Source organism: Python bivittatus, unplaced genomic scaffold, assembly GCF_059951505.1.
Source record: "Python bivittatus isolate LINGU-HERP-01145 unplaced genomic scaffold, Pbiv_v1 ctg000440_np1212, whole genome shotgun sequence".
NCBI lineage: Eukaryota > Metazoa > Chordata > Lepidosauria > Squamata > Pythonidae > Python > Python bivittatus.
In genome coordinates this window covers 8,856,915-8,929,003 of record NW_028277063.1, presented here as the reverse complement: position 1 = coordinate 8,929,003, position 72,089 = coordinate 8,856,915, and the positions used below count along the sequence as shown (strand labels likewise).

General features: G+C 37.0%; 3 protein-coding genes across 3 annotated transcripts in view; all 3 read left to right on the top strand.

The window, feature by feature from the left end:
- Positions 1 to 36,333: 36,333 nt before the first annotated feature.
- On the top strand, positions 36,334 to 37,233 carry LOC112542962 (vomeronasal type-2 receptor 26-like). The gene has a single exon (XM_088142496.1). It carries the CDS (start codon positions 36,334 to 36,336, stop codon positions 37,231 to 37,233), a length of 900 nt encoding a protein of 299 aa, XP_087998622.1.
- Positions 37,234 to 39,352: 2,119 nt separating this feature from the next.
- On the top strand, positions 39,353 to 53,154 carry LOC148215782 (vomeronasal type-2 receptor 26-like). The gene is made up of 6 exons (XM_088142495.1): positions 39,353 to 39,528; positions 40,879 to 41,167; positions 43,388 to 43,491; positions 46,217 to 46,406; positions 50,851 to 50,977; positions 52,253 to 53,154. Exons 1-6 carry the CDS (start codon positions 39,353 to 39,355, stop codon positions 53,152 to 53,154), a joined length of 1,788 nt encoding a protein of 595 aa, XP_087998621.1.
- An 8,478-nt stretch (positions 53,155 to 61,632) lies between these two features.
- LOC103054791 (vomeronasal type-2 receptor 26-like) overlaps positions 61,633 to 72,089 on the top strand; it is an 11,764-nt gene continuing 1,307 nt past the window's right edge. The window contains exons 1-4 of the mRNA XM_088142493.1: positions 61,633 to 62,001; positions 63,119 to 63,967; positions 64,975 to 65,202; positions 71,550 to 71,676. Of these exons, the coding sequence (XP_087998619.1) occupies positions 61,633 to 62,001; positions 63,119 to 63,967; positions 64,975 to 65,202; positions 71,550 to 71,676 (1,573 nt within the window). The remainder of the gene's footprint in view (positions 62,002 to 63,118; positions 63,968 to 64,974; positions 65,203 to 71,549; positions 71,677 to 72,089) is intronic.

The window sequence follows — 72,089 nt, the reverse complement described above, 5'->3', positions numbered from 1 at the left end:
TATGAAATTTCTATCACTGCCAAAAAAAGCAGGTGTTGGATGTCCTTGGTCCTGTGTGGGGTTTGTAACATCAGGAGGGCTTTCACCTTGTTAGAGTCCAGGGTAATCCCAGAAGGGGAGATGTGGTGGCCCAAAAGATCTATGGCTGCATTTTTCATGTCTGGCAAAGAGATGATGCTCACAGAGGCATTGTAATAAAGTATGGACATGTTTTTCATGTTCAGAGTAGGACAGGGAGTAGATGAGTAAGTCTTCCAGATAAATGAAGATCTGCTGGTCCCAAACCTGTGGTGGGTGTTTGTTATTTGTTTAAGGTCTTTTTTAGTTTTGTGCACTGCCCAGGGTCCACTGGAAATGGGTGGCCAATAATTTAAACTAACTAATTAAATAAATATTAAGGGGTTCCTTGGTTTTCAGGAAAATTTTACAGTGGCTCCTAAGTTCACCATGGCCTGGGTTTGCAAGGTTGACTCCTAAGTATCTTCAACAGGATGAAGACCACAAAGTGCTTGGAGTTTGGACTTGAGTTGTAAAGATTCAACCCTGGACCAGTAGCCCATCTAGATAGGGTAATGTCTATTTTTGGCAGGCCGTGTGGTAGCAAAACACACGCTATTGTCTAATCTTCTCAGCAAGAGTGAGTTGTGGCTGGACACTTTCCACTTGCATGGGTTCCTCAGCAGGAGGCTCCCCAGCAGTGGGATATGCAGCCAGCAGCCAGACTAAAGAAGCATGAGTCCTGGCCCTCATTGCTGGAGACTCCCATCAATGTGCAGACATAAGCGGATGAGTGCCTGAATAAATAAATTCTGAGTATTCAGTTCAGACCAGTTCATCAAGGATTTCTGCAAACAGCCCCACTAGTAATTGATCAGTGAGAACTGCATCATTCCAAGGCAGGTTTAGCATTTAGGCAAAATTCACTAATAATATCAGCCCTGTTGGTAGACCCTAACCAACAAATCAACTCCATGGCTAAAGCTACTTTTATTGAGATTCTGTAGGCCTGATTATGCTGTAGTCCTACTTATAGTGTAGGGAATTAGGGAGGTGTCTGCCTGAGCCACTTCCAAACATTTTTTTTTTTTTTTTTTGATATTGTGGACTTAGAAAATGCTTTATCTGTTGTCGCCTTAGCAATTGCAGGGCTTCTATATGTCCATCAATATTGTCTTCCTTACTCTCTACAAATATGCTGGGCCACTGGTCAGAGCCCTTGCTTCAGTTTTCTAAGCTGGTTCATGGGTTGAGTTTTTCCAGAGCAGTGAATCCAGTACTTACTGGGACTGGAGCTTATTCAGCTGGGAGGTAAGGAGGACAATGTGCTAAGAGAGCTGTGGGTTTTCCACAATGACATACTCCATCTTCATGGTTGTAGCAGAGGCAACAATGGTTTTCTTCCCTTAACTGGTATGGGGTTCGAAACAAGTTATTCTATCCCAGGCCAGACACACAAATACACACACACACACACACACACACATTCATCAAGGGCTTTACTTTTGGACTGAATAAGTACAAGCAGTGGCAGGAGGATCATGTGGTCAAATGCACACAGCATTTGGAGTATGGAGTAGTCACAAATCCCTTGGAAACTTAGGATGAACATCTGTTGAACATGAGGTGTTTCTGAATATACATCCAAAGTATGCCGCCAGTGTTAAGCCTCCACATGCACAAACTTTGCTCTGAAATTTCACCCACTGCATTTTGGGAAATCCTAGCTGAATACAAAATATGTTATGAGTTTGACAGTGCCCATAACAGATAGAAGTTGACTAGATTGGGCTATTTGTTTATGCATATATTAGGGAATTATAGAGAAATATTAGTAGAAATAAATGAAATTTAATGTAAATATTTAAAATGTTAAAATTAAATAAAAGTGGGGGGAGACAAGCAAAATTCATGATATGTGTAAGGACTGGAGAGCAATTTTAAGAAAAGGAAAGGTTCTATCAGTCTGCATTATGATATGTAAATGGGTATATAACAGTGAAAAAAAAAAAACCGTCTCACCCCTATAGATGGTATATGCCTTCCTCAGTCTTGGGTACTCTACCAGAGGCCTTGGAGTTTCAGGGTTCTGTGCAGTATCTTAGCTGCTGCTAGCACTACATGTTTCTGGAAAGAGAGCTCTGAAATTGTTCCTGGGATCTGTTGGAGCCATTCTCCCAGCTTAGGAATCACAGCCTGGAGTGCACCTACAACCACTGGGACCACTTTGGCCTTTACTTTGCACATCCTCTCTAGTTCCTCCTTCAGGCCCTCATACTCCTTCCTCCTGATGTTGCATTCACTTGGCACAACTACATCTATTACCACCACTGTCTTCTGGTCCTTTGTCAATACCAGAATGTCTGGTTGATTGGCCAGTACCTGCCTGTCTGTCTGGATCTGGAAGTCCCATAGGATCTTAGCTCTGTTATTCTCCACGAGCTTCTGTGGAATCTCCCTTCTGAACTTGGGAGGGTCTAGCCCATACACTGTGCAGTTGTTCCTGTACGCAATGCCAGTTACTTGGTTGTGCCATTCAATGTATGCTGTTCCTGCCTGCATCTTACACCCTGCCACTATATGTTGAACTGTCTCTGAAGCCTCTCTGCAAAGTCTGCGCTTTGGGTCCTGTCTAGTGTGGTAGACTCTTTCTTCTGTGGATCTGATGCTTAGTGCCTGTTCTTGTGCTGCTATGATCAGTGCCTCAGTGCTGTCTTTTAGTCCAGCACTTTCCAGTCTCTGTTAGGATTTCCCAATATCAGCCATCTAAGCTATCTGTTGATGGCACATCCCATGCAGGGCCTTGTCTTACCATGGCACTTTCTCTGCTTGAACTTCCTTCCATATCTACTGCTGTCTCAGCCATTTTCTCAGCAGCTCATCTTTGGGTGCCATCTTACTGATGTACTTCTGGATGCTCCAGGTTTCATCCATAACAGTGGTTTTTACATTCACCAGAGCCTGCCCACCTTCTTTCCAGAGGGTGTACAATTTCTGGGTTTTGGACTTCGGGTGGAAATCTCTATATATTGTGAGGGAGTATCTGATGACTGGCGGGGTGTACATGTTGATGGCATGGATCTTGTTCTTCCCATTGAGCTGGCTCTTCAGGACCTGTCTTATCCTTTGGTGGTACCTCGATGTTGCTGTCTTCCTTGCCTCCTCATTGTGGTTCCCATGTGTCCGTGGAATACAAGATACAGTATTTGTAGCTGATTTGTATGTCTGCTGTGTGGCCTGCTGGTAGTTCCTCCCTTCAGTCTAAACTACCTGCCTTCTCTTTACTACCATCTGGCTACACTTTTCCAGTCTGAATGTGATCCCAGTGTCCTCACCTAAATCCATGTCAGATTGATCTGCAAATAAATGTCTCCTTCACTCTGAGCATACAGGTTGATGTCATCCATTTAGAGGAGTTGGTTGATTGTAGTTTCACTCTTGAACTTGTATCTGCATCCAGTCCTTGTGATTATCTGGCTGAGGGGCTTCAAGCATAGGCAGAACAGCAGTGAATGAACCACCTTGGTGTGTGCTGCACTTGATTGCTATTTGTGCAAGCTTTCTTGAGTTCACTTCCAGTGTGGTCTTCCATAGTCCCATTCAGTTCTTGAGGAAGATCCTTAGTGTCCTGTTGACTTTGTATAGCACCAGGGATTCACAGATCCATAAGTGTGGCAGTGAGTCATAGGCTTTCCTGTAGTCAATCCAGTCTATCCTTAGAGTGGTCTATAAACCTTGAGTGTGGAATGACTGCTCTATCTATGAGCAACTGGTGTTTTGAGCCTCTGATGTTGTTCCCAATGCTCTTCTGAGATATGCTCATGTACTGACTCATATGTTCCTGTAGCTTGGTGCTTATGATGCCTGATAGGACTTCTGTGTTGTGAGGTGGCAGGTTATTGGCCAGTAGTTGGATGGTACTGTTACCTTACACAAGTCTTTCATGAGCAGCACCATTGAAGGAGCACATGTGTGAGCCAGTCTGGATGGGAGTCTGCTGCTAGCTGTTCATGCATTGCAGTTAGTTTCTTTAGCTAGTATGTGTGGATCATGTCTGGGCCAGATGCTGTCCAGCTCTTCATGTTCTTGACCTGAACTGTTGGATCTCTGCTACTGTGATAGTTCTGATGACTGATTCCTGTTCTGGGAGATTGCTGTGGACTGCTTTCAGGTCCTGCAGCCACTTCCATTAAGTGCACTGATGTTATTTGTCTTCTGTTTCTCCCATATGTTCTGCCAGTACTGTTCAGTTTCTGTTGTTGGTGGCTCTGCTGTTACTCTCTTGTTGCACTGGAGTTGGGAATACACTTTGGATGGTTCTTTGGAGAACAGGACATTTATCTTCTTGGCCTCTGCTTCTTTAGTGTATCTCCTTAGCCTGGAAGCCAGTGCTGTCAACTTTTGTTTAGCAGTCTCTAGGGCTTCAGATGGACTCAGGCCTTTGTATTTTTTCAGTAGCTGAGTCTTTTCCATAATCTCCATACCCTTCTGTAGTTCCACCTGTTGGTATATATATGCATCTACTTAATTCAAACTTGAAATACATGTGAAAAATATGACAATAATTCAAAAATAATTCAGTGTAATTAACTAAGTGTCTTAATAGTAAGATTCTTGACTTCTAGTGGGAACATGGTGGCTTAGAAACCTCTCCATGACAGGGAGAGATGACACCACAGCTGGATTGGTGGCTGGTAGCCAGCACTGGCTGTCCAACTTGCTCCACATAAAGGAGAAAGCAAGGAAATCGACTCATTTGGTCTCCTGATAGCCATTCCTTGATAGCTTATTGCAGAGACCAAAGTCTCTGAGAACAGCTCTCAAGCTGAGCAGCTGGGAGGTGGGGGATTCATCGAAAGTTAAGGAGGGGGAACCATATCTGTTCATTGCTGTGGTGCAGCCTTAATGGACACTAGACCCAACCAATTCTCATTTCTTGGACACTTTGGCTTCCAACAATTTTTCAGCTTAAGAGAGATTTCCCTTCACAACACATAAATAAATCTCTTGGGGTTTATCCTTATTTTTGGAATTATATTTTTAAATGAAGAAAGAGAGTTTTAAACTAAGGTGATTAATTTGCAAAAAGCTGGAGGGACAATGGAATTTAAAAGAGACTTAAAATTTACTTATAGTGAAAGAGGAAGATTTATTTGTTAAAGGTTTATTTTTTCACGAAACTCCATCTGCAGCAATGAGGTTTGTCTTTTCTAGGGCACAGTTTCTTGTTTTGTTCAATTCTGTCTGTTGATTGGTGGGGTTTAGAAACAGAGCTAACTGTAATTTGATTCCTCTGTGATCTCTTTGAATCAAACACACATGCCTGCAATTTGTTTGAAAGGCACTAGAGGGCATGAACTGCAGTTTACTTTTGCTTATAATTAAGTATATTTGGGTATACTTTTTATTTGTCTAAATTGAAAGAAGAAGGAGAAGGAGAAGGAGAAGGAGAAGGAGAAGGAGAAGGAGAAGGAGAAGGAGGAGGAGGAGGAGGAGAAGAAGAAGAAGAAGAAGAAGAAGAAGAAGAAGAAGAAGAAGAAGAAGAAGAAGAAGAAGAAGAAGAAGAAGAAGAAGAAGAAGAAGAAGAAGAAGATATGGCTAAAATAGGCCCCTTGGAGCAGCTGCTAGAAGATAAAATAACTCCTTTAAGTCTACTCCAGTCAATGTTTGATGAACTAGGAGCTAGATTTAAGTCCCTTGAAAAAAAGAGGAAAAAGTGGATAAGATGATTAACTTTGGAAAAAAGGTGGAGACTGAATTGAATGTGGAATTGGAGCTCAAAAAAATGTTGGATTATGAAGATGATATGAGTAAAGAAGTTGTGGATTTAAATATGGACTTAAGATTGGCAAGGAATGATATGGAAAATGATGTTAGAATGGAATTACAATGGAAGCAATTGATGTTAAAATGTTCAAAGGGGACATACAAGTAACAGACAAGAGTGATCTGGAAAGATTTTTTACTTTGGATTTGCAAAAGGAATGTACTGCATCAGTGAGGCCTTTTCTGGTAAATCATGAAGAGAAAATATTGGAGAGGTTTCTGGGAGAAGACAAGAAGATGGTGGGGAACCAACTGGCAGGCCATTATAAGAAAGGACTAAAGTTTAAGTTTTTAAAAGTAAACAGAAGGTTTACAAAGTGAATTTACTGGACTATGGTTAACATATATGTTGAGGCTCTCAATAGTTATTAAATGGATTTGTTTTTATGACCAGGACTAAATGATAATATTTTAAGGGTTTTGATATAAAGTTCACTAAGGCTAGGTTATATTTGTTATTAAATCTGTGGACTTTTTGTTCTTATATATGACAATAGTAGTAAGGTTTTTATATATATACATGTGGAAGGATATGATATAATGTATAATTTTATTTTCTATATATGATAATAGCAGCAAGCTTTTTAAAGGTCTAGAGGTAGAAAGAAAAGATATTATCTATAGTGAAATAATGGTTTGTGAGGTTGATGGAGTTGGCTGAGATGATGAAATTGATAGTTTTGATTTGAGATAAGACATTGGGTAATTTTAGTGTTAATTGGATTTTTTGTGGGGGGACTTCTTGTGGGAGATGCAAAAATGAAATTATGTTGTATAGGTTTGACGATTAGAAATAATATGGGTTAATAGAAATAATGGAAGTTACATAATAAATTTAGAGCAAGAGTTTGATGTATACTGCTACTTGCATCTGTTGTGGGGTGGGTTGGAAGTCAATTATTTTCTGTTGTTTTTCTTTTCTGCACTTTTTCATTTTACTACATTTTCTTTTTTGAATTTTTTTCTTCTCTTTTTTCTTTTTTCTTATTCTTAATATTAGTTTTGGTTAGTTTTTATTGTTAGTTTTTTTTAAAAAAAACCTAATAAAGTTATTCTTATAATTATAAGAAAAACTAGTAAGATTCTTGACTTCTGGTGAGAGTGCCATGGTGAGCTAGACGTCCCTCTTGCAGCAGGACGGCATTCATGACAGAGATTGGCAGCTGGATGCAGAACTGTGGCTGCTGTAATCTCCCTGGAGAAAGGGGAGATCTTGAGATAGTCCGTGTGACTCAGGACAGCTGCTCCTCCTGAGTAGAACACAGGAATCGATGTTTTGTAGTCAGCTTATGAGTGAAGTGGCTATGAGTTGAAGAAGGAACCATCTTTGCTCATAGTCGTGAATGCAGCCTATTTTTAAGGATATAAAGCTTGATCAAACCTCACTTCTTAATCACTTTGTTGGTTTTTTTCATTACCTTTGGAACATTAAGACTTTGTATCTTGTGTCTATAAGGGGAGATTTCTTTTAGGCCCAGCCCAAGAACAATGGTGAAATGGTCCAGTTGAGTTCAATTCCTTCATTTGTTTACACCTTATAAATAGAATTTTGCCAGACTAAATCTATACTACTGCAACTAGTGGATATACCCTGGGAGATTTTAGGCAGTGGCTATCCTAAACCTGTTATGCTTCCCAGGCTAGCCCTGGGACTGCTGTCTTTTGTCTCCTTTCCCTTCTGGAATCCACCCCCTCCTTTCTGATAGCCTTGCTGTCTTTTGTTATCCACCACATCATCTCCCCTTTGTAGATACATTCCATCACAATTTCAGACAAAACTGGTAAAAGGGAAATACTGAGGAATATGCAGATTTTGTTCATCTATTCCAACACAATTTTTTCCCAGACACAATATTTTACATTTTTCCAGGTAGTGATTGGGAAGATTGTCAGGAGAGGTCCATTTTTGAGTGCTACCAGCTCACCCTGTGGTAATTTTGGGAAAAGGACTTCTCCACCTTTCCCCCCAGTTTATAGAATGGGATGCCAGAGGTCTACCTTCTTTAGAGGCATCAAAAGAGACAAAGAGTACTTCTTTTCACCTTTCTTAATAATAATCAATCATTCTAGATCATTTTAATATTGATTATAATTAATATTAATTTCATATCTTTGCTTTCTTTGAATGTGTTTAAGTGGTGGAAATTTAAGTGTAAGCTGTCCTGAGACATTTAGGAAACATTCTCCTCACAAACAAAAATAAATTTTGAGTTGCTCTTAAATGTCACCAATAGATCTTATTCAGAACTTGTATTAATTAGATGATGGTGTCATGGAGGCAAGGGTTAAGCAAACAAGAACATCATATATCTTCAGTTTAAAAGGACAGAAGCTGGAACTCAAGGACTATGGAAATCTCAATTTACAGTTTCTGCTTTAAGATCCTGTTTGTATGAACACTGACAATATTTTGCAGTTTCACCCTTGTTAATGGGCAAACACCTCATTAAGCCAAAGAAAACTTTTCTTAGGATCTTGCTGCAGCTGTGAAGGCAACTGCAAGGCGAAAAATGCACCTTGTTGCAAAAAGCTGCAAAGAGGTACTATGTTTATGCCCTCACATTCTCTGAAACATTTTTTTTTTGCTTGAAAATTTAGAATTTAGAATGCAGTTTGAATTTCTCCATCTTTGCCTCATCTAACTTCCCCTCATCTCAAAAACATTTCCTTCATTAAATGACACCTTATTGACTCATTCCAACCTTACTATTTCATTAAAAGGTTGGAAACTGAAATTTAAAGGTTGCAATTTCCTCTTCCCCTTATAATTATCAAAAATACTATTATTAACTTTGCTGCTTCTCCAATCCCTGACTAACAAAGTAGTATATTTTGATGTAGATTCTCTTCAAGCTAGTCCAATTTTGGGAACACATAAGCATTATATAAAAATGAAACAACCTTTGTCAAAGTGGGATTAATATTTATTATGATGATATTGATTTTTTTCCTACTGCTATTGCCACATATGGCTTGCAAGACTCAACCAATAAAATGCAGCAGCCGAGATCCTATCCCGATTGTTCACAAATATTTCCATCCAGGTGACCTTATCATTGGTGGCATTACTTCTTTTGTCTTCATAACCAGAGATGCAGAAAGCTTTCAGGAAGATCCCCATCATTCTCTTGTTGGTGAATCCCTGTAAGAAATTATTTTCTTTCTATAGTCTACATCAATCTGGATAAAATTCTTTAGTACATCTATTCTAGGTGTCACAATTAGCTACTGTGATTAAGAAATAACCTTTTACAGTTAGGTTTAAATGAGATGATATTTTTCAGCTCATGAATTTTTTTTTTTTTTTTGCACTTTCTAAAGGAAACAAGCAGTTAGAACCTATGTTGCTTAAATCATTTTTTTAAAAAATCAAACTAATCATTCAATACCTCATGGCTAGTAGATTCTGACAAGACAGGAATCCTACCCCGCCCCTCACTCCCTTCCTTTGGGATGGGTATTACAGCATCAGCCTCTAAAATGGACTCTGCAGAAGATCTGAAATTGCATTGAACCATAGGAATAATACTGTTCAGTCAGCGGTACAACATATTTTAACTCAGGAAATGAGACATGAAGTTTTCTCCTACAAATAATTTTCTAACTGAAAGTGGGTTTTTATTATTTTTTTTTAGAGGGGGTGGCAGGAGCAGACAGAAGAACCTGTAAGTGTTCTTTTATTGGTAAAATCCTCATTTTGTAATTTTGTAAAAAGAAGGCCTTTTGTAGCCCTCTTAATTATTTTTCTCCCAATTTCTCCATTCCAACAGGTTCTTACAACAAAGCTTATCAAGGTCATAAAGATCACATCAGTACCACTAATTTTACAGATGTTTCTAGAGAAGAAAAACTATTTGAATTTTGGTTAAGTTGTTGTACATTTTCTACAACTGAGAGATTTGAATTTTTTATTATTTTTATTATTTCCTTCCTTCCTTCCTTCCTTCCTTCCTTCCTTCCTTCCTTCCTTCCTTCCTTCCTTCCTTCCTTCCTTCCTCTCTCTCCCTCTCTCTCTTCTTTCTCTCTCTCTCTCTCTCTCTCTCTCTTTCTTTCTTAGCATTTTTCCCATAGGTGCAGGGTCTGCTTTTTTCAGATCAACCAAATTTTGATCCATTGGTTGCAATAGGAATTCAGCAACTGGCTTGTGTCACGAGCCTGAAGTTGGGAACGGAGAGAAAATGAATGGCCCAAAGTCACCCAGCTGGCTTTCATGCCTAACGAGGGACTAGAATTCACAGTTTCATGTTTTCTGGCCTGGAGCCCTAATCACTAGACCAAACTGGCTTTCTGTTTTGGATTCTTTATTAATGTAATAGAAAAATCTATAATTTATGCATTACTTAAAAAGCGTTTGTGGTGCTATAAAAGTCATTGTTGCTTGTGCTTCAACAAGATATATGTAGTCTTCTAGTTGTAGCTGTACAATGCTAATGTCCAAGTTACATGCTTGGTAATGAGTCTGGTCAGCTTCCCATAATTAGAATAAGAATTGCTTAAAAATAGCAAAGAGATTGGGGGAAAAAAAACTATGATTATTTCCCACAAAAATAATTCTGCAATATTTATACTGAGTAATAATATATAAATAAATTCACATGACACAGTGACTATTATCTTCTAAATTATTTTGATGGAGCTTAATCTATTAATCAGTAAACATGAATGAGTGATTATTGGTTTCTAAGATTTATTTTTCATGGAGCTTAGTTTTACTGCCCTTTCCAGGTGCAAAATTTCTTTTGACACAGCATGTAATTCCCCTTGCAGAGTCCTGACTAAGTATTATCAGCATATCTTGACTGTGATATTTGCTGTGAAGAAGGTCAATGAAGACCTCCAGCTCTTACCTAATGTCACCTTGGGCTTCAGAATCTATGACAGCTATGCAAGTGCATATCATGCTGCAATGGAACTTTTCTCCAGTCAGAACAGATTTGTTCCCAATTTCAAGTGTGGCATCCTGAACAAACTTATATCAGTTTTCTGGACTATTGACCCTGGAATCACTTTTGGTATGGTAGATATTTTAGACACTTACAAAGTTCCACAGGTAAGATGGATTGATGTTGTCTTTTCAGATGTAGAGGATTGCCAGACCTTATTAAATATTTAACTTTCATGTACACATCTCTATTGTGCACATTTAAGAGAACATATTTAATATATAATTAGGTAAAATGATGGAAGTTAATAAAGAGTATGCCCGTGAATCAAGGAAAAGGTTGTTTTGAGATATAAACAAGGAAAGAATCTATACTGGAAAAGTATTCGGACACTAATTCTTAGTGAAGAATAGATTTCAGTAAAAGGAAAAGATATCCTTGAATGTAATACTGAATCATTACAGCAGATGCAATATGAGCAGAATCAGAAGCCTCATTTTGATTTACAGTGCAACATAAAAAGCCTTCCTGTCCCTAAGATATCCCCTTGGATGTTTTGTCCCTTTCCTCCAATTTCTCATTGTAACTTGAGAACAGATACTTGAAGAGGAACTGATAGGACTATCCTTGGAGATGCAGCGTAAAGATGCCCATTTGAACATTCTTTAAAAAAGCACTTAAGCTATAGCAGTTCATAAAAATCTGATATAGTGTAAAGCAAAATTTTAATTTTAAAAAATGTTTAGGAAGGCTGTTGGAAAACATATTTAAAACTTACAATAAAGTAATTAAGAGAGGGTAGTTTCTTAATATATACTTCAATATATGTATATAAACTTCTCATGAAAGTTTGAAGTTGCTTCTTCTTATTTGAGATTGTATTATTTATTTATTATTTAATTCTTCTTATACCTTATTTCATTTTTCCAGTAGTATGCTGCCCAGAGTTCTTTGAACCTGGGGCAATGTAAAAATGCTTATTTAGAGTCAGTAAATACATGTCAGTAAATATATGTATAAAAAAATAAGCCACAGCAGGAAGACAGATGTCAGGGATTTTGTGGAAGCCAATTCAGGGGATTAGAATTCAGATAATCATAGATTTGTAGATTTGGAAGGGAACAAAAAGATCATCCAGTCCAACCACATTCTCATAGGTATCTTGTGCACAGAAATTACATGAAACCATATGCTGAGAATTCTTAACTTAGAGAGGATACACATTTTCTTTTGTCAGTAATGGTTTTCCTCTCTCTGTTCTTTCTATTCACCTAATTTATATTTCCATAGTTCCCAACTGGCTCTTCTCCAAATGAGAGCCCTTTCTACTACCACATGGTTCCAGGTGAAGAACATTATTACAGGGGAATTATTCGACTACAGGTGCACTTCAGGTGGACTTGGGTTGGGGTTCTTGTGAAAGGACTTGGAGGAAAATTTGAGCACCTAATCTTTTCCAAGTTTTCTCTCCATGGCATCTGCATTGCCTTCTTGGAAGAATTCAGACCAGTTTATACCACCAATTTTTTTGATAGTTTGAAATGGCTTGTCGAAACGTTTCATCTTTTTATTGACAACAAAGCCAATGCTGTCATAGTCAATGATAATTATCTTTTAAATTTAAGATGGTTGTTGCGTTTACCTGAAATGGAAATAGTTTCTATTAAGCCAAAAGGTAAGGTTTGGATTGTCATTTCCCAAATGGGTCTTGCATCATTCTTCTATCAGAAGAGCTGGGATATCCAAGTCCTCCATGGTGCTCTGACCTTTGCAGCTTCCTCCAATGAAGTTGCAGGATTCCAACATTTTCTCCAGACAAGAAACCATTTCTCATCGAAAGAGGATGGTTTCCTCAAAACGGTTTGGGAGCATGCATTTGGCTGTGTATTTCCAAATCCATCTGGGAATGAGGAAATGGAGGATGTGTGCACTGGGGAGGAGAAACTGGAGAGCCTTCCTGGGGCTTTCTTTGAAATGAGCATGACCAGCGATAGTTACAGCATATACAATGCAGTGTATGCTGTGGCACATGCTTTACGTGCCTTGAAGTTGGGCCAACTGCAGCACAAGGGAAAACTGAATGTCAGAAAACTCAATCTTCAGGATCCCCAGCCATGGCAGGTAATTTTATGAATAATCTAATATGTTGGGAATGGGATTTGAATTGCACTGACTCTCACAACCTCCTGATCCCAATGAGCAGTGAGATGTGGATGGAAAGGCAGGAATGTCTTCCAGGTTTTTTCCTTATCTGTTTCTCTCCTTTTGTGGAATTGGTATTCTCAGTGTATTTTCTTTGTGCTTTGAATTTCCCAGCTCACTTACTGACTAGCTCTCTTCCTGATAGGGCGTAGCTAGTTGTGGCATATGCCTTGCCTATGCCCCCCTCCACCAAATATACATGGAAACTATGTCCTGTAACTAGGTTTATTTCTATTAAAGGCCAGAAGGCAGTGCCTCTGTACTAGGTAAAGAAAGCCCCATGCATGGAGAGTGGGATCAAATAACCTTGGACATGGCAAAAGACAGAGCAGCAGGAATGTTCTTCCTGGGGGTGCATCCCTCAATCTTTATTCCACTATGAGATTGAAATCAGTCCAAGTATATTAGGAAATCACGTTCACACTCCATGAGAAAAGGACCATGCTTTCAAAATGATTAGTTTTTAGGAGGCTATGAAATGAGAGACTAAGAGATGATGGACTGAATTAGCAAGTGGATAAAGTGCAAGAAATGAGAGGGCATCTTGAAGGTCAAGATAGAAGTATATAAACAAAAATAGTAATTCTTCTGTTTCTAAACTCACTACCAGAAAGTCCTGAGACTCTAGTGCATGCAGTGGAAATAAGAGATGGAACAGATCTTTCTCATTCTCCTCAGAAGATTTTGGTAGAGAAACTAACCAGCCTGGATCCAAACTCTATTTCTCCTCTGCACACAAGAAAAGACAGTCAGAAAATAGAACGAAAGCCTATAAAATTTAGTGAAAAGCAGTCTTAAAGATAATGGACTGTTTGAAGTGGACTGTGCAGAGAATAAGGCCCGAGAAGCAAAAATTATGGAATCATCAGAAATGTTTAAGCATGTGGTACAGACAGATTGTGCATTAGGTCTAGAGGCTATTCAGAAATAAGGCAATTTAGCAAAAAGACTCAGAAGACAACTATGTGCAGCTCAACCAAATGGTCTTGCTATTTAAAGGCAAAGGGAGGGAGACATTCATTGAGAGAGAGAGAGAGAGAGAGAGAGAGAGAGAAACAGGTTAGCAACTGGCAATCTCTTTATTTTTCAATCTCTCTGTTTGAAGTACACAGGAACCCATTTCTCATACGACATCTGCAGCATTTTCATCTGCTCTCAATCTGATTTCAACTGCTCGGAAATTATTTTTGCCTCCCTCCACTTCCCCTCCTAATCATCCCAACACCCCTGTATGATTTAATAACCTGATTATCAGTATCATTTTCACTGGAGAAGAATTCTATTAGTAACATAATCTTTGTCTTCCCTTTCCCATCATGGTTTTTTATAGAAGCAATAAAAATGGACACATTCATTTTTATGGATATCATTATTTATGGAGTCAAAATGCATCAATGGCAGACTTTTTAGCCTTAGACAAAGGTAATATTGACCTTTTGAAAAGCAAGTCCAACCCTTGCCTATTCCTTTCTGTGGCTGATTAATTTTAAAAGTTACTTTAAATGTTAAAGTGACCTGATCTTCCCTGATTGGTTTGTCTGTAATAAAAACAGGGGAGAAGCTTCTTAAAATTCTTGCAAAAACAAGGCAAGCTTTATTATATTTATTTGTTAAATAACACATTTTCCCAATAAGTTATATTTTTACATATTAAAATAGGTATGATTTTCTTGGGCTGAATTACATTTAAATATTGAAAGTTAGTTGACTGTAAGAGGGTAATTTTTGATTAAGGACCACAGATAACCATCCCTGAGTGGAACACATTAGAGCACATTAGAGAAGGAACAGTCTGTTGTATATGTAAAATAGTTCAAGTTAAAAGATTTATATGGAATCACATCGTTCTATACATTAACCATGCTTTCATTTTGCATATTTTTAAATATCCAGCTTCACTTCTTTTTAAAAAGAGTCTCATTTAACAACAGTGTTGGGGGTGAAATTGCCTTTGATAGGAATGGAGAACTAATTACAGGACTGGATATTGAGAACTGGGTCACCTTTGCAAACCAGTCTTTCCATCGAGTGAAAGTTGGGAAGCTGCTTCCCTGGGCTGGTGAAGACAAAAGGTTCACCATTCATGAGGAAGCCATCACCTGTACCAGCGCCTTCAATGAGGTAGGTTCTGAATGCAGGTGATTTTGTTTAAATGATTGGGGTGATATCAAAAGAGTAGCTGTATTTCATTTAACATAAAAAGAATATCAAATGCTGGGAGGAATTGTAAGTAAGGTAAGAATTCAAAATTTCTGATAAGCAGGGATATCAAATCAATTACATAAATTAATATTGGTTTTCCAAGCATATGTTGCTGTAAAGTTATCAATGGTTTTCTTACTTACTGTTATTAGAAAGATTTAAAGTAGGCAAAAGAATTAATGATTTTGAACATTGTAAGTTTAAAATAAAATTGTGTACATATGATTAACATGTAATTGCTGAAACGTATAAACTTTTCTTGAAATTCGAAACAGAAGAAGAAGAAGTGAAAGAACGAATGATAAAGTGGGCTAAAATTTTGGTTATAATATACAGATGGAACAATGGGACACATGTGGCTATGTTGTAATCTTAAAGACAATTTTTATAAAATGATGTAGCATTGGTATGGGTCACCAGAGAAATTGTCTAAAATTTATAAAGGCATTTCAAATTTATGTTGGAAATATGAACAACAAGGAGGGACATTTTACCATGTGTGGTAGATGTGTAAAAAAGCTAGAAAATTCTGAATTCAAATACATACACTGATTCAGAGGATTTTAAAGATTAAAATACAATTGAAACCTGAGGTTTTTCTTTTGGGATTTATGGGCAAACAGTTGGAAAAATGAACTTTGTAATTTCAGTGTTGATGAATCCCTCTGAAATGATTTCAGCACTGGAGAATGGTGTGAGCCTAACATATATCCCAGTTTAGGAGAAACAAGGTTACCTAAATAATCGGCAGCAGTGAAAAAAGTATTAAATCTTGAGTAATTTTGATGATGAGGTCGATGAAAAAAAACCCCAGATCCTTACAATTAGTGTTATTAGCACAATGTTGGTCAACCATGATTTTCCAAGTTTTTTTCAAAGTACATCATCAAATGTTAACATTTTCCTTGTTTCATTTATTGGGCAGACCCTACCTGTTTCGGTGTGTACGGAGAGCTGTCTCCCTGGTTATTTCAGGAGAAAGCAGGAGGAGAAGCCGTTTTGCTGCTATGATTGCCTTCCATGCCCCAAAGAGAAAATGTCAAGCCAGAAGGGTAGGAGGCATTGTGAACCAAGTTGACTTAATGGTTCTGCAGCTGAATTATATTCTTTGTCTATTAGGAGACTTTGCCCTTCCCATAAAGAAGGATTCCCCAACCCTTTGAAAGGAAGATTTCAGACAGAGTTAAGACACTGCTAAGGATGTAAATGTGGGCATTAGTCACAAACTTCCTTTTTCATCACTGTCATAACTGTTAACAGTCACTGTCCAAAGCAGTTGCTAAATGAGGACGACCTATAAAGCATTCAGTTTCTCTAACATTGGATTATGGTCTCCTTTTTTTTTAACAATATATCACTTTAACTTTCACAAAATCTCTTCCACTTGATACAGAAAGCTTCAGAAAATTTTCATGTAAGGAGAATAGGGAATACCTTTCCTTCTTTTTTTTCAGCAAAGCTTGTATTTATGGATGTAAGCATTTATTTTATTTTGTTATACAGAAATACACAAATTGAAGAATATAGAAAATTAACTCCCATGTTCTCCTGTGTTCCCTTACATCCCAAATACAGGACTGGAAAGTTAGGTGGATAATGCCAGGGCCAGTGTTGCTTCCCCAAAAAAAAAAAAAAACAACCCTGTGTAATGATATTAATATCAGTATAACTATAGAACAAATGTATACAAATTTATGTATTTAAATTCTAGACATGGAGGACTGTACAAAATGCCCAGAAGATCAATATCCAAATAAGGACCAAGATTCATGTCTTCCCAAGAAAATCTCTTTCTTGTCCTATGAAGAACCAGTGGGAATAACGTTAGTTACTCTAGTACTTTTCTTTTCTCTCTGCACAATTGGGGTGCTGGCAACATTTTTGAAGTATCACCATACTCCCATTGTCAAGGCCAATAACCGAAATCTAACCTATGCTCTTCTCATCTCCCTCCTCCTCTGCTTCCTTTGCTCACTGCAGTTCCTCGTTGCACCTGGCACTATAATATGTCTCCTCCGACAAATTAGTTTTGGCATCATCTTTTCTGTGGCTGTGTCTTCTGTGCTGGCAAAAACCATCACTGTGGTTCTGGCTTTCATGGCCACCAAGCCAGGATCCAGGATGAGGAAATGGGTGGGAAGAGGACTGGCCACCTTCATTGTTCTTTTTTGTTCCCTGATTCAAGCAGCCATCTGCATGGTGTGGTTGTTCACATTTCCCCCTTTCCCTGATGTTGACACCCATTCAGAAACTGAGGAAATCATCCTGCAGTGCAACGAAGGCTCGGCTATCATGTTCTACTGTGTCCTGGGCTACATGGGCTTTCTGGCAGCTGCCAGTTTCACAGTAGCTTTTTTCTCCAGGAAGCTCCCCAGCAGTTTCAATGAGGCCAAATGTCTCACCTTCAGCATGCTGATCTTCTGCAGTGTGTGGCTCTCCTTTGTTCCATCCTACCTGAGCACCAAAGGCAAATACATGGTGGCTGTGGAGGTTTTCTCCATTTTGGCCTCTAGTGCTGGGTTGCTGGGCTGCATATATTTCCCCAAATGTTACATAATTATTGTTAGGCCAGAGCTAAACAACAGGGAACAATTAATAAAGAGAAACAATTAGTAATATACAAACCAACCTCCTCTTTTTCTTATTTCTCTCTTTCAGTATCTCTTCTTTTAGGTCTGCACACTTTAAATCACTTTCTTTGGGGATGGGAGGCAGAATTTTGTTGGAGTGTTTCTTGGTATATGAGCAAACCTGGCCAAATTAGCCCCTTTTTAATTAAAATTAAAAATCTGAGAAATGAAGAGGGCACAAGTCTATTTAAGGTTGCAGCTCGGATTTTGAAGAAGCATTGATTTCATTAAAGTTGCCTGAAGAATCAAGATTCAATCTCAGAAAAAAAGAAAAGTTTGTTCCTAGCTTGTAATGGGGAGGCATGAAGATGCCTGGACATGCATCACATTTTGGAATCTATTGTTGAGTCTAGAGCTAAACAGCAAGGAACTGTTAAGAAAGAAAAAAAGTTATTAATAGTATACACACAAGGACTCATAAACCCATTATTTCTCTCATGTAGAACTCATTGTTTTAAATTTCCATTCTCTTCATCCTTGATATTTATGGATTCTTTTGTGATGTATGTGTAATGGATGACATGAGCTGAGAAGATTCTGGAATGGAACTTCAAGGTTGTCAGGAGGGGGAGAGAGACATTCCAGGGCAAGTGCCTCCTCAGCCTACAGCAGGAGTGGGGGATGATGAAGAAGATGAGGCTGGCCCCTCCTAGAGACTCACGGGTTATAGCCATTAGTTGCTTGGATATAGGTTTAGTCTGGCAAAATTTTGGCTATTAGGTGCTGGCTAATAAAAGAACTGAATTGTACTGGATTGCCTCACTGTTGTTCTTGGGCTAGATCTGACAGTATGTGTTGAAAAGAAAAATCTTGGAAGTGTTGTAGCTGAAAATAAGTGGAGTAAGTCTTCGTCAATAAGTCACTAGTCAGGTTGGTTTGAAGATAGCTGTGATTTGATTTAAGAGACTCAATAAATAAATACATAAATACATACATAGGTACGTATATACATATTAAACAAATACATCATAGTTGTAATATGAAAGCATCAAAATGCCTGACATCTTTTATATCTTTGTGCAATGATATTAGGATCATAGCAACAATGACAAATTCTTTAGACAATATTAACTTTGTCAGGTCTTAGATTGAGAGAATTCTGGTGGGAAAAGAATTCTTTTTCATATTCCTTTTGTACCTATTTGAAACACAGATAGCAGAGATGAAGGGTAGCACAACATTGCCCAGATTGTCCAGAAAGGAGTTGAATTGTATTGATCCAATCAGTATAGAACTGTACTACATAATGGTTCTACAGGGAGATGGCATCAACCCTGGAAAGACAGGAATCATTGTTCTCTGGTCCAAGCACTTCGTAGGCTAGTAGGTGGATTTGAAGGGCTTGAGTAGGCATGGGCATAAGGGACTTGACTCAGTTGTTCCTGTATCTGTTATAGGAGATCCTTGGGATCCTGGGTGGCAGCAAACCTCTCTGGGAGTATGTGTTTACTTTGTACTAAATCATTGTGCAGGCAATGATGACTACTTGTTAATTTTAAAGTCTAAGTGGGCTAAGGATAATGACCACAGGACCTACTGCTAGTTTGGTTTTCGAGCCGTGTAGAGGTGTTCTAAATTATGGTGATCCGTATGGACTCTGACAGGGTACAATGTCCCTTCCGGAAGATAGCAGTACATTTCAAAAGGCACACATGGGAACCAGATGGATGTGGTATCCAGCTGGCCTGAGTATCTCTTCCCTAATTGCTACATTGGAACATCCATCTCCACTACAAATGGTTGGATGACATTTGAATGCAAAGGCATTTTTTCAGAGCTTTGAATGCCCTTTGGGCAGCCTCATCTCAAATACGTGCTCTCTTCTTACATAGCAGATAAGTCAATGACTTAATGAGCTGCATAAAGCTTAGTATGAAATTTCTATTTCTGCCAAACAAAGCAGGAGTTGGATGTCCTTGGTCCTGTGTGGGGGTTTCCACATCAGGAGGGCTTTCTCCTTGTCAGGGTCCAGGGTAATACCAACAGAGAAGATGTGGTGACCCAAAAGATTCATGGCTTCATTTCTCATGTCTGGCAAAGAGATGATTTTCACAGAGTCATTGCAATACAGTGTGGACATGTTTTTCATGTTCAGGTAGGTCAGGGAGCAGATGAGTAAGTCTTCCAGATAAATTAAGACCTGCTGGTCATATGAAACATCATTTATAAAATGTTGACATGTAGTTAGGCTCAATGGCATAACTGTGTATTCAGAATGACTGTATCAGATATGAAACCTATTCTTCATTTCATCTACTCTCTGGATATGAACCGAGGTGTATGCAGGTCTAGCTTGGGGAACACTTGGACACTGTGTAAGCATTCCAAAAGCTTTGGAATGAGTGCCAGGGTGTAATTTCTATTGGTGATCTGATTTAGCCTTCTGTAATCATTACATATTTCAATTCAGCCAATTTCTTCTCAACAAATAGGACAGGCTTGGATGTGGGTGATGAAGAGGGTCTTATGAAACTCCTCCTCATTCTTGTCAATCAAGTCTTGGAAAGCAGCTAACTCTGGCTCTGCAAGTGGATAGGTGTTGCCTACCAGAATCTTGGCACTAGGAACTAAGGTTAGTCAGATGTCCAGTACAGAGGAAGTTGGTCCACATCCTTTTAACTGAACACATCACCAAATTCTACATACTTGTGGGGATGGCCTTTGAAAGTTCCTCTATGCTTTCAGTGATGAGGATTTCAGGAACCATGCTGACACAGGATATAAAACATAAGGAACCTAAGGTGATAATTCCCAGGGACCACATAATGTGAGGGTTGTGAGCATGAAGACACTCAAGTCTCAGCAAAATGGGAAAGTGGGTTGTGGAAGCTAGATGGAACTTGACCTGTTCAGAATGGTGACCAGGTTGCATCTGTAGTTCCTTTGTCACCCAAGCCAAAGGTCTAGATAGCAGGGGCTGGCCATCAATGATCTCAACAACCAGTAATGGTTGAATGGCATAGGGCCTGGATATCTGAGAGATCAATTGCCTCCAATTATTTCTGCCACCCAGTACATACTTAGTGTCTCTTAGAGTGAGTGTGCTTCAGGTTCCCTCCAATAAATATTGCCATCCTGTGGCACCTAGGAAGCATGCCTTCTTTGTTGGGACCCCCAACTCTCTGGAACATCTTTCCTCCTGAGATACGGATAGTGCCTTACCTCTCTTAGGGTTCTGGAAAGATCTAAAAAACTGGCTTTGGTCCCAGGTCTGGGGTTGATGTTTGTTATTTGTTTAAGGCCCCTGATTTTGTTTAGTGGATTTTGTTATTAGAGCAACATAGTCCAGGTTGCCTGTTGATTTAATACATTTAGCTGTTTTTATGTCTTTTTTTAGTTTTCTGCATCACCCAGACTCCCTTTTAGTCCAGCTCTTTCCAGCCTCTGGTAGAATTTCCCATTGTCAGACACCTCAGCTATCTGTCAATGGTCCATCCCATGCAGGGCCTTTTCGTGCCATTGCACTTCCTCCACTTCAACTTCCTCCCATGTCTGCTCCTGCCTTAGGCATTCTCTCAGCAGCTCATCCTTGGGTGCCATCCTACTGAAGTACTCCTGGATGCTCTGGGTTTCATTCAGGACAGTGGCTTTGACACTCACCAGATACCATCTGCCCTATTTCTCGATGGTGTACAATCTCTGTGTTTTGGATGTGGGGTGGAATGGGTCTGCATATTGTGAGAAAGACCTTCCAGGTCTTCACGTAGGCAGCCTCCATGTTCTCCTTTGGCCAGTTCACTATACCAGGAAGGTAACTGATGACTGGCAGGGTTTATGTGTTGATGGCATGGATCTTGTTCTTCCCATTGAGCTGGCTCTTCAGGACCTGTCTTATCCTTTGGTGGTACTTGGATGTTGCTGTCTTCCTTGCCTCCTCATTCTGGTTCCCATATGACTGTGGGATACCAAGGTACTTGTAGCTGATCTTTATGTCTGCTATGGGGCCTGCTGTTAGTTCCTCCCATCAGTCCTAACTACCTGCCCTCTCCTTACTACCATCTGGCCACACATCGCTAGTCCAAATGACTTCCCAATGTCCTCACTGTAGATCTGCGTCAGTCACTCTTAGAGTGATGTCTCATTCACTCTTAGCATACAGCTTGATGTCATCCATATAGAGGGGGTAGCTGATGGTAATTCCACTGTTGAACTTCTATCCATATCCAGTCCTTGTGATTATTTGCCTGAGGGGGTTCAAGCATGTGCAGAACAGCAGTGGAGACAGTGCATCACCTTGATATATACCGCACTTGATGGCCGCTTGTGCGAGCTGTCTTGAGTTGACTTTCAATTTGTCTTGCACAGTGCCAGTGAGTGCTTGAGGAAGGTCCTTAGTGTCCTGTTGACTTTCTATAATGCCAGGCACTCACAGATCAAAAGTGTGGCATTGAGTCATAGGCTTTCCTGTAGTCAATGCAAGCTGTGGTCAGATTGCTCTGTCTAGACCTTGAGTTTCATGCAACTACTCTATCTTTGAGCAACTGGGGACAATATTTTGCATTTTCACTCTTGGTAATGGGCTGTGTTTATGCCCTCACATTCCCTGGTACTTTTTTTTTTGGCTAAAACAATTAGAATTTAGAATGCAGCATGAATTTCTCCATCTCTGCCACATCTAACTTCCCCTCATCTCAAAAACTTTTCCTTCATTATATGATGCCTTTTTGACTCATTCCACCCTTACTATTTCATTAAAAGGCTGGACATTGAAATTTAAAGGTTGCAATTTCCTCTTCCCCTTATTATTGTCAAAAAGACTATTATTAACTTTGCTGTTCCTCAAATCCCTGACTGACAAATTGGTATACTTGGAAGAATGAGGACAAAGTAGTGATGGACATTTTAAATACTTTAGAGTTTAGGGGCAGGTAAGATCATTATCAGAATGTTCTCTCCGAACCATTTCTATTCTAAGGCTCAGAAGAGAATGGAAGTCATGTAAGGAACAGATTGAGATTTTGTTCAAGCTCCTCCAATTTCGGGACTCTTAAGCATTATATGGAAATGAGACAAACCTTGTCAAACTGGGATTAATATTTATTATGATGACATTGATTCTTCTACTGCTATTGCCATATACAGCTTGCAGGACTCAACCAATAAAATGCAGCATCCAAGATCCTATCCCGATTGTTCACAAAAATTTCCAACCAGGTGACCTGATCATTGGCGGCATTACTTCTTTCATCTTTATAACCAGAGATGTAGAAACCTTTCAGGAAATTCCCCATCATTCTCTTGTTGGTGAATCCCTGTAAGACATTATTTTCTTTCTATAGTCTACATTAATCTGGATAGAATCCCTTAATACACCTATTCTATGTGCCATAATTAGCTACCATGATTAAAAAATAATCTTTCCTAGCTAAAGTTTAATTAAGGTGATTTTTTCAGTTTCTCTATTATTTGCTTGTACCGTCTAAAGGAAACGAACAGCTAGAACCTATGTTCCTTAAATGAATTTTTTTAAAAAGTAGTCAAAATAATCATTCAATACTTAGTAGATTCTGACAATAAACGATTCCATTTAGATTCAGTAAGATTCTGATAAGACAGGAATCCCCACCCTCACCCCTCACCCCTCACTCCCTTCCCTTGGGATGGGAATTACAGCATCAGCCTCTAAAACTGACTCTGCAGAAGATCTGAAATTGCACTGAACCATAGGTATAATACTGTTCAGTCAGCGGTACAACATATTTTAACTCAGGAAATGAGACGAAGTTTTCTCCTACAAATAACTTTCTTATGAACTGAAATTAGGCTTTTATTTTGGGGGGTGGGGGCAGGAGCAGACAGAAGCACCAAGTCCTCTCAGTGTTCTTTTATTGGTAAAATCCTCATTTTGCCTTTTGTAGACCTCTTAATTATTTTTCTCCCAATTTCTCCATTACAACAGGTTCTTACAGCAAAGCTTATCAAGGTCATAAAGATCACATCAGTACCACTAATTTTTACAGATGTTGTTAGAGAAGAAAAACTATTTGAATTTTGGTTAAATTTTAGTAGAGTTTCTAGTATTCAGAGAATTTTAAATTGTTTGTTTATTTGTTTGTTTGTTTATTTACTTTCTTTCCTAGCATTTTTCCCGCAGGTGCAGGGTCTGCTTTTTCCAGATCAACCAAATTTTGATCCATTGGTTGCAATAGGAATTCAGCAACCGGCTTGTGTCACGAGCCTGAAGTTGGGAACGGAGAGAAAATGAATGGCCCAAAGTCACCCAGCTGGCTTTCATGCCTAACGAGGGACTAGAATTCACAGTTTCATGTTTTCTGGCCTGGGGCCTTAACCATTAGACCAAACTGGCTTTCTGTTTTGGATTGTTTATTAATGTAATAGAAAAATCTATAACTTATGTATTACTTAAGAGGCCTTTGTGGTGCTATAAAAGTCATTGTTGCTAAACTAAATTCTAAATGTATGCCATTTTTGCAGTCATTTAAAATAAAATAAACCCATCTCTAGTGTAAGAAAAAAATGATTAATCCAATTTTATTTCGCAGCTGTACAGTGCTAATATCCATGTTACATGCTTGGTAATGATTCTGGTCAGCTTCACATAATTAGAATTAGAATTGCTTAAAAATAGCAAAGAATTTGGGGAAAAAAACCTGTGATTATTTCCCACAAAAATAATTCTGCAGTATTTATACTGAGTAATAATATATAAATAAATTCACATGAAACAGTGACTATCATCTTCTAAATTGTTATTTTGAAGCAACAGTTAGAACCGGTCATGGAACAACCGATTGGTTCAAAATAGGGAAAGGTGTACGACAAGGCTGTATACTGTCACCCTGCTTATTTAACCTATATGCAGAGTACATCATGAGAAATGCCAGGCTGGAAGAATCACAAGCCGGAATTAAGATTGCAGGGAGAATCATCAACAACCTCAGATATGCGGACGATACCACCCTAATGGCAGAAAGTGAAGAAGAACTAAAGAGCCTCTTGATGAGGGTGAAAGAGGAGAGTGCGAAAGCTGGCTTGAAACTCAACATTAAAAAAACTAAGATCATGGCATCTGGACCCATCAATTCTTGGCAAATAGAAGGGGTAGAAATGGAAGCAGTAACAGACTTCATTTATTTGGGCTCCAAGATCACCGCAGACGGAGACTGCAGCCATGAAATTAAAAGATGCTTGCTCCTTGGGAGGAAAGCTATGGCAAGCCTAGATAGCATATTAAAAAGCAGAGACGTCACCTTGCCGACAAAGATCCGCATAGTCAAAGCTATGGTTTTTCCAGTAGTAATGTATGGCTGTGAGAGCTGGACCATAAAAAAGGCCGAGCGCCGAAGAATTGATGCCTTTGAACTGTGGTGCTGGAGAAGACTCTTGAGAGTCCCCTGGACTGCTAGGAGGTCAAACCAGTCAATCTTAAAGGAAATCAACCCTGATTGCTCATTGGAAGGATCGATAATGAAGCTCAAGCTCAGATATTTTGGCCACCTAATGTGAAGAGAGATCTCTTTGGAGAAGACCCTGATGCTGGGAAAGATTGAAGGCAAAAGGAGAAGAGGACGGCAGAGGATGAGATGGTTAGATAGCATCACTGAAGCAATGAGCATGAAACTGACCAAACTCAGGGAGGCAGTGAAGGACAGGAAGGCCTGGCGCAATATGGTTCATGGGGTCATGAAGAGTCGGACATGACTTAACGACTAAACAACAACAACAATCTATTAATCAGTAAACATGAATGAGTGATTATTGGTTTCTAAGATTTAAATTTCATGGAGCTTAGTTTTACTGCCCTTTCCAGGTGCAAAATTTCTTTTAACACAGCATGTAATTCCCCTTGCAGAGTCCTGACTAAATATTATCAGCATATCTTGACTGTGATATTTGCTGTGAAGAAGATCAATGAAGACCTCCAGCTCTTACCTAACATCACCTTGGGCTTCAGAATCTATGACAGCTATGCAAGTGCATATCATGCTGCAATGGAACTTTTCTCCGGTCAGAACAGATTTGTTCCCAATTTCAAGTGTGGCATCCTGAACAAACTCATATCGGTTGTTGGGACAATTGCTCCTGGAATGACTTTTGGTATGGCAGATATTTTAGACACTTACAAAATTCCACAGGTAAGATGGGTTGGCTTTCTCTTTGCAGATTTAGGGGATTGCAAGACCTTAAAAAATAATTAACTTTCAAGTACACTTCTCTCTGGAACTTCTTTACGAGAACATATTTAACATATCATAAAATAAAATGATGGAATTTAATAAAACTATGCCTGTCAATCAGGAAAAAAAAATGTTTTGAGATATGAACAAGGAAAGAATCCATACTGGAAAGGTATTCAAACACTAACTCTTAGTGAAGAATAGATTTCAGTAAAAGGAAAGGATATCCTTGAATTTAAAACCCTACTGAATCATTACAGCAGATGCAATATGAGCAGAATCAGAAGCCTCATTTTGATTTACAGTGCAGCAGAAAAAGCCTTCCTGTCCCTAAGATATCCCCTTGGATGTTTTGTCCTTCTTCTCCAATTTCTCACTGTAACTTGAGAACAGATACTTGAAGAGGAACTGATAGGACTATCCTTGGAGATGCAGCGTAAAGATGCTCATTTGAACATTCTTTAAAAAAGCACTTAAGCTATAGCAGTTCATAAAAGTCTGATATAGTGTAAAGCAAAATTTTAATTTTAAAAAATGTTTAGGAAGGCAGTTGGAAAACATATTTAATACAATAAATTAATTAAGAGAAGGTAGTTTCTTAATATATGCTTCAATATTTGTATATAAGCTTCTCATGAAACTTTGAAGTTGCTTCTTCTAATTTGAGATTGTATTATTTTTTATTATTTCATTGTTTTCATGCTTTATTTCATTTTTGCAACTAGTATGCTGCCCAGAGTCCTTTGTACCTGGGGCAAGGTAAAAATACTTACTTAGGGCCAGTAAATACATGTCAGTAAATACATGTATAAATAATAAGCCACAGCAGGGATTCAGAAGTCAGGGACTTTATGGAAGGCAATTCGAGGGACAGGAATTCAGGTAATCATAGAATTGTAGATTTGGAAGGGAACAAAAAGATCATCCAGTCCAACCAGAGTCTCATAAATATCTTGTGCACAGAAATTAGGTGAAGCCATATGCTGAAATATTTCAGAACTCTTAATTTAGAGAGGACACGCTTTTTTGGGAGGGGGGTTAATCATGGTTTTCTGATTGGTCTTCATATTTACCTATCTCATTTTTATTTCCATAGTTCCCAACTGGCTCTTCTTCAAATAAAAGCCCTTTCTACTACCAGATGGTTCCAGGTGAAGAACATTATTACAGGGGGATTATTCAACTACTTGTGCACTTCAGGTGGACTTGGGTTGGGGTACTTGTGAAAGACCTTGGTGGAAAATTTGAGCACCTAGTCTTTTCAATGTTTTCTCTTCATGGCATCTGCACTGCCTTCTTTGAAAAATTCAGACCAACTTATATGAACAATTTTTTTGATAATTTGAAATGGCTTGTTGAAACCTTTCATCTTTTTATTAACAGCAAAGCCAATGCTGTCATAATCAATGATAATTATCTTTTTAATTTAAGATGGTTGTTACGTTTACCTGAAATGGAAATAGTTTCTATAGAGCCAAAAGGTAAGGTGTGGATAGTGGCTTCTCAAAAGGGTCTTGCATCATTCTTCTATCAGAAGAGCTGGGATATCCAAGTCCTCCATGGTGCTCTGACCTTTGCAGCTTCCTCCAATGAAGTTGCAGGATTCCAACATTTTCTCCAGACAAGAAACCATTTCTCATCGAAAGAGGATGGTTTCCTCAAAACGGTTTGGGAGCATGCATTTGGTTGTATATTTCCAAATCCATCCAGGAATGAGGAAATGGAGGATATCTGTACAGGGAAGGAGAAACTGGAGAGCCTTCCTGGGGCTTTTTTTGAAATGAGGATGACCAGTCATAGTTACAGCATATACAGTGCAGTGTATGCCGTGGCACATGCTTTACGTGCCATGAGGTTGGGCCAACAACAGCACAGGGGAAAGTTGAATGGCAGAAAACTCAATCTTCAGGATCCCCAGCCATGGCAGGTAATTTTATGAATAATCTAATATGTTAGAAATGGGATGTGAATTGCACTGATTCTCCAGCATCTCACAACCTCCTGATCCCAAAGAGCAGTGAGATGTGGATGGAAAGGTAGGAATGTCTTCTAGGTTTCTTTTTTATCCTTTTCTCTTCTTTTGTGGAATTGGCAATCTCAATGTACTTTCTTTGTGCTTTGAACTTCCGAGCTCACTTACTCTCTATCTCTCTTCTGGGTAGGCTACAGCTAGTTCAGATATTTGCTTTGCCATCCCTCCCCCCCGACACACAGACACATATGGGAATTATTTCCTTTAACAAGCTTTATTTCTTTTAGTGTTATAAGAGGTGCTGGCTCAAGTTAAGTCCCCCTTTTGAGAAACACTCTCAGAAACATTTGTCAATAACAGTATGAACCAGAAATAATGAATACAATAAGAAAGTTTTAATCTGTGTAGGAGCTGGTAAAGCTAGAAGTTTCTATTTGGTCTTTCAAGATGAAATATTTCTGAGGCCACAAGGCATTGCCTTTATGTTAGACAAAGAAAGGCCATGAATTCAGAGGGTGATCAAATAACCTTGGATGCTATAAATGACAGAGCAGCAGGAATGCTGGGGGGGGGGGGGGGTAGGGTGCATGATTCAATCTTTATTCATCTATGAGATTTAGATCAGTCCAAACATATCTGGAAATCCCATTTACACTGTATGAGAAAAGGAACATGCTTTCAAGAAAATGTCTTTTTAGGAGGCTATGAAATGAGAGACTATTGCATTTTTTTTTAATATATTCAGCTTCACTTCTTTTTAAAAAGAGTCTCATTTAACAACAGTGTTGGGGATGAAATTTCCTTTGATGAGAATGGAGAATTGGTTACAGGACTGGATATTGAGAACTGGGTCACATTCCCAAACCAATCCTTCCATCGAGTGAAAGTTGGGAAGCTGGATCCCTGGGCTGCTGAAGACAAAATGTTCACCATTCATGAGGAAGCCATCACCTGGCCCAGCACTTTCAATGAGGTAGGTTTTGAATGTAGGTGATTTTGTTTAAATGATGCTACCCTATATCATTTAACATAAAATGAATATCAAAATACTGGGAGGAAGTGTAAGTAAGGTAATTATTCAACATTTCTGAAAAGCAGGGATATCTAATTGTTCACTTAAATTAGTATTGGTTTTTCAAGCATATGTTGCTGTAAAGCTTAAAAAGTCAAGGAAGATATATAAGATTTTTACACCTACATTATTTTAAAGGATAAGGGCCAGTTTAGTATAGTGCTTAAGCTAGAGTCCTTGCCTAGAATGATGTTTTTGTTTCAGACAATACCTGTTTTGACAGCTGATGCAGGATTTAAACAGAGGAGAAGCATATATCTAAATGTGTGTGGCAGGGGAAAAAACACAGGTTAAATATAAAGTGTTATAAGATGCAAAGGAAACAGGATGATTGGGTTTACCTGATTTGAAATTGTATTTTGCAGCTTGCTGCATGGTTTGGATGAAAGAGTGGGTGTTGCTGAAAAATAGAAGGCTTTTAGAATTAGAAGAACATGACCTGAGATTTGGGTGGCATGGATATTTGTGGTACAGTACAGTCAAGTTTAATGTGGATTTTAAACATCATTGTTAGATGTGCCATATTGAGAATATGGAATAGATACAAATCCAGATTGCGCCCAGAAACACCTTTGTGGCTTTTAGTACAAGAAGCATTTTATAGATGAGAAATCATAGGCAAACACAAATGGCTAACATTGTGGGATACTAGTATTTTTTTCAAGTGGAATGTAAAATAAAATCAAGAGGAGTTCTGGTGGCAGAGGGATATAGTCGTCAATGTTTTTCTTATTTACAGTTATTAGAAAGATTTAAAATAGACAGAAGAGTTTATGATTTTGAAGACTGTAAGTTTGAAATAAAATTGTGTACAAATGATTAACATGTAATTGCTGAAATGTATAAGCTTTTACTGAAATTTGAAACAGAAGAAAAACAAGTGAAAAAGAGTATGATAAAGTGGGGTAAATTTTTTATTTATTTATTTATTTATTTATTTATTTATTTATTTTTATTACTTTTAAAATAACAGAAAATAAAAATACATAACAAGTGCTTAAAAAGAAATGTGAAAGAAATACAACAGAAAAAAAGTACAATATGTTGTTACAACAATAAACAGTTACAATTCTATATATAATTTTCTAATATGAACATTATGCAAGTGTGTGTATGTGTGTGTGTGTGTGTATGATTTATGGTTTTGATGATTAGACAGGATAGACTATAGAATGGAGAGAGTTATGTTGTATCCATAGAATAAAAGTTAAATTTATAATTGTACTTATAACTGCTGTAAAAAAGATTGGAAGCTACTTCTTTGTATCTTTTCTATTTTTCTTTTCTTTCTTTTTTGCACTTTTAGCTTTCTCTTTGGCTTATTTCTTTTTCTTTTCTTCTTCTTCGTACTTTATATTAGTTTGTATTAGTTTTTATCTTCCTTTTAAAGAAATCTTTAATAAAAATAATAATAAGCCACAAGGGTGATGCTGGGCCAGTCGCTTTCTCTCAGCCCTAAAAAGAGAGCAAAGACAAAACAATTCCAAAAATATTGCCAAGAAAACTTCAAGAACTAGTCTCAGCAGTTGTCAGGAACTAAGAGGGACTAGAACCCGCACACACAGAATGGTAATGGATAGTGTGAATATATATAGTTTCTAGACTCATTACATCTTACTTCTAAGCTTATGCACCTAGGATTCAGTACAAAAATATATATTGGAAAACTGTTAATTTTTATTTCTTTAATACTTCACATAAATATTAACAATATCTAAAGCTTAAAAAGGATGCTTTGATCTGATGAAGTTTTGACTGAATCCAATTTCTGGCATTGATTCATAAATCATTGTGAACCCTACTTTTTTAAAAATACCTAATGTGATCTGAGAACTGCAAAATGCTTCACATATTCAGTACCTCTACTACTGTTTCTAGGGTTATTATATTTTGCTGAAATTTTACTCCATTGATTCAGAATGGAGTTTGTGTGTCCATTTGTGTGTCATGATAAGCAGAAATAATTAGGAAATGATTATCCACTATTTTTTGGAATTTGATGGAGATTATATGCCTTGTCAGCAGAAAAGACAGTTCTCTTTCTCTCAAAAAGCCTGCCTTAGCTCTGGCTAAGGTTAGAAGAATAAGATATAACTGTGTGTGTGTGTGTGTGTATTTAAAGGCTGCCAAAATGAATTGAGCTGGATCCATTTTTAAACATGCTTTATGAACAGTTCTTAATTGTTTAATTGTTTGTTTTAATGGTTTTGTATGCCACTTAGAGTCTCTCAATTCAGTTTAGTTCAGTTTATTATTATTGATTATCCATTAGGCCATATCAGGATAGAGTCTGTCAGAGTTGGGTGGCTATAACAAATTGAAATAATTAAACAATGAAATAATAAAATAATAAAATGTTGTCCAGCATCTGACAGTATTCATTTTGTATTCCGGTAATAATGAATCAACCATATTGTTTTGCTTAGATGTGTGGGGAGAGAAACACAAATTAACTTTTTGAAACAAATCATTCTAAAAACATGAATTTCAAATAAACTGAATAAAATATATTTTTCTAGTCCTTGGGCTGAAGCAATTACTAATGGATTATTAATTTTGCAGCTAAAATAAGCTACGGCATTCATCAAGGATGCCATCAACCATATTATCCTTCTGGAATGCCTGCAAGGGTTGGGCTCTGCAGCAGTTTCATTCCCTTCTGCCTCGGTTGCTCCAGTCTTTAGCTGTGGGAGAAGCAAGATCATCCTAAAGGCTGCTCCCCTGGGGGGGTGTCACATGGCTTGGTTCTCTGCCCCCCGTTATTTACCATCTATGTAAAGCCTCTGGTTGAGGTCATCCAGTGGTTTTGACAGAGCTATCATCAATAACCTGAGAACCAAATTGGCAGATGTTCAGAAGACTTGGTTTCTGGCTGCTGTTCCTGAAGGCTAGGTCTTCCTGTAATAACTCTGTCCTCATCCATGATTTAATTTTCCATGACAGGGCAGTGCACCAACCCTTTGGACTTGTTCCTGCTATTATTAAACTCAATCTTCTGACTGTTCAGTATCATTTATGAAGCTTTCCCTATATTCAGCTGCTACTTAAAACAGTTTTTCCCCCCATGCAGCTGTCTGAAAATTACTATGTAAACCAATTAATTATGTAAGTTCTAATTCAATTTTTAAATCATCAAAGGTTCCTGTAGATAAAAACATATGGAACTTTTAGAGATTCTGATCCTTTTTTCTGGTATAGTTGCTCAGGTTTTTAGGACTGATCACTCCACTAAACCCAAGGTATTTTCTGCTACTTTTTATGCCTGTTAAATTCTGTAAATCTTTTTGCAATTACTTTTCTAAATGAATTCATTAATTTTGGAATAGACTTGTTAGGGCTTGAAAGAACTAGTTCGTATCATAAGCAGAAAAAATGTTAAACAGTATGTCTTTAATTGCAGGAGGTTCCATCATTTCCTGAGCTAAAGGTCTATAGCAAAAAGAAAAAGTAACTGGGAGAGAAGATATCTTTGCTTTGTCTCTAATTCAATGTTAATTAAGAGAGATTATCTACTATTTAATCTTAAAAGATGTTTTTATATGGTAATATAAATTATAATTTGTTTGTACAAAGTTGTTTCCAAAATTCATATGCTTTCATGAAGAGAATAGGTTAGACAGGTTAAGTTTATCAAAGGCTTTTTGCAATCTGTAACAAAATAATTTAAAAGTTTTTAAGTAAATAAATAAATAAATAAATGCATTATTCTAATGAAATGAATTAATGATTTCCTATAAAGGTTCTATCACTTATCTATTTCTAGTGAAACCTGTTTTGTTTTTCATTGATATATTCAGGAACCAATTTTGTCAATCTATTTTCTAAAATTCTTGAAAAGATTAGTCTGATTATTAGAGAAATGGGTCTGTTTTAATCCATGGCTTCTGGTTTTTTACCTGATTGGACTAACAATGTTATCTACAATGGCTGGTGTGGGTCTTCCAGGCTGTGTGGCCATGGTCTTGAAGTTTTGTTTCCTAACGTTTCACCAGCACCTGTGACCGGCATCTTCAGAGTGCAGGAGCACAGACAGGAGCAGTTCTCTCTGTGCCCAGGGTGATGTGACCCTTTTTGTGGGTATTTATAGAGATCTGGGGGGGAAGGGAGGGGGAGATTGGGGGTGGGGTTGGGTTACTGAGTGGCTGCTTGCTTTGGTGTCTGCATCTGTGTGTATCTTCCTGGGGATTAGGCAGGGTTTTTTCTTCTATTGAATTGTTAATGAGGGGCTGCTGGGGGTGATTAGCAAGTTCATTGTGTGAACTGTTCACATGTCCTGGTGGTTGAGCTGAGTTCGTTGACCTTTTGCAGGCTGTATTTTTCAGGATTAAAATATAGCCTGCAAAATACAGCCTGAAAAATACAGCCTGCAAAAGGTCAAGGAACTCAGCTCAACCACCAGGACATGTGAACAGTTCACACAATGAACTTGCTAATCACCCCCAGCAGCCCCTCGTTAACAATTCAATAGAAGAAAAAACCCTGCCTAATCCCCAGGAAGATACACACAGATGCTGACACCAAAGCAAGCAGCCACTCAGTAACCCAACCCCACCCCCCAATCTCCCCCCCTCCCTTCCCCCCCAGATCTCTATAAATACCCACAAAAAGGGTCACATCACCCTGGGCACAGAGAGAACTGCTCCTGTCTGTGCTCCTGCACTCTGAAGATGCCGTTCACAGGTGGTGGCGAAATGTTAGGAAACAAAACTTCAAGACCATGGCCACACAGCCCGGAAGACCCACACCAGCCATCGTATGCCGGCCGTGAAAGCCTTCGACAATACAATGTTATCTACATTCTTTTCATGATTTTGATACTTCTCTACCTCTTAAGATATTAAAAAGTGGAAAAGAATATTCAGCTAAAAATCATGAAATGTTTTATAAATTCTTTGAACATTTAATGATACCTGGAGATTTACCAGATTTCCCCTTCCTTAAATTCATCAAATATAATTAAGGCATTACAAAAATCATTTTAGTATTGAGAATTACTAGTCAAACTTCACTTATTTAAATTCATCAATGGGGCTAAATATAATTTATTTAAAGTTTGAATGAGATAATTTAAAATCTTAAAACATAAAACTATTTCTTTAGTGCTAGAAAATAATTTGTCTTTAGGAAAAAAAAAAGTCTAATTATTCATTCTCTTTCTGTTTTTTTTTTTTTTCCAGTTTGTTGGCTAATAACTTAGAATTTGGACCTGAAGATCTAAATTGTAAAGATAGTTTTAATTACTCACAATGATAAATTTGATTACTACCAGTTGTCTATTGTTATTCTCCACATCTGAAGTTTCATTCAACATTTGTGATCTATTTTGAGTATGCCTTCTTTTAGTTCTAGAATCATCATCTTCTAAAAGACCTCCTTCAAATGTTTTCATTGTATTCTGCATTAGATTTTGTCTTATTTAAATAACTCTGAAAAATGCTTATTCCTCTTTAATTTTATTTAAAATTTCTGTATTATCCAACAATAAGAGTGGATACTTTTCAGAGTCTTGAAAAAAGACTTCAGTGTTGATGAGACCCACTGAAATAATTTCAGCACTGGGGAATGGTGGGAGCCTAATGTATTTCCCAGTTTAGAAGAAATAAGGTTACCTATATAATTGATAGAGCTGAAAAAATAATTCAATCTTGAGTAGTTTTGATGAGGTTGATGAAAAAAAACCATAAATCCTTAGAATTAGCATTCTTTATTTGCACAATATCAGTCAGCCATGATTGATTGAATGCTAATCATTGAATGATTGATTTTCCTTCTTTCATTTATTGGGCAGACCTTGCCTGTTTCTGTGTGCACGGAGAGCTGCCTCCCTGGTTCTTTCAGGAGAAAGCAAGAGGGGAAGCCGTTTTGCTGCTATGATTGCCTTCCATGTCCCAAAGAGAAAATGTCAAGCCAGAAGGGTAAGAGGCATTGTGAACCAAGTTGCCTTATGGTTCTGCAGGTCTCCCCAGGCAGATCCATGAACATATAAGTATGGGAGCTGAATTATATTCTTTGTCTATTAGCAGATGTTGCCCTTCCCATAGAAAAGGATTCCCCAACCCTTTGAAACTCTGCCTTCAGGCAGAGTTAAGGTTTGAAAACTGGCTGGCTTAAACTGACTGGCGTAAACTTGCGTAACTGCAAATATGCTTACAATGTTAAATCAGCTTTCTTTTTCTCTATAGAGGTGCAATGGTCTTAATTTTGTGAGGATTTGTTCCAGAGTTTCTTTTTCATTACTGTCATAACTGCAAACAGTTGCTAAACAAGGCAATCAGTAAATAAGGACTACCTGTAGCCCTTTTCCCCAACTCCCCTGCCCTTTGCAATAGTCATCCCAGCACTGGGATAATTAACAAGAGAATTGATGTTTGTATTTACATTCATTGGAGAGGAAGGGATTACAAGAGAGTAAGCAGGCACACAATGGGGAATACACATCGAAAGGAAGACACTGGGGCTGACTGTTTGCCTACTGTCCTGGTGGCTTCAAGACACCACCCACTTCCAAGACAAACAAAAGCCGTTAGTGTGAAACTGATTAGGGTCTTGTCAGTGTCAGGCAGCAGTGTGAGGCAGCTGGAGAGTTCTAATCGATTCGTTAAGGTCACAGAACTAAGCTTGTTAACTTGGGGTTAGCATTTCTTAGGGAAGTGCTGTAGTGGTAAGAAAAGCAGCTCAGGAAGAGACTGCTTGTTTAGGAAATATCTGTGCTCTGAGGTGGGGAAAAAATGGGCCAACATAGGACAAAAAACCTACTAACTGACTGTAATGGCAAATACGTGATTGAGAGAGAGACACTGCTAAGCTTGTAAATGTGGGCATTGGTCACAAATTTCATTTTTCATCACAGTTCTGTCAATGGTCGAAGTCCAAGGCAGTCACTAAATGAAGACTACCTGTAAGACATCCTCTTTCTCTCACTTTGGATTATGGTTTCCTTTTTTTAACAATATATCACTCTAACTTGCACAAAATCTGTTCCACTTGATTCAGAAGCCTCAGAAATGTTTTATGTAAGGAGAATAGGGAACACCTTTCCTCCTTTTCCTTTAGCAAAGCTTGCATTTATGGATGTGAGCATTAATTTTATTTTATCATACAGAAATATAAAAATAGAAGAATATTAAACATAACTTATCTGATAGGAAGACAAAATATTTATTTTTATTTATATTATTTTCAATAATGCTCTCTAGAAGACCTTGTTGAAGACTGATGTACAGGTAGCAATAAAACTCAAGAAATACACAGAGAGACACAATTTGAAGCACAAGTAATATATAAGCAACATGAAATGAATCATGAGTAAGTAACATTCTCTCCCTGGAGATTCTGGCTTCCAGAAAAACTGTGTAATGATACTATGACCATAGAACAAACATATATAAATTTATATATTTAAATTCCAGACATGGATGACTGTTCGAAATGCCCAGAAGATCAATATCCAAATAAGGACCAAGATTCATGTATTCCCAAGAAAATATCATTTTTGTCCTATGAAGAACCAATGGGAATATGTTTAGTTACTCTGGTAGTTTTCTTTTTTCTCTGCACACTTGGGGTGCTGGCAACATTTCTGAACTATCACAATACTCCCATCGTCAAGGCAAATAACCGAAGTCTAACCTATGTTCTGCTCATCTCCCTCCTCCTCTGCTTCCTTTGTTCACTGCAGTTCCTTGTTGCACCAGGTACTATAATATGCCTTCTCCAACAAATTAGCTTTGGCATCATCTTCTCCGTGGCTGTGTCTTGTGTCCTGGCAAAAACCATCACTGTGGTTCTGGCTTTCATGGCCACCAAGCCAGGATCCAGGATGAGGAAATGGGTGGGAAGAGGACTGGCCACCTCCATTGTTCTTTCTTGTTCCCTGATTCAAACAGGCATCTGCACAGTCTGGTTGTTCACATTTCCGCCATTCCCTGACATTGACACCCATTCAGAAATTGAGGAAATCATCCTGCAGTGCAATGAAGGGTCAGCTACTATGTTCTACTGTGTTCTGGGCTACATGGGCCTTCTGGCAGTTGCCAGTTTCACAGTAGCAATTTTCTCCAGGAAGCTCCCCAGCAGTTTCAATGAGGCCAAATGTCTGACCTTCAGCATGCTGATCTTCTGCAGTGTGTGGCTCTCCTTTATTCCATCCTACCTGAGCACCAAAGGGAAATACATGGTGGCTGTGGAGGTTTTCTCCATTGTGGCCTCTAGTGCTGGGTTGCTAAGTTGCATATATTTCCCCAAATGTTACATAATTATTGTTAGTCCAGAGCTAAACAACAGGGAGCAACTAATAAAGAGAAGTAGTTAATAATATACAACCCATAGCCTCTTTTTACTATTTTTCTCTTTTAATATCCTTTCTTTTAATTCTCCACATTGTAAATCACTGATGGGGGGGCAGAAACTTTTAGGAGTGGTTTTTGGCATATGAGCAAAGCCTTGTTAAATTAGCCCTTGCTCAATTAAAATTGAAAATTAAGGTCCATTTTAGGATTCAGCTCGTATTTTGAGGAAGATTTGCTTGCATTCAATTCACTTAGAGAATCAAGATCCAATCTCAGGGAGAAAAGAAAAGAAAAGAAAAGAAAAGAAAAGAAAAGAAAAGAAAAGAAAAAAGAAAAAAGTTTGTTCCTAGTCCATAATGGGAAGGCATGAAGATGCCTTGACATGGATCATGTTTTGGTATGCTGTTGTTTAGACATTGAATAAACAGCTAGGAAAAATTAAGAAAGAAAGGGAAAAAAAATAGTAGAGACACAAAAACTCCTATTTTGATTTTTTTCTCTCATGTAGTATTCCTTCATTTAAATTTCCATTATCTTCATCCTTGATATTGATATTCTATGGATTCTTTTGTGATGCATGTGTTGAAGAGAAAATTCTTGGAAGCATTCCAGCTTGAAATAAGTGGAATAAGTCTTCCTCAATTAGCCACAATTCAGATTGTTTTAAAGAGGGCTGTGATTTGATTTAAGAGATTCAATTTATAAATAAATAAATAGTAAATAATAAATAAATTATAGCCTGTAATATGAAAGCATCAAAATGCCTGACAAGCTTTGTATCTTGGTATGATGAAAACAGTAACATAGCAACAATGATAATTACTTCAGACAATATTAACTCTGTCAGGTCCTAGACTGAGAGAATTTTGGTGAAAAAAAAAATTGAAATATTCCTCATGTACCTGTTTTAAACACATATAGCAGTAATCAAGAATAACACAACATTGACCAGATAGACCAGAAAGAATGTTTGTTAATTTTAAAATCTAAGTGGGCTAAGGCTAAGAATAATGATCACAGGATGTGCTGTTGGTTCAAAGACACTCCTATGGGCCTGTTACTGGAATTCTGCAGCAAAACCGACAAGCTGTTTCTATATTAGGAATTTGCTGTTGATAAGCTGTCTGTGTATTAGGAATTTCCTGTGCCATTTTGGCTTGTTTTTTTGATTTGATACATGACTAGAAAAGGAGGAAGTGTTGAGATAAAGTTCAACTATAGTACCCGTTGCCTCATTATAATAGTAAGGTATGCACCCCTAGGAGTAAACATGAAATGCTAATACCCCCCCCAATATTATTATGGGGTATTAGTTTTAGTACTCATGTGCATGATGTAATATGCTCATGGATTTGTTTTAGCCAATAAGAGTTGTGATTAATGTTTCCTGCTGATTGAAATGTATAAAAACCTTTCGGTGGCGCACCATGGGGCATCACCCAAAGGTTTCTATACCTTTGATTTGGATCTTTCATCCTGAGCATGTGTCTTCATTCTGTACAGAGGAGTGGGGAAATCTTCCCTCAGCTCTGTACATGATTTGGCAGCCTCTAAAAACTTATCTTCCTCACAGAGGTGCTATGTTTATGCTCCCACATTTTCTGGAACATTTTTTTTTTCGGCTAAAAAAAATTAGAATTTAGAATGCAGCATGAATTTCTCCATCTTTACCACTTCTAACTTCCCTTCATCTCCGAAAACTTTCTTTCATTATATGATGCCTTATTGACTCATTCCATCCTTATTATTTCATTCAAAGGCTAGACATTGAAATTTAAAAGTTGCAATTTCCTCTTTCCTTTATAATTACCAAAAAGACTATTATTAACTTTGCTGTTCCTCAAATCCCTGACTGACAAATTAGTATACTTGGAAGAATGAGGACAAAGTGCTGATGGACATTTTAAATATTTTAGAGTTTAGGGGCAGGTAAGATATTATCAGAATGATCTTTCAGAATCATTTCTATTCTGAGACTCAGAACAGAATGGAGGTCATATAAAGAACAGATTGAGATTTTGTTCAAGCTCGTCCAATTTTGAGGATTCTTAAGCATTATACGGAAGTGAGAGTATCTTTGTCAAAGTGGGATTGATATTTATTGTGATGATATTGATTCTTCTCCTACTGCTATTGCCACATATGGTTTGCAAGGCTCGACTAATAAAATGCAGCATCCGAGATCCTATCCCAATTGTTCACAAATATTTCCAACCAGGTGACCTGATCATTGGCGGCATTACTTCTTTTGTCTTCATAACCACAGACATAGAAAGCTTTGAGGAAATTCCCCATAATTCTCTTGTTGGTGAATCCCTGTAAGACATTATTTTCTTTCTATAGTCTATATCAATCTAGATAAAATTCTTTAGTACACCTATTCTATGTGTCATAATTAGTTATAGTGATTAAAAAATAATCTTTCCCAGGTAAAGTTTAACTGAGATGTTAATTAAAGTTTAAAGTTTAATTTTTCAGCTGATAAATTATTTTATTGCACTTTCTAAAGGAAACCAATAGCTAGAACCTATGTTCCTTACATCATTAAAAAAATAAAATCAAACTAATCATTCAATATCTCATGGCTAATAGATTCTGACAAGACAGGAATGCCTGCTCCCCACCCAGTCCCTTCCTTTGGTATTGGAATTACAGTATCAGCCTCTAAAACTGACTCTGCAGAAGATGTGAAATTGCACTGAACCATAGGAATAACACTGTTCAGTCAGAGGTACATCATATTTTATCTCAGGAAATGAGACATGCAGGTTTTTTCCAGGAATAATTTTCTTACGAATTAAAAGTTGTTGTTCTTTAATTGGGGGGAGGAGCTGACAGGAGAACCATATTCTCTCAGTGTTATTATATTGGTAAAATCCTCATTCTGCCTTTCTTAGTCCTCTTAATTATTTTTCACCCAGTTTCTCCATTACAAGAAGTTCTTACAACAAAGCTTATCAAGGTCATAAACATCACATCAGTACCACCAATTTTTACAGATGTTGTTAGAGAAGAAAAACTCTTTGAATTTTGGTTAAATTTTAGTAGAGTTTCTAGTATTCAGAGAGTTTTGAATTGTTTAATAACATAATAGAAAAAGCTTCAATTTATAGATTACTTAACAAGGGTTTGTGATGCTATAAAAGTCATTGTTGCTTGTGCTTCAACAAGAAATATGTAGTGTTCTACATATATCTTGATGAAGCGAGACTAAATTATAAATTTAAATTATAAAATGCTATTTTTGCCATTTCTTTGCAGTTATTTAAATTAAAATTAAACCATTTTTAGTGTATGAAAAAATTAGTAATCCAAGTTTACTTCCCAGATGTACAATGCTAATGTCCATGATATACGATTCTGGTCAGCTTCACATAATTAGAATTGCTTAAAAATAGTAAAGACATTTTTTTAAAAAACCTGTGATTATTCCCCTCAAAAATAATTCCACAATATTTATACTGAATAATAATATAAAAATCAAAATTAACATGAAACAGTGACTATTACCTTCTAAATCATTACTTTGTTGGAGCTTAATCTATTAAATAGCTAACATGAAAGAGTGATTATTGGTTTCTGTGACCTTTTTTTTTTGTGGAGTTCAGTTTCACTGCCCTTTCCAGGTGCAAAATTTCTTTTGACACAGCATGTAATTCCCCTTGCAGAGTCCTGACTAAATATTATCAGCATGTCTTGACCATGATATTTGCTGTGAAAAAGATCAATGAAGACCTCCAGCTTTTACCTAACATCACCTTGGGCTTCAGAATCTATGACAGCTATGCTGGGGCAGAGACATATCATGCCACAATGGAACTTTTCTCCAGTCAGAACAGATTTGTTCCCAATTACAAGTGTGGCATCCTGAATAAACTGATATCGGTTGTCTGGACTATTGATCCTGGAATCTCTCTTGATATGGTAGATATTTTAGACACTTACAAAGTTCCACAGGTAAGATGGATTAGCTTTGTCTTTTCAGATGTAGGGGATTGCAAGACCTTAAGATATGATAAATGTTCATGTACTTTTCTCTGTGGAGCAAATTTAAGAAAACATATCTAATCTATCCTAAAATAAAACAAATTCAATATCAGAATTTGTGGTGCCTGTTATTAAGGTTCAAAGATTAACCATTAATGATCATTAAAAATAACCTATTAGGCAGGAACAGGTAAGTGAGGACTACCTGTATAGTTCTCTACAACCATCACATGAGGTAGGTTGGGTTAAGAAAGTGGAACTGGCCCAAAGTTAACCAGTGGGCAGTCGTGGTTGAAATCTTGCACCAGGGTCTTCTCTCTCTTCATCCAGAGCTCAGTCATAATACTGCTTTGAAGTGGGGTCATCATGATGGAAGCTTTTTAAAAATATATTTATTGCTTTTTAATTAGCAATAAAAAAGAAAAAAACAAAGCACAAGAATAATAATACACTATCAAGAAGAAGGAAAAGAAACATTAAAAAGTGCTATTATGAAAAAGTGACAAAAATACAACAAAGAAAATAAAAAGCTTAGCATAGTATATGATTATAACAGTAAATAGTTTTTTATATATAATAAAAATATTATTCAGATGCATATATATTTCCAATATATTTCTGTGACTATCATATTTTTTTAACCTACCGTATTTTGTATAAATGAGTCCCATATTTTACTATACTTGTCCATACAAAGTCTACATCTATAGGCAATCCACTCATAAGTGGAAAGCACAATCAGGTCTTCAATCCATTGAGTGAATGGGGCCATACATTTATCTTTCCAAAATTGCAATATCAGTCTTCTGGCCATAGTAAGGGCACAGAGAATCCATTTACTTTGTCCAGATGTCAAATTCCATGTACTAGGTAAATAGTTCAAAAGAATATTATTGTCTGAAAATTTTAGGTTTTGTTGCACAATCATATTTATATAGTCCATTACTTTCTCCCAAAACCTAGTCAGTATAGGACATTGTAAAAACATATACTTTAAGGAGGCATTGTCCTTATTACAACTCCAACAAAATGCTGTTTTTGACAATCCTTTTCTATACAAGCATAGTGGAGTCCACTAAATAATAATAGCCCTTTTACATTGATACTAACTTCATCCATTAATTTTGTTTTGGCCCACTTATCAATATTCTCCCAATACCAATTCATTTTATAACCTTTACTTATTGACAAATATCTAGTACTTAACTTTTCTATAGTTAAATATTTTTCATATTTTCTAATATTGCTCACTGATGTAGAACCGGCATAGGAACTCAAATTAATATTCATATAGCATTGTATTACATATATAGAGAATCTATACTTGAAAGAAAAAAATAAAAACATGATTAAGTGCAAGAAAATAAAATAACAAACAAGTAACATTATTAAAAACCTGGAAAGAACCTTAAAAATAAACAGAGGAATAAAGAATGATGATAAAAGTTAATACAGAGTATGAAGGTTGTTGTGAGATATGAACAAGGAAAGAATCCATACTGGATTCACACTAAACCTTAATGAAGAATATATTTCAGTAAAATGAAAGGATATCCTTGAATTTAAAACCATACTGAATAATTACAGCCGATGCAACATGAGCAGAATCAGAAGCCTCATTTCGATTTATGGTGCAGCAGAAAAATCTTTCCTGTCTCTAGTAAGTCCCCCTGGATGTTTTGTCCCTTTCCCCCAGTATCACATTGTAACCTGAGAAGAAGAGATACATGAAGAGGAATTGACAGGACTATCCTTGGAGATGCAATGTAAGAACTCCCCAATTGAACATTCTAAACCAAGAAGCCCATAAGCAGTTGCAGTTCATAAAAGTCTTTTTTCCAAGTACTTTTTTCCAAGTAGTTCAGAATCCTTTGAACCTGGGGCAAGATAAAAGTACTCTAAGTACATAAATAAGTAAGTAAATACCTATATAAATAATAAGCCACAGCAGGGATTCAGATGTCAGGGACTTTATGGAAGCCAATTCAGGGGACGGGAATTCAGATAATTATAGAATTGTAGATTTGGAAGTGAACAAAAAGATCATCCAGTCCAACCATAGTCTCATAAGTATCTTGTGCACAGGAAATATGTGAGATATTTTAGAAATCTAAATTTAGGGAGGATACACAATTTCTTTTGTAATCATGTTTTACCAATCTCTTCATTATCTAATTTTTATTTTCATAGTTCCCAACTGGCTCTTCTTCAAATGAAAGCCCTTTCTACTACCAGATGGTTCCAGGTGAAGAACTTTATTACAGGGGGATTATTCGACTACTTTTGCACTTCAGGTGGACTTGGGTTGGGGTACTTGTGAAAGAGCTTGGTGGAAAATTTGAGCACCTAGTCTTTTCCAAGTTTTCTCTCCATGGCATCTGCATTGCCTTCTTGGAACAATTCAGACCAGTTTATATCAACAATTATTTTGATAGTTTGAAATGGCTTGTTGAAACCTTTCATCTTTTTATTAATAGCAAAGCCAATGCTGTCATAATCAATGATAATTATCTTTTAAATTTAAGATGGTTGTTATATCTACCTGAAATGGAAGTAGTTTCTATAAAGCCAAAAGGTAAGGTGTGGATCTTGGCGTCCCAAAAGGGTCTTGCATCATTCTTTTATCATAGAAGCTGGGACATCCAAGTCCTTCATGGTGCTCTGACCTTTGCAGCTTCCTCCAATGAAGTTACAGAATTCCAACATTTTCTCCAGACAAGAAATCATTTCTCATTGAAAGAAGATGGTTTCATCAAAGATGTATGGGAGCATGCATTTGGCTGTGTATTTCCAAATCCATCTGGAAATGAGGAAATGGAGGATATCTGTACAGGGAAGGAGAAACTGGAGAGCCTTCCTGGGGCTTTTTTCGAAATGAGGATGACCAGTCATAGTTACAGCATATACAATGCAGTGTATGCTATGGCACATGCTTTACATGTCATGAAGTTGGGCCAGCAACAGCACAGGAGAAAGTTGAATGTCAGAAAACTCAATCTTCAGGATCGTCAGCCATGGCAGGTATGTTTGTTTGTTTGTTTGTTTGTTTATTTCTTTCTTTATTTATTTATTTTCTATGCCACCCATCTCCCCCAGAGGGTAACTCTGGACAGCTCACAATCAAAATCAAACCTCAAAACAGTTAAAAATATAAATATCTACATGAAATTAGCTAAGAAAATCAAACTATACAAAAAAACCGTATACATAAAAAGACTAAAACAGCTTCATTCTTTGGACACATGCATATATGGTAACTATTTTCTATAGCAAGGTTTATTTCTGTTAAAGGCCACAATGCATTGTCTTTGTACTAGACAAAGAAGGCCCCATGAGTGCAGAGTGGAATCAAATAACCTTGGGCACTACAGATGACAGGAATTATCTGCCTAGGGGAGCATAATCTGATCTCTAATCATCTATGAGATTTAGATCAGTCCAAGCATATTTGGAAATCCCTTTCACACTGTATTAGAAAAGGACCATGCTTTCAAGAAGATGTCTTTTTAGGAGGTTATGAAATGAGGGATATGAAGAAGAAGAACTGAATTAGCATGTGAATGAAATGCAAGAAATGAGAAGACATCTTGAAAAGCAGAATAGAAGTATATAAACAGAAATATTTATTCTTCTGCTTGTAAACTCACTACCAGAAATTTCTGAGTCTCTAGTCCATGCATTAGAAGTGAGAGATGGAACAGATCTTGCCCTTTGTCCTCACAAGAGTATGGTCGAAAAACTAACCAGCCTGCATCCAAATTGTATTTCTCCCCTGCACACAAGGAACACAGTCAGTAAGTAAACAAAAGCCAGTCAAATGTAGTGAAAAGCAGTCTTAAAGATAATGGACTGTTTGAAGTGGACTGTGCAGAGAATAAGGCCAGAAAAGCAAAAATTATGGAGTCACCAGAAATGTTTAAGCATTTGTCACAGACAGATTATGCATAAAATCTAGAAGCTGTTCATAAATAAGTCAGTTTAGCAAGAAGACTCAGAAAGCAACTATGTGCAGCCCAACCAAACATTTAAAGGCAAAAGGAGGGAGACATTCATTGAGAGAAAGGAAGAATGAAGAAAGAAGAGAGAAGGGAGAAGAGAGAAGAGAAAAAAAGAGAAGAGAGAAACAAATATTACAATTGGCAGTCTCTCTATTTTTCAATCTCTTAGTCTGAAGACCAGAGCAACCACTTGCTCAGACAACAACTGCAGCATTTTCCAGAATCTATATTCTTATGTATGCCCTCAATCTGACTTAAACTGCACACAATCTATTTTTGCCTTCCTCCACTCCCCCTCTTAATCAGCCCACACATCCCTGTATGATTTAATAACCTGATTGTAAGGATCATTCTCGCCGGAGAAGAAATCTATCAGTAACACAATCTTTGTCTTCCCTTCCCCATCATGGCTTCTTATAGAACCAATAAAAATGGACACATTCATTTTTATGGATTTCATTATTTGCTGAGTCAAAATGCATCAATGGCAGAGTTTTTAACATTAGAGAAAGATAGTGTTGACATTTTGGAAAGTAAATCCAGCCCTTGCCTGTTCCTTTCTGTGGCTGATTAATTTTAAAAGTTCCTTTAGATATTAACGTGATCTGATCTTCCCTGATCAGTTTCTCCCTAATAGTAGCAAGGAGAGAAACTTCTTAAAGTTCTTGCAAAAATAACGAAAGATTGATTATATTTATTTGTTAAATAACACATTTTCCCAATAACTTATATTTTTGTATATTAAAATATGTATGGTTTTCTTGGGTGGGATTATTTTTAATTATTGAAAGTTAGTAGACTGTAAAGGAGTGATTTTTGATTAAGGACTATAGATAACCATCCTTGAGAGAAACACTAGCACATTAGAGTAGGAACAGTCTGCCATATATGTAAAATGTTTCAAGTAAAAGGATATATATGGTATCACATAGTTCTATACGTTAACCATACTTTATTTTTGCATATGTTTTTTTCTTATTTAGCTTCACTTCTTTTTAAAAAGAGTCTCATTTAATAACAGTATTGGGGATGAAATTTCCTTTGATGAGAATGGAAAACTGGTTACAGGACTGGATATTGAGAACTGGGTCACATTCCCAAACCAGTCCTTCCATCGAGTGAAAGTTGGGAAGCTGCTTCCCTGGGCTGGTGAAGACAAAAGGTTCACCATTCATGAGGAAGCCATCACCTGGCCCAGCACCTTCAATGAGGTAGGTTCTGAACGCAAGTCATTTTATTTGAATGATCGGGGTGATATCCAAAGAGTAGCTCTATATCAATTAATATAAAAAGAATATGAAATGTTGTGAGGAACTGTAAGCAAGGTAACAATTCAAACTTTCAGAAAGATGGGATACCTAATCGATTACATAAATTAGTATTGGTTTTCCAAGCATATGTTGCTGTAAAGCTTAAAAAGTCAAGGAAGATATATGATGTTTTTGTACCTACATTATTGTAAAGGACAAGGGCCAGTTTGGTGTAGTGGTTAAGCCACAAGGCTAGAGTTCCTGCCTTAGGCATGAAGCCAACTGGGTGATGTTGGGCCAGTCACTGTCTCTCAGCCCTAGGAAGGAGGCAGTGGTAAAACCATTCAAAAAATATTGCCAAGAAAACTTCAGGGACTAGGTCAGCAGTTGTTGGCAGTTAAGTGGGACTAGAAGGCATGCACACAGTACATATACACACACAGAATAGTAATGGATATAGTGTGTTTGTGTGTGTTTTTGTATTTTCTCTATATATGTAGTTTCTAGACTTATTACATTTTATTTCTAAGCTTATGCACCTAGAGTACGGTACAAATATATATATATTGGAAAACTGTTAATTTTTATTTCTCCAATACTTTGCATAAATATTAAGAACATGTAAATCATAGAAAGAATGCTTTGATCTGATGAGGTTTTGACTGAATCCAATTTCTGAAGTAGATTTATAAATCATAGTGAATCCTTCTTTTTTAAAAATACCTAATGAGTTCTGAGAACCGCAAAATGCTTCACATATTCAATACTGTTTCTAGGGTTATTATATGATATTAAAATTTTACTTCATTGATGGAGAATGGGGTATGTGTGACCATTTAGGTTTCATGATAGAGTTTGTTAAAACAACTGATAAGCAGAAATAATTAGGAAAAGATTGTCCACTGCTTTTTGGTATTTGGGGGAGATAATATGCCTTATCAGCAGAAAAGACAACTCTCTTTCTCCTTTCTCTCAAAAACCCAGCCTCAGCTCTGGCTCTTGATGAAGTTTAGAAAAATAAAATATAATAATAATGTTTTGTTTTGTTTTTAAAAAGGCTGCCAAAATGAATTAATCTAGGTCCATTTTTAAGCATGCTTTATGAAATGTTTTTAATTGTTTTATTGCTTTTTTAACATTTGTTTCATATGTCACTTTGAGTCTGTCAGAGTTGGGTGTCTATAACAAATTGAAATAAATACATAATAACTATTGTTTGCTATCTGACAGTATTCATTTTCTATTCCAATAATAATGAACCAATCATATTGTTTTTCTCAGATGTGTGGGGGAAAAAACACAAATTAAATTTTTGAAACAAATTATTATAAAAAAATGAATTTCAAATAAATTGAACAAAATGTATTTTTCTAATACTTTCACTGAAGCAATTACTAATGGATCATTAATTCTGTAGTTAAGTTGAGTTATGACACTCATCAAGGATGCCATCAACCATATTATCTTTCTGGAATGCCTACAAGGCTTTCTTTTCTGCATCCATTGCTCCAGTCTTTAGCCGTGGGAGAGGCAAGATATTCCTAGAGGCTGCTCTTCTGAAGGGTGCCACATGGTTTAACAACTACATAAAGCCTCTGAGTGAGGTTTTCAATGGTTTGAACTGAGGTATTGTCAATAACCTGAAAACCAAATTGCCAGGTATTCAGAAGCCTTGGTTTCTGGCTGTTTCTCCTGAAGGCCAGGTCTCCCTGTTAATAACTCTATTCTCATTTAATCTTGCATGAGAGGGCACAGCAGCAACACTTTGGACTTGTTCCTGCTATTATTAAACTCAATCTTCTAGCTTTCAAATACCATGTATGAAGCTACCTCAGAAAACTTTCCCTACATTCAGCTGCAACTTATTTTTCCATGCAGCTGTCCAAAAATTACTATGTTAATCAATATTTACATAAGTTTTAATTCAATTTTTAAACCATCAAAAGATAAAAACTCATTTAACTTTTAGATATTCTGACCCCTTTTTCAGTATATTTCCCTTGTTTTTTACGTCTGATCACTCCTCTAAACCTGAGGTATTTTGTGCTAATTATTATGCCTGATAAATTCTGTAAATCTTTTTGCAATTTTTTTTTTTTATATTATGACCCGTCATTTCCAAATTAGGGAAAATATTTGTCAAATTGCCTGACAAATTGCAAGACTTCTGAGAAAGATTCATTAATTTTGAACTTGTTAGGGCCTTAAGATACTAGAGCTACATCATAAGCAGAGAAATGGTTAAACTATATACTTTTAATTGCAAGAGGTTCCATCACTCTTCTACAGCAAAAGAAAAAAAGTAATTGGGAGAGAAGATATCTTTGCTTTGTCCTCATGCAATGTTAATTAAGAGAGATTATCTACTATTTAATCTTAAAGGATATTTTTGTATCATAATATAAAGTATAATTTGTTTGTAGAAAGTTGCTTCCAAAATTCATATGCTTTCAGGAAGAAAATAGGTTAGACAGGTTAAGTTTATCAAAGGCTTTTTGCAATAACTAACAAAATAATTTCAAAGCTTTTAAAAAGATTTTTTATTCTAGTGATATCAGTTTATATAACAATTCTGTTAGATATCTACCTCTAGTGTGTTTTTCATTAATATATTCAGGAGCCAATTTTGCCAATCTATTTTCTAAAAAACTTACAAAGATTGATCTAGTCAATCAATTAATCAATTTTTATTTGATCATAGACCAGGAAATAATAATAATAATAAAAGAATTACAATTAATTAGGATAAAAAAGAGAAACACATAAAATTCTAAAATATGTAAGAAAAATTAGACGAGATACAGTACGCCATACTGTACAAACTATAAAGCAGTACTTAGCTGTGGTCATCAAAATGGAATCAGATTGATATGATAGTAACAACTTAAGATAAAACAAGTCAGAATGACCAGGATGCTTAGTGAAGAATGGAGGTAATAATTCCTGGTGAGCACCTGCATAGAGGGAACAATACAAAATAACATGTTTCCTTGTTTCAATTATACCTTCACCACATGGATGCAGTCTCCATTCAAAAGGGATGTTTTGGTATCTCCTTTCAATAACAACTATTGGGAGGGCATTAAATCTAGCCAAGGATAAAGCTCTTCTGAATTTCAGAATCATTATACAGTTTAAGTATCTGGCTAATCAGAGAAAATGTGCAAAATGACTCAAACAGATGTTTCTAGGTAAAACTGATAAATCTAACTACAGCTCTAAATCAATGACCCATTGTTTCAGATCAGCTAGTGCATGTTCATAGGAATGGCTTCTGGATTTTTACCTGATTTGACTAACAATGCTATTTACATTTCTTTTCATGATTTTTATACCTCTCCACCACTTAAAATATGAAAAGGTGAAAAAAGAATATTGAGCTAATAATCATTAAATGTTTTCTAAATTCTTTGGAAAATTAATGATATCTGGAGATTTACCAGTTTTCCTCTTCCTTCAGTTCATCAGATATAATTCAGGCATTACAAAAATCATTTTAGTCTTGAGTAATACTAGTAAATGTATTGTCGAAAGCTTTCACGGCCTGAATACAATGGCTGATGTGGGACTTCCGGGCTGTGTGGCCGTGTTCTGGAAGTTTTGTTTCCTAACGTTTTGCCAGCATCTGTGACCGGCATCTTCAGAGAGAACTGCTTCTGTCTGTGCTCCTGCCCTCTGAAGACCCACACCAGCCACAATACTAGTTAAATTTCACTTATTTAAATGTATCAACAGGGTTAAATATAATTTATTTAAAGTTTGAAGGAAATATAGCCTTATCTCTCTAGCTTTCTATCTATCTATTATCTGAAATCTTAAAAAAAAATTCTCTGGTACTCCAAAGTAATTTGCCATTAGGATTGAAGAAGAAGGAGAAGGAGAAGGAGAAGGAGAAGGAGAAGGAGAAGGAGAAGGAGAAGGAGAAGGAGAAGGAGAAGGAGAAGGAGAAGGAGGAGAGGAGGAGGAGGAGGAGGGGGAGGAGGAGGAAGAGGAGGAGGAGGAGGAATCTATTCATTCTCTTTCCTTGTTTTTTTTCTTCAGTTTGTTGGCTAATAACTTATAATTCCTACCTGAAAATGGATTATCCTACAGTAAAACTGGATACTTTTCAGTGTCTTGACAAAAGACTTCAGTTTTGATGACTCCCACTGAAATAATTTCAGTGCTGAGGAGTGGTCTCAGCCTAACATATTTTCCCAGTTTAGAAAAAACAAGGTTACCTGTATAATTGGTAGAACTGAAAAAAGAATGAAATCTTGAATAATTATGATAAGGTTGATGAAACAAACCCAAATCCTTACAATTAGCATTATTTGTACAATATTGGTCAACCAAGATTTTACTAGTTTTTTTTTAAAGTACGTGATTGAATACTAACATTTTCCTTGTTTCATTTATTGGGCAGACCCTACCTGTTTCTGTGTGCACGGAGAGCTGCCTCCCTGGTTCTTTCAGGAGAAAGCAAGAGGGGAAGCCGTTTTGCTGCTATGATTGCCTTCCATGTCCCAAAGAGAAAATGTCAAGCCAGAAGGGTAAGAGGCATTGTGAACCAAGTTGCCTTATGGTTCTGCAGGTCTCCCCAGGCAGATCCATGAACATATAAAAATGGGAGCTGAATTATATTCCCTGTCTATGCTCATCCTGGTGCTGGGATAATTAGCAAGAACAGACTGATGTTTGTTGATTGGAGAGGAAGGGGTTACAAGAGAGTAAGCAGGCACACAATAGAGAATACACATTGAAAAGAAGACACTAGCACCAACTGTTTCCCAGGTACGCTGATGGCTGCAAGCTGCCAGCCACTTAGCAGGCAAACAAAAGCCTTTAGTGTGAAACTGATTAGGGTCCTGTCAGTGTCAGGCTTGTTAAATTGTGGTTAGCACCTTTTAGGGAAGTGCTGCACTGTGGAGAAAAGCAGCTCAGGAAGAGATTGCTTGTTTAGGAAATCTAATAATATGCACACAAATTTAATAATAAATAAATTTAAAAAATTAAAAAAAAAATCTCTCTGCTCTCTGAGGTGGGGAAAAAAATGGGCCAGGCACAGGACAACACCTACTAGCTGACTGTAATGGCACATACATGAGTGAGAGAGAGAGAGAGAGACACTGCTAAGCTTGTAAATGCAGGCATTGATCACAAAGTTATTTTTTCATCACTGTTGTAACACCCAACAGCCGATGTCTGAGGCAGTTGGTAAAAGGACTACATGTAAAGGGTTCTGTTTCTCTTACACTGAATTATGATCCCCTTTTTTAACAATATATCACTCTAACTTTCACAAAATCTGTTCCACTTGATTCAGAAAGGTTCAGAAATTTCTCATATAAGGGGAATAGGGAACAGCTTTCCTCCTTTTCCTTCAGCAAAACTTGTATTTATGGATGTGAGCATTAATTTTAATTAATTTCATACAGAAATATAAAAATAGAAGAATATTAAACATAAATTATCTGATAGGAAGACAAACCTATTATATTTATTTATATTTATATTATTTTCAATAATGCTCTCTAGAAGACCTTGTTGAAGACTGATGTAGGAATAAAGCTCAAGAAATACATAGAGACAGCCAATTTGGAGCACAAATAATATATAAGCAACATGAAATGAATAATCAGTAAGTAACATTCTCTCCTATAACACAGGAGAATTCCCATGTTCTCCTGTGTTCATTATGCCCTGAATACAGTGCAGTGGATACTGTCCCAGCCAGTCTTGCTTCCAGAAAAAAAATCTATATAATGATACCAATAATAGTATGACCATAGGTCAAATGTATATGGATTTATATATTTAAATTCTAGACATGGATGACTGTTCAAAATGCCCAGAAGATCAATATCCAAATAAGGACCAAGATTCTTGTATACCCAAGAAAATCTCTTTCTTGTCCTATGAAGAACCAATGGGAATAAGTTTAGTTACCCTGGTACTTTTCTTTTCTCTCTGCACACTTGGGGTGCTGGCAACGTTTTTGAAGTATCACCATTCTCCCATCGTCAAAGCCAATAACCGAAATCTCACCTATGTTCTACTCCTCTCCCTCCTCCTCTGCTTCCTTTGCTCACTACAGTTCCTCGTTGCACCTGGCAATATAATATGTCTCCTCCGACAAATTAGTTTTGGCATCATCTTCTCAGTGGCTGTGTCTTCTGTGCTGGCAAAAACCATCACGGTGGTTCTGGCTTTCATGGCCACCAAGCCAGGATCCAGGATGAGGAAATGGGTGGGAAGACGACTGGCCACCTCCATTGTTCTTTCTTGTTCCCTGATTCAAGCAGGCATCTGCATAGTGTGGATCTTCACATTTCCCCCTTTCCCTGATGTTGACACCCATTCAGAATTTGAGGAAATCATCCTGCAGTGCAATGAAGGCTCAGATACCCTGTTCTACTGTGTCCTGGGATACATGGGCTTTATGGCAGCTGCCAGTTTCACAGTAGCTTTTTATTCCAGGAAGCTCCCCAGCAGTTTCAATGAGGCCAAATGTCTCACGTTCAGCATGCTGATTTTCTGCAGTGTGTGGCTCTCCTTTGTTCCATCCTACCTGAGCACCAAAGGCAAATACATGGTGGCTGTGGAGGTTTTCTCCATTGTGGCCTCTAGTGCTGGGCTGCTGGGCTGCATATATTTCCCCAAATGTTACGTAATCCTTGTTAGGCCAGAGTTAAACAACAGGGAGCAATTAATAAAGAGAAACAATTAATAATATACAACCCATACTCCACTTTTTATTATTTCTCTCTTGTAATATCACTTCTTTTAAGTGTCCACATGTTAAATCACTGACTTTCATGGGGAGAGGGCAGGAATTCTTAGGACTATTTTTTTATGGTATATGAGCAAAGCCATATTAGAGCCAATTTGGTCTACTGGGAGACCAAGTTTGGTCTAGTGGTTAAGGGACAAGGCTACCAAGCAGGAGACTATGAGTTTTATTCCTGCCTTAGGCATGAATGTTGGTCAGCCTCTCTCAGCCCGACTCACTTCACAGTGTTGTTGTTGTGGGGAAAATAGGAGGAAGAAGGAGTATTAGGTATGTCTGCTGCCTCGAGTTATTTATATAAATTAATAAATGTGAGGGGATAAAAATCTTTAAAAAAAAGCCTGGTTAAATTAGCCCTTGTTTAATTAAAATTGATAATCTAAGAAAAGAAGAGGGTGTTAGTGTATTTAAGAATGCAGCTCAGATTTTGAGGAAATATTGGATTCAAGTTGCTTAAAGAATCTAGTTCCAATCTCAGAAAAAAAGAAAAGTTTGTTCTTAGGGGAGGTATGAAGATGCCTGGAAATGGATGCTATTTTGGAATGCTGTTGTTTAGGTCTGAGCTAAGCAGCAAGGAACAGTTAAGTTGGAAAAATATTGTAATAGTATATACATAAAGACTGCTACTTTTATTATTTATCTCATGTAGTATTCCTTGTTTTAAATTTCCATTATCTTTATCCTTGATATTGATACTGTATGGATTCTTTTGTGAAGTATGTGTTGAAGAGAAAATTCTTGGAACTACTTTAGCTTAAAATAAGTGGAGTAAGTCTTCATCAATCAGCTTCTACTCAGGTTGTTTTGAAGAGGGTGTAATATGATTTAAGAGATTCAATTTATAAATAAATAATAAATAAATAATAAACAAACAAATCATAGCATTTAATGTGAAAGCATCAAAATGCCTGACATGCTTTGTATCTTGATATGATGAAAACAGCAACATAGCAACAATGATAATTTCTTCAGACAATATTAACTCTGTCAGGTCTTAGACGGAGATAATTTTGGTGGAAAAAAAAATTGAAATATTCCTCATGTACCTGTTTTAAACACAGATAGCAAAGATAAAGGATAACACAACATTTTCCAGATAGACCAGAAAGAACTTTTGTTGATTTTAAAATCTAAGTGAGCTAAGGCGAAGAATAATGACTACAGGATGTGCTGTTGGTTCAGTTTTCTAGCAGTCTGGAGGTGTTCTAAATTCTGGTGGTCTGTTTGGACTATGAAGCAGTGCAATGTGCTTTCCAGGAGATGTCACTACATTTCAAAAGGTACCTTGATTGCAAGCTATTTATCCCAGATGATGTATTTCTGCTGCACCAGTGTGAGTCTCTGCGAGTAGTAGACACATGAGGACAAGATGGATGAGTGCCAGGCAGCCTGACTAACACTGCCCCAGTTGCTTTGTTGGAGGTATCCATCTCCACTGCAAATGGTTGAATGAGATCTGAAGGACAGATGCAAAGGCAGTTTTTCTCCAGAACAGCAACAAGGCATTTTTGATGTTGGGGAGGAGCAGTGGAAGCCAATGCTTACTGGGACTGGAGTTCATTCAGCTGGTAGGTAAGGAGGACAATGTGCTGAGAGAGCTGGGGGTCTTACACCTTGATTTGCTCCATTTTCATGGCTGCAGCAGAGCCAGGAATGGCTTCCTTGCCCTAGGTGATATGGGATTGGAAACAAGCTGTTCTATCCCAGGCCAGACATACATATCCACAAAGGAGTTCATTTGCAAGAGGCTTTACTTTGGATTGAGCACTTAAAAGCAATGGCAGGCAGAGTTAGGGTGCAAATGCACACACAGTATAGAGCAGTTAAAAATCCCTTGGAAGCTGGGAGGGCGGAGCTGGCGTCGCGGCGATACGGCGGGCGATCCTGGGCTTCCAGGATCGCAGCCGATATCTCCCCCCCCGGACGGTCCCGATGGACCTAAGCCGTCCCGTAGAGATGGCGATCGCAAAGGGCGCGTCCCGCGGATCTCAGGGACGCTGCAAGTCCCAGATTGATCCCGGGAGAAGCTCTTGAAGCCGGCGGAGGAGAGGCAGCCAAAAATGGCTGCGAAAGCCGGGACAGCTCCAAAGGAAGAAGAAAGAGAGGGGTGTCAACCGGGTGAGATGGATCTTTACTATTCAACTATTCTTAGAGAACACCTTAAGTAACTTAAAGAGATTTTTAAAAGTGAAGAAAAGTGGATCAAGCGGCAAGATTGAGCCTTATAAAAAAAAAGGGGGGGGGGAATCTTTTTTTTTTAACTTTCCCTTTTTAGTGGAATTGGCAAGATGTTTTTTCTTTTAAAAAAATATATTTTTAACTGGACTGGCTTTTTCTTTTCAATACTCAATAATTCTTTATCTTAAGACTCTTTTTTGACTAAGATTTCTTTATTGTTATAAGAAATTTATATTTTTTGATTTTGAAATGGGGAAAGTGGAGTTAAGAGAAAGTAAATGAAAGAAAGTTGCACTGCCATCTAGAGGCTCGACATAGTGCCTTTTTTCTTCCATTGTGACGCATGCTCAAGGACCCTGGGCTTTCTAAAAAGATAGTGGGATGTGCATGTTTATACAGGTGCCATCTGAATAACTATAAACAAGAAAGTGGAGTTGAAAGCGACTTTGAAAATATCAAGATGGAAAGTTTGAGTTAGTCACAAGAGCCTTGATTAGTGGCAGTAGCTCTTCTTTCTGCTAGAAGCTCTGCTTTGCTCTCTATTCCCCCCCCCCCCCCCAAGTTGGATTTTTAAAGAGACCTAGCCTTTCCCCTCCTCTTCTTTTTTTTTCTTTTGCTTTTTTTTCTCTTTCTCTTGGCAAGAACAAAGATAAAGAATCCTTTGACTCAATGAAGGTTTATACAAGATAATAGACTATACGAGAAACACAATGCAGAAAAAGATTTTTAAACTATTGAGGATGACTGTAAAAAACTGGAAGAAGAGCTGCAGAAATTCCTGCAAAAAAAAGAAAAAAAGATATTAAAGCTAAAATGGACTTAATTAAACATAAAACGGGATCAATGGAGAAGGAAGAAATAGCACAAGAAATCAGAAACATTAAATAGAATTATTTTGAGGCTTATAAACTGAGAATTAAAAGGGTTAATCAACTGATAAATGAAGAGGGACAGACTTGTTCTTGGTACTGAGGGCGAGAAAAAGATTATACAAGATTATAATGGAAAATCGTACTAAGAGAATGTATAAAAAGAAGAAGTAAAGCAATATTGAAAGAAACTACTCCAGATGCCTAAAGAAAAAATGAGGGGAATACAACAATGATGGAACTGACAGAAGCTTCAAAAAGCAGAATGTTTGAAAGGACATTTATTATTGCTTTCTCTTATCCAATAATATAGAAAAAGGAATAAACAGCTAGATGTTTTGGGATATTGAATGAAAAGGGTGAACTTAAAATTATGCAAGCGCTGGAATAAAGTATAAAACTGATATATATAGTTAAAAATTGTATTTGATTATAAATGTTTTAAGAGATTAGACTAAAATTTATACATGGTTGGATATAGTAACATATAGATTTTAAACTAGAGACATTTTTGTTGAAACATGTAGTGAAGAATTAAGTATGTTTTGATAGTGGTTAGAACTGTAACTTTTAAGAATTGGAAGAATGAAAAAGTACCTATGCAGGAGGAAGTTATTGGAAATTATGGAATGTGCAGAGATGAGTTAAATTGAGATTTGAAATTAGAGTAAGAAGATAAGTAATTTTATATGACACGGGATTTGTTTTATTAATGATTGGATGAGAAAATATAGTAATGTAATGGATTAGGAAATTTTACAATAGAAATTTGATATCAATTATTATATATATACACATATAATCGATAGATGAAAATGTACTACTAATCCTATTGAAAGTTAAAATTTCTTGTAATAAATGATTCTATAGATTAGCTATGAATGATTAATAATTGTTAATTGATAAGTACACAAGTATATTTTGAATAGATGATATGAGAATTTAAGATTTTGAAAGGGGCACCAACGAGTTGGTAACTGGTTGACACACGGTATAAAATGGAAGATGTTTTTTTTATGTTTTTCTATGTTCTTGTTTGTTTATGTATGTTTTGTGTTTGTTGTAAAAAATAAAAAAAATTATTATAAAAAAAAAAAATCCCTTGGAAGCTTACCCGTAATAAGTTTCTAGTAGCCAAAGTCTAAAGCAGTGAGGGGATGTAGACAGTAAGGAAGATTACCTTCACAGAGATAGGCCAGATTGATTAAAAAAGCAATGAGGAGAAAAGCATAGCCTAAGTCAAAACAAGCAGAAAGTATGCATAAGTGGCTCAGACAAATATCCCTCTAATTCACATGGGTACAAGAAGGGGAGGAGACACAGCACAATCAGACTTAGCAGATTCTGTTATTACAATCACTGTCATTAAAAGTCATCTTACCCTTTCTGTGGATTTGATTTGTAGTCTGGTCTGTCTGATAGGACTGAAAATGGAAGTGTAGTCATGGGTAAGTTGTCAGCTAATCCAGGTTCAAGGTGACATTGTTTTAGAGGCTCAAGAGCCAAGATTTCAGGCCTATAGAGCCTGGGTAAATGATTGTTTCCTACAAGGGAAACCTGGCTAGCAGTGGGTCTTAAATAGAGTCTATGTGGGTAAAATTAATCAAGACTGGGCACACATGGACATGCACTGAATGCCATTGCTCTGCTCTCAGTTGCATGTGTTCTGAGGCTGGGCAGTATCTTCAGCTCCGGTGAATGACAGTGGGTGCATCTGACAGTGGGTGCATCTGTTCCTGATGAATGCCGAGCAAATCAGCCTCAGCTGCTTGAATGCTTGGAGCTTCCTTAGGATGAGGTTAGTCCAGTTCTCCCAGGGCAGTCTCCATGGTCTCAGATTCCTTTGAGCTGGAGCTGGCCATAGCAATTTTTTTTTTAATCTGCACTCAATCGTGGACGATTCTGTGGCGACTGCCTGGACGAGTCCCTGCAGTTTTCAAGGCAAGGTGTTTCAGAAGTGGTTTGCCAGTGCCTCCTTCCTAGAGCAGAGCCCAGCTGGTGAGCGCAGGAGACGGGGTTTCCGTTGCTTCGCGCCTTTTTCGGGTGTGCACGGCTTTTGCATTACCAACAACTGCTCCCGTCTCCCGTGCAAGTGCCACCAGCATTTTTCCTCCCACCGGGGTGAGTGTACCTATTTATCTACTCACATAAGTTTTCGAGCTGCTGGGTTGGCAGGAGCTGGGGAGGAAGCAGGAGCTCGCTTTGCTGCGTGGAGCTGGGCTTGAACCGCTGAAGTGTCGACTGTTTCTGGCCAGCAACTTTCAGCATCATTAAGCCGCTGCGCCACCGCGTCCCCTTTTGGCCATAACAATTAGTAGTTGCTAACTGTTTTAGAATAATGTCTGTCTATAAAACAGTATGGGGCTACCACAGAAAGTCATAGTCGAGGATGACATTTCTAGCAAACCTAAAAAAAAAAAACAGTTATTTTAGGAGGAACCTCTCTTCAACGACCTTTAAAAATGAGTTATTTTTGAATACACATCCAAAGTGTCCTACCAGTGTTAAGCCTCCACATGTACAAACTTTGCTTTGAAATTTCGCCAACATCATTTTGGGAAATTCAAACTGAATTCTCATTATGTTATTAGTTTGCTAATATAGCAACATTTCTCTGGCTCTTACATTTCAACACTCACAACCTTGAAAGAACAATTAAGTCATAAACTGAAGACTTAGAACCATGCAACTTTTTTCCAGAATTGAAGAAATACCTTCATGGCCATCTGTTTGGTTCAAATCAAGAGATGGGAATGAATGTCAGAACCTAGCTGAAGAAGAAACCAAGTGTGTAATTTTTTGGTGACAGCTTTAAGAAACTCTTCCATTGTTGGCAGATATATGTAAGGAATGGCAGTGATCATGTGGGGAAGTAAACACAGGTAACTAAAGAGGTCATTTTGTTCATCTATCCCAACAGGGATTTTTCCCAGCCACAATATTTCACATTTTTCCAGGTAGTGATGGGGAAGATTATCAGGATAGGTCCATTTTCAAGTGCCACGAGCTCATATTTGGTGATTTGTGACCAGGTCTTCTCAGTCATTTCCCCCAGTTTATAGAATGGGGTATCAGAAGTCTTCAAAAGACCCAAAGAACCCTTCTTTTCACTCTTCTTAATAATATTTAATTTGTATAGATACTTTTTAATATTGATAATAATTAATGTTAATTTCATCTGTTTGCTTTTTTTTTTTTTAATGTGTTTATGTGGTGGAAATTTAAGTGTAAGCTGCCCTGAGACATTTAGGAGGCATTCTGCTCAGAAACCTAAAAATACATTTTCAGTTATTCTTAAGTGTCACCACTAGGTCCTATTCAGAACTTGTTTTTGATTACACCATAGTCTCATGGAGGCAAGGATTAAACAAACAAAAATATGTCCTCAATTTAAAAGAAGAGAAACTGGAACTCAGGGACTATGGAAATCTCAATTCATAGTTCCTGCTTTAAGATTCTGTTTGTATGAACACTGACAATATTTTGCAGTTTCACTCTTGGTAATGGGCAAGCACCTCATTAAGCCAAAGAAAACTTTTCCTAGGATTTTGCTGCAGCTGTGAAGGCAACTGCAAGGCAAAAAATGCACCTTGTTGCAAAAAAAAAAGAGGTGTGATAGGGTGCTATGTTTATGCCATCACATTCCCTGAAGCATTCCTTTTTGAGTAAAAAAATTAGAATTCAGAATGTAGCATAAATTTCTCCATCATTGCCACATGTCCTCACCTTCTCTGAAACATTTTTAATTATTATTTTTATTATTATTTTGCTAAATATTTTGGCCTGCCTTAAGGCTACTGCATGAATTCCTCCATCTTTGCCACATGTAACTTCACCTCATCTCAAAAACTTTCCCTTCATTATATGATGACTTATTGACTCATTCCACCTGTATTATTCCATTAAAAGCCTGGAAATTGAAATTTAAAGGTTGCAATTTGCTCTTCCCCTTATAATTACCCAAAAGACTATTATTAACTTTGCTGTTCTTCAAATCCCTGATTGATAAATTAATATTCTTGGAAGAATGAGGACAGAGTGTTGATGGACATTTTAAATATGTTAGAGTTTAGGGGCAGCTAAGATATTATCAGAATGATCTCTCAGTACCATTTCTATTCTAAGACTCAGAACAGAATGGAAGTTATGTGAGGTACAGACTGAGATTAAGTTCAAGCTAGCCCAATTTTGAGGACTCTTAAGCATTATATGGAAATGAGAGACTTTGTCAAACTGGGATTATTATTTATTATGATGATATTGATTCTTTTCCTGCTGCAATTGCCACATATAACTTGTAAAACTCAAATAAGGAAATGCAGAATCCAAGATCCTATCCCAATTGTTCACAAATATTTCCAACCAGGTGACCTAATCATTGGTGGCATTACTTCATTTGTCTTCATAACTACAGGTGTAGAAAGCTTTGAGGAGGTTCCCTATCACTCTCTTGTTGGTGAACCCCTGTAAGTTTTTGTTTTTGTTGTTATTATCTTATTAATTGATATAAAATTCTTTAATAAACTGATTCTATGAGTCATAATTAACCACAGTTAAGCAAATATAAAATTTCCCAGTAAAAATCTAAATGGCATGATACTTTTCAAATCACATACCTTTTCCTTCTACTTTCTAAAAGAAACCAACAGTCCAACTATGAGATTCTGTGTTCCTTATAAAAAAGGGATCCATTCAGTACTTCATGATTAACAGACTCTGTCAGTACAGAAATATCTACCCCATGCCCCCAAGGGTGCAGTGGGGATTACAGCATCAACTTCTAAAAGTGACTCTGTTAAAATGTCACATTGTATTTAACCATAAGAATAGTACTATTCAGTCAGGGATGCAGTATGATATACCACAGTGAATGAAATAAGAAACTTCTACACCTATGATGATGTGATGAAGCTTATTTGTGAGGAGAGGAGAAATGACTGCCCTCAGCATTATTTAAGTAGTAAAATCCTTGTTCTGCTTCTGTTAATTCTGTTAATTCTCCTATACTCAATAGCACTTTGTGTTGCTTTAAACATAATTTTTGTTGGATCTGGAACAGGGTATATGTACTCTTCTAGGAAAAGGGAAACTAAGCCATCTCTCTCTCTCTCTCTCTCTCTCTCTCTTCCCCCCCCCCCCTCTGCAATTTCTTTACAGTCACTTAAAATAAATAAAGCCTCTTGCCAAAGAAAAAGTGACTACCACTCAGCTCTAGTGCAATGTCTATTTTACATGCACATCATTCTGTTCAGTTTCATTTAATCAAAATTGCTTAAAAATAGCAAATGCCTTTAAGAAAAGCCAATGAAGATTCTATTGAAAACTAATCCCACAATATTTAAAGTGAATGACAATCAATTAATCAGTTAACATGATTTTGATGGAGCTTAGTTTCACTGCTTTTGTTAGTTGCAGAATTCCATTTGATACAACATCTAATTCTCGTTGCAGAGTCCTGATTAAGTATTACCAGCATATTTTGACTCTGATATTTGCTGTGAAGAAGATCAATGAAGACCCTCAGCTCTTATCTAACATCTCCTTGGGCTTCAGAATCTATGACACTTATGGTGGGGAGTACACATATCATGCCACAATGGAACTTTTCTCCAGTCAGAACAGATTCATTCCCAACTACAAGTGTGGCATTCTGAACAAACTCATATCGGTTGTTGGGGCTCTTGATCCTCGAATCTCTTTTGATATGGTAGATATTTTAAGCACTTATAAAGCTCCACAGGTAAGATATATTAATAAATTGTCCAAATTTGTCTTTTCAGCTGTATGTGATTGCAAGACAATATATATTTATTATACATTTCTCTATGAAGCATATTGAATAAAACATTCATTCAGGAGCTCATACATAGTGCTCTATACTCATATACTCCCTTACAACTACCGTATGAAAGAGAGAGACTGAACTAAAGGTACCCATGGTTGAGGAATACAACATGAAGCACCTAAAGAGTATCAGTTTTTTAAAGCTTGAAATCATGGAATAGACAGTTTAGATCTTTAAGAGTTGTAAGAAGACAGTTGGAAAAGATTAACAATGTTTAAAATGTACAGTAAAGTAGTTAATAGAGGTAGCTTCCCAACATGTATATCAATTTTTCTATATAATCTCATAAAACCTATTGAGTTTCTTTTCCAGTTGCTTCTTGTTTTTTTAAATATATATTGATTTAATTACTTGTTATTATATTTTAGTTTTTTACCTTTCATACTGTACCCAGGCCAGAGTCCTTTGGGACAGACATAGGGTAAAAATACTGTAAGTAATTAAGTAAACACATAAATAGATACATACATAGATATATGAGAAGCCAAGGCTATGTCTTAAATCACAGGGACTTTATAGAAGCAGGTTCATAATGACAATCCTGAACCAAGAATGTACATTGTTATTTGATATTTCATCCTGGTATATGACATTAAAGACTTGAGGCATTATTGCAGGAAATGTTCAGTTGTGAAAACAAAATTCTTTCATAAAGTGAGAAGATATATAGACTCTATGTTCTCTGTAGAGTGTATTTAAAAAGCAATTTACAAATTCTACCATGTCTTACAATATATTAGAAACAACTTTCAGAGAAACATTATTTCCATTCTAGAAGAAATGGAAAAACTGTCCAATTTAAGTGGAAAAGCAGTGGAAATTCATGGAATCATGGAATTGTGGAGTTAACAGGAAACATAAGGATTATCTAGTCCATTCCTAATTTCATGAATATTTTGTGTGCATAAATAATTTGAAAGCATTTACTATGAGAAAGTGTATGCACATATTAGATTGTCAATGATTCTCTTTCTTTCTTTTCCATGTTCATATACAATTTTTATTTGTATAGTTCCTAACTGGCCCTCCTCCAAGTATGAATGACAAAACTGAAATTGCCTTCTACTACCACATGGTTCCAGGTGAAGACTTCCATTTTAAGGGGATTCTTCAACTACTTTTGCACTTCAAGTGGACTTGGGTTGGGATACTTGTGAAAGGACATGGTGGAGCAAAATTTGAGCAACTAATCTTTTCAATGTTTTCTCTCCATGGAATCTGTATTGCCTTCTTAGAACAGCTCAGGCCATTTTATATCAACACTATTTTTGATGACTTCAAATGGCTTGTGGAAACTTTTCATCTTTTCATTAACAGCAAAGCCAATGCTGTCATAATCAATGATAACTATGTTTTGCATTTGAGATGGTTGTTACATCTACCTGAAATGGAAATCGTTTCTATAAAGCCAAAAGGTAAGGTGTGGATTGTAGCTTCCCATATGGGTCTTGCATCATTCTTTTATCAGAAGAGCTGGGATATCCAAGCCCTCCATGGTGCTCTGACCTTTGCAGCTTCCTCCAATGGAGTTGCAGGATTCCAACATTTTCTTCAGAAAAGAAACCATTTCTCATCAAAAGAAGATGGTTTCATCAAAGATGTGTGGGAGCAAGCATTTGACTGTCTATTTCCAAATCCATCTGTGAATGAGGAAACAGAAGATGTCTGTACAGGGAAAGAGAAACTGGAGAGCCTTCCTGGGGCTTTTTGTGAAATGAGGATGACCAGTCATAGTTACAGTGTATACAATGCAGTGTATGCTGTGGCACATGCTTTACATGCTATGCAGTTGGGCCAACAGCAACATAAAGAAAAGTTCAATAGAAAGAAATGGAATCTTCAGGATGCAGAGCCATGGCAGGTAATTTTCTGAATAGTGTAATGGTGTGTGGGAATGACCTTGAGAGACAGGACAATGAGATGCAGCCAAGGGAACGGTCAGACAAAAGGCAGCTTAGCCTGCAGCAGGAATGAGAGAGGGGCAAGAGGCTCAGAAGAGACCCTCTCTAGTTTCTTGGACTGTAAAGGACATGGGGGGAAGATGTACTGTCAGACTTGCAAGATTCTATTACACTAATCTTAGAATAAAGTAGAATTAGTTTATCTGGTTGTGTTTCCTGTCTGGTCTACCTTGTAAGGCTGACATCAATCCTGCAAGTGAGTAAAGTGATTTTGTGAAAGACAGAATGGTAAATCATCCTGAGCAACTGAGGAAAAGCTTAGAAAGAGAAAGAAGAAAACTGGTTAATTGTGTGAGAAAAGCTTCAATCTATGGATAAGCTGGAAAGACCAGACATCACCCTGGACTTTCAAGATGAAAATGCTTCTGGAGTCACAAAGGACTGCCTTTAAGCTAGGCAAAGAAATGTCCATGAACTCAGGGCAGCATCAAGTAAGTATGCATACTATAAATGAGAAACCAGCCAGAAAGATATGCCTGGAGGTGCATGAGTCAATATTTAGTTATCTATGGAATGGGTATCAAACCAAGGATATTTGGGAAAAAGGGCCATGAATACAGGGAATTTTTTTATTATTATTTCTTGCCAAAAATAGTGAAAACATTATGTGTTAAATAAATCTTTTTTGCCTTTTTATGTTTTTGAGTTTTAAAAGCTTTTAGATGTATGGCTTTATTGGGTTAGGTTTTTTTTTTTTTTAATATCATTATAGTGAGTAGTCCGCTGTATAATTATTTTGATCAAGGATGACAGATAATCAAATTAAAGGTTAAAGTACCTGGAGGAACACCATCACATTGCAATCAGGACACAGCTGCACACATGTAAATTGCTTTAAAATAAAGGATTCATATGATATCAGCTGGTTCTATATGTTAACCGTAGTCCCTTTTCTTTCTATATTCAGCTTCACTTCTTTTTGAAAAGAATCACATTTAACAACAATGTCGGGGATGAAATTTCTTTTGACCAAAATGGAGAACTGGTTATAGGACTGGATATTGAGAACTGGGTCACATTCCCAAACCAATCCTTCTATCGAGTGAAAGTTGGGAAGCTGGATCCCTGGGCTGGTGAAGACAAAATGTTCACCATTCATGAGGAAGCCATCACCTGGCCCAGCACTTTCAACCAAGTAGGTTCTGAATGTAGCTGATTTTGCTTCAATGACTAGGATGATATTTAAATGATAGCTCTATATCATTTAACACAAAAAGAATACAAAAGATTCTTTTTGTGTTAAATGATATAAATTTCTTAAATGAACTGAAATTCTTTCAGTTGATGTTCATCAATCTAGAAGTGGGAACAGTTATAAGCAATGTAAATTCAAAATTTCGGAAAAGCAGAAACGTTTAATTCATTTCAAAAAAATATTATTGGGGTTCCAAGCATGTGTTGCAGTAAAGCTTAAAAAGTAAATGGAGATATATAGAACAGTTTTACACATACATTATTGTAACAGATAGTGTAATTTTATATACATCTCCTTTATTCTTAATCCTATTACATTTGATTGAAGTCATGCCACATACAGGAAATCTGCATCCGATAGCAAATTAATTGTTAAATGTTTATTCACTCAGTTTATTTTACTTCTTAGATTATACGTATAGGCTGCAGTGCAAAAAGAACTGGATGTGAGGCTTTGTTTCTGAAGTTGGGACTGTATTATCTTGTGTGCATTTCTTTATTATTCAGACTGGTGCTTAATGGCTGCGTGTATAATTGTATGACATTGCTAAGAGAAAGAGTAGGAATACTGTGCATCTAGGAATGTGTGTACATGTTGGGGTCCTACATATTAGTCCAACATACCTGGATACTCCATAAAGAATCCTTCTGGGACCAATACAGATGTCAAAACAATAGGTTGCTTTAGAGGTTTAAAGGTACCATTTTTATTTTATTTTGTTTTATTGTTTTATTATTATTTTATGTATTTATTATTATTATTATTATTATTGCCCAAACTGGGCAATTGTTGAATTGCAGATCCAATTTTCCAACCCGATGTCTATATTTTTGTCTCTTTATTTTTTTAAAATACATAGCACAATGAGTTAATTTTATTATACAATAGAACTTTCAAATATACTAAATATGTTAATAAAGAATGGTATAGAATAATACAATGCACAGTGACTGTTTTTAAACTAATACATATCTGATATAGATTACTATGCATATTAAGAAGAGTATATAGATTGGGACCACCTTGTGAAGATTCAATAAAGCTATACCAGTCATAAATTCATCTTCAGCTATACCAAACTTTTACCTTTTTGTTTTTGTTAGCATCTCCATTAGGGTTATTTGCCAAAACTGTTGAATCCAACTGACATTGAAAGATTATTCCCTGTACCCACTAATACAAAAGATCACCAATTCTTTATGCACTAATTTTCATTTGCTTCCTGAAAGGCTGATAATATTGTGAACCCAGAGTCTAGCATCAACTCTTCATTTCTGCAATGAAACCTTTAAATTTATGTACAAGATCCAGACATACATAAATATATCCCATATTACATTATTACCAATACAAGTAGTCCTCGACTTACAACTGTTCATTCAGTGACTGTTTGAAGTTACGACAGTGCTGAAAAAATGGACTTACGACTGGTTCCTGAAATTACAGCTGTTGCAGCACCCTCATGGTCATGTGATCAAAATTCAGGCTCTTGGCATCCTGCCTGCACTTATGACTGCAGGAGTGCTTCAACTCCCCCTACCAGCCTATCTCATCTCCCATCTCTGCCCTTCTGGCCACCCTGCACTCTGCTTTGCAGGGCAGCAAGTTACCCCAGAACCACATGACTCTGGGGTTGCTTGCCATGCTGCAGCTTAGGGGCTTCTTGGCACCCAGTGGCTCTGGGGCTGCAAGAAGCCCCTGAGCCATAGTGCAGGGTGAAGCCACAGCTGCCCCTGGAAACCTCAGTTGCCCCAGCTTACTCCAGCAGGTGCCAGAAAGCATTCATTCACACAGCTGCCTTCTCTCCCAATTCCTTGTACCGACCTTTCACTTTTTGTGCCCAGCTGCCAAAGCAGAAGCACCTTGCTGCTTTTGCTTTCTCCTTTTTGGACCCAGCTTCTCCAGCAAACATTTCCTACACGTGGCTCCCTGAGCCTTCGGAAAGCTGCGCTGTCTTCAGAAAACCTTAGGAAAGAAAGCACAGTTTTTGAAAGGCTGTGCTGTCTTTGGAAAGCCTTCAGAAAGACAGCCCAGCTTTCCAAAGGCAGTGTAGCTTTCTGAAGTCTTTTTGATTGGGTGAAACCATTTCCAATCTTCCCCATTGGCTGGCATTATTATTTGTGCCATGCTGCTGGGCCAGGCTGGGGAGCCATGTGTTGGAAAGATTTGCCAGAGAAGCTGGGTTCAAAAAGGAGACAGCAAAGGCAGTGAGGCACTTCTGCTTTGGCTACAGCAGCTGGGTACAAAAGGTGAAAGTTTGGTGTGGGGAACTGGGAGAAAAGGCAGCTGGGCAAATGAATGCTTGCTGGGGCTTCCTGGATGCTGTGGCTTGCTGGAGCTTGTTGGGGCAGGCTGGGGTGGTTGAGGCTTCCAGGGGTGGCTGTGGCTTCACACTACAGCTCAGGGGCTTCTTACAGTCCCAGAGTCACTGGGCTGCAAGAAGCCCCAAACCTGTTTGCCACTCTGCAAGGCAGGGTGCAGGGTGGCCAAAAGGGCGGAGATGGGGAAGAGATAGGTGGGTGGGGGGAGTTGGAGGAAGTCCCTTACTTTACTGAGGCTTGGGGCTGGGAGGGACCAAATCTGGAATGGCTTGGGCTGGGGTAGGTCCTTGGCTAGCGACCAGTAAAATTTACTTAACAATGGCAAGGGGGGTTGCCAGAATTGCTGTCACTAAGTGATGTGGTCACGGGATGTCTCACTTTGTGACTGCATCACTTAGCGACAGAAATTTCAGTCCCAATTATGGTCGTAAGTCAACTATCTGTACTTTTGACTTGTTCCTGCTATTATTAAACTCAACCCACTAGCTGTTAACTACCATTTATGTAGCTATTTCAATAAACTTTCTGTAATTGTAGCTGATACTTTAAAGATATTTTTTTTCAGCAGTCCAAAAATTACTGTAGATATCAAGATTTAAATTAACTTTCCAAATTATTTTAAAATAATTTAGAGTACCTGCTGATGCAAAATCATGTATTAGAGTTTCTGTGCCCAGACCTACACTTTTCTGTCTTTATCACTGATTCTTGGACAAATACTTTCATTATAAAATGTAAGGTTTTCTGCTTAGACGGGCCTGCAATCTGCAGAAAACAATCTGTAAAGAACACACATACTGTACAGATTTCAATGAAAGATGAAGTCCTCATAGCAGGAAAGGTGGCCCATAAAGTAAAGAAAACCACAATGCTCTGTATTAGAAGAATGTATTGTATTTTTCCTTTCTACTTTAAATGTACAGATGAGAAAACACGAGTACGCAGCAAATATGAATACAGTGGTACCTCTAGTTACAAACGCCCCTCCTTACGAATTTTTCAAGATACGACCAGCTCCGGCCCCAAAAATTTACCTCTACCTGCGAACTCTGCCTCTACTTACGAAGCGGATCCACAGCCATTTTCCCTGCTGCCACGCAGTCACGGCTTCCTGTGGGCGAGATCGCGGTAGCAAGGAGATGTTCGGTGAGACTTGTGGTGTGTTTTGTGGCGTTTGGAAGGTTTTTGTGGCGTTTGGAAGGTTTTTGAGGTTTAAAAATAAAATGCATATGTTTCAGAACTGTTTAGCTGTATTTACATTGAACCTTATGGGGAAATTTGCCTCGTGGTGTGACCAAATTTGGAGGGCGGAACGGATTAACCGTATTTACATTGAACCTTATGGGAAAATTTACCTTGACTTGAGACCAACTCGAGTTGCAACCAGAGTCACGGAACGGATTAAGTTCGTAACTAGAGGTACCACTGTATTGTATAAATCATGAATGTGCCTCTAGGACAAGACATCTGGGCACCAGCACAATCTGAAAGGTGGTTTCCCAAGAATGGAGTTGACCTGTGATGACAGGCAGGCAACTCGACCTATTAAAGGTTTTGAAGGGGAACTCACTTCATTATTGTGCACTATATAAAATAGCTGCACACACTGGCTGCTTTTTGACTTAGCTGAAAACAGCTGTGAATACAAAAAAAAGAAAGAAAGTCCATGCCTAAACATGTAAGACATATCTGTCTATCTATCTTAAATGCACAATCCTATTTCCAAGTGGTGCATGTGAAGGCATAGCATTGTGTGCTTTTATAGTTTTTTATTTGTAATTGTTTTTAGGCATTTATTCTTTTAAATTGTTGCATGCTGCCCAGAGTCACTTTGAATGAGATAGGTGGCTATATAAATATGATCAATAAGTAAAAAATAAATAAATATGATTCTACGATTAATTTTATTTTTTCTCCAGATAACGGGTGAAGTCTGAAAGCAGATTTCTAATTCTATACTGTCCCTTTTATATTCCAAGTTTTAAATAAATTAATTTATTTTTATTGAACAAACAATGAAACAAAGAAGGTTGTGGGGGTGAAGGTCCTGAAATCAATTTACTTTGCCATCTCTTCTGAACGACAAATATGTGAAAATAAAATTGATATTTTACCTCTTTTTTGTTTTTGCTTGTTTGTTTGTTTTGAACAACTAGGACATGGTAATGCTGTATTATCATCTATATTTGGACCATTAATTTTAATCTCAAGCCAATTTGGAAAGGTTCTTAGGTTTTAATGATAATCATATCAGTCAACTGTATGGCATCATAGTCCCACTGTAAATTGGAAATAATTTTTCCTGTTAGTCTGCTTTGCTACACATAATTCAAGCTTTTGTTCATGCCCTAAGTTTATAATGGTATCTTCTGCTCTTTCTGAAAGAATTACTTTCAAATCAGGCAGAGGCAGGTTTTAAAAATAAAAACTCAGAGATGAGTATGGCTTATGGTCTAATGAAATTCAGAAAGTCATTGAAAACTTGGCTATTCTTGCAAGCCTGAGACAGAATGATGGTTGAGCCCCTGCATTTTGCTTTATTGTAATTCAGAGACTGTCTTTCAGGTGCTTGTGATCTGTCTTGTCATTGTTTCTACTCTTTTTGAGCTAAGCAACCCAGAGTCATCTGGGACTGGGTGGCCTCGAAAATGAATGACTGATTGAATGGATGAATGAATGAATGAATGAATAAAGAAATATATAAATCATGATAAACTGGACATTTTAACTGCAGCTATTTTCCCCAGCCAGGATAGATTTTCTATAAATTAAATTAATTAAATCTATTTGTACATGTTTTTCTATATTTTGAGCCATTAATTAGGTCTACATGTAGGCCTGTCAAACTGCAAGAGTTCTCAATGGATTAATTAATTTTGGCAGGCAAATTAAATGTTGTATGAATTATTAAACTGTATGCCTTTAATTGCAGGAGGTTCCATGATTTCCTTAGCTAAGTGTCTATAGCAAAAACAACAACAAAAAAAGCAACTTGGAAAGAAGATACCTTTGTTTTGTTCCACATTCAATGTTAATTAAGAGAGAATATCTACTACTTAATCCTAAAGGCCCTTTTTGTAACCTAAGTTATAATTTGCAAAAAATTACCTCCAAAATTCATAAGCTTTCATAAAGAAAATAGGTTAGATATATTAAGTTTATTAAAGGCTTTTTGCAATCTCTAACAAAATAATTTAAAGGCTTTTAAAAAGATGTTTACTCTAGTGAAATGAATTAATGAGTTTCTGTAATGGTTCTGTTATATATTTACTTCTAATGAAAACTGTTTGATCTTCATTAATATATTCAGGAGCTAATTTTGCCAATCTATTTGCTAAAACATTTGCAAAGTTTTGCAGTCCTGATTAATTAGAGAAATGGATCCATAGAAGTCCATTACTTCTGCATTTTTATCTGATTTGACTAACAATGTATTTGTGTTTCTTTCCATGATATTGATAGCTTTCCATCACTCAAGGTATTAAAAAGTGAAAGAAAATATTGAATTAAAATATCACTAAATGTTTTATAAATTCTTTGGAAATTTAATTTTACCTGGATATTTACTAAATTTTACTTGCCTTACTTTCCTTGACAATAATTAAGGAATTAGAAAAATATTTTCAGTATTGAATAATAAATTACTAGTTAGAAGTTATTTAAATATTTAAAAATATTTAAATAAGTTAAATTTATATTTTTAATATTATATAATTTCTAATTTTAAATTCATCAATGGAGCTAAATATGAATTTGTTTATGTTTGAAGGAGATAGATATATAAATATAAAACCTTAAAACATTAACCTATTTTATAATTATTATTATGAATTTATCTGCCATTCTGAGATTTAAAAGATAGAATTCTTCACTTGCCAAATATCAATCAACTGTGATTTTTTAACATTCTTTCCAAATATATGATTGCATGCTAACATTTTCCTTCTTATTTAATTTATTGGGCAGACACAGCCTATTTCAGTGTGTACTGAAAGTTGCCTCCCTGGTTATTTCAGGAGAAAGCAGGAGGGGAAGCAATTTTGCTGCTATGATTGCCTTCCATGTCCTAAAGAGAAAATGTCAAGCCAGAAGGGTAAGAGGCATTGTGAACCAAGTTGACTGATGGTTCTGCAGGATCCACCAAACAGATCTATGATCACATCAGTACGGAACCTTTGTTACTTGACAGATTTGCTTTATCCACAAAGGAGGCACCCCTTCCCATTTAGACCAAAACATATGGGTTTAAAACCTACAGACATCACAGGAATAGGAAACCTCCCTTAATCCTCCCTTTCTTCCTCATAAGAACTTCATCCATGCCAGATCAATATGACGTCATAAAGAACTCATCACCCTAGGGCAAATTTACTTGTTAACTAAAGCATTTTGTATATCATATTCCATTACAAAAATATTGATATGGTTTACAAAAAAAAGTCACGCATTTAACAGAACTGATCAAAATAACATTAAAGCGTTTCACTTCTCTTACACTGGAATCAC

What these genes read in the sequence shown, in the direction of transcription:
- LOC148215782 (XM_088142495.1), top strand. Translation starts at nt 39,353, where the DNA reads ATGGTTTGCAAGGCTCGACTAATAAAATGCAGCATCCGAGATCCTATC. An exon ending in CGACTACTTTTGCACTTCAG is followed by an intron (nt 43,492 to 46,216) that starts GTGGACTTGGGT and finishes ATTTAATAACAG; the next exon opens with TATTGGGGATGAAATTTCCT. An exon ending in GGCCCAGCACCTTCAATGAG is followed by an intron (nt 46,407 to 50,850) that starts GTAGGTTCTGAA and finishes TTTATTGGGCAG; the next exon opens with ACCCTACCTGTTTCTGTGTG.
- LOC112542962 (XM_088142496.1), top strand. Translation starts at nt 36,334, where the DNA reads ATGGATGACTGTTCGAAATGCCCAGAAGATCAATATCCAAATAAGGAC.